Source organism: Mixophyes fleayi, chromosome 1, assembly GCF_038048845.1.
Source record: "Mixophyes fleayi isolate aMixFle1 chromosome 1, aMixFle1.hap1, whole genome shotgun sequence".
Lineage (NCBI taxonomy): Eukaryota > Metazoa > Chordata > Amphibia > Anura > Limnodynastidae > Mixophyes > Mixophyes fleayi.
This window is the reverse complement of record NC_134402.1, coordinates 444,396,924-444,469,012: the sequence shown is the minus strand read 5'-3', so window position 1 is coordinate 444,469,012 and position 72,089 is coordinate 444,396,924. Positions and strand designations below refer to the sequence as shown.

The window sequence follows — 72,089 nt, the reverse complement described above, 5'->3', positions numbered from 1 at the left end:
GGGGCTCCCTGTCTTAAACACCCCAGGCCCCCCAAGTGTTAATCCAGCTCTGGTTAGCAGGAGGGAGCGGATAGCTGCTCCAAGTCTCTGGATAGGACACAGCCTGCAGAGCAAGCCGAGGAGCTCTAGGTCTCACAAGATTTGGTAATCTTGTGAGACTAAGAGCTTCCCTGCTCACTCTACAGGAAGTTCCCACCCTGATGGATGTCAGCAGCACCAGAAGCATAGATAAGTACAGTGGGCTGGGGGTTGTCATAATGTGCCTTGGGGGTGGCGTGATAAATGTAATGTTTTATTTTAATGAATGTATCATTGCCCCATGTTGGCCACACCCACAACGCAATGTGGTCACGCCTTTTTTGGTGCCGCCGCGCAGGCCCACCTCGGTTTCTTTCCTGCTGGAACTAAGGTGGGCCTGTGGACTATAAATGCCAGGGCTGATTTTTAGTCCCAGTCCGGCCCTGCTCTCTCTCTCTCTCTCTCTCTCTCTATATATATATATAAAGTGTGGAACTCATTCCAGGTGTAGTAGCGGGGGCCGTGGAACACGGTAAGCGTGCGCTTTGCCAGCCCAGCTGTAGCAAAAAAAAAATGTTCATCCTGTCTGGGGGGCACTGCTACCATGGGATTGTATGAGGGTACTCAGAAGTTAACACTTAAATAGTCAATTAAACTGTTAAGGGGGGATTTCAATTAGCACATTTTTTCCAGCACCATAACATTGCGGATTTCTCCTCACTCCCCAATGGGTGGGGGTGGGCGAAGAGAGATCAGTGATTCTGTAACGCGAGTGCTTTTGCGACCATTCCAGAGTCATTCCGAGCATAATTGAATCCCCCTTAATGTAACTTGACAGAAGCTCCTCCCCTTTGCAACTCCTGTATCTCCTCAGTGTTCTTTAAGTGCCCATAGGATTTGGGCTTAATTGTAGCTGCTGTGCAACTATTTCTGTAGGGTTTAATTTAAATTCACGGTATTGAAAAACAGGGGTCGGGGCTTAATGGTGCAAATGCGTCATTAAGTCCCGCCTCCACGAGTGTCCAGGAGGTTGCCTACTCTTCCGGGAGGGATCCCCCGAAATTCGGGAGCCTCCCGGAACGTCCAGGAGAGTGAGCTAGTATGTTTTAGCTACACAGTGCTGACAGACATAGTCCGCTGAGGGAAACTAATCCCCACAGACAGGCTTAGTAGATGTACAGATGAGAGCCAGCGGCTCTCACAAAAAGTTTAATTTTGCTGTGCCCGTTTCCTATAGTTTCGGCGGCCATCACCGCTGTAAACTATTAATATTAAGCTGAGAAACTGGCGCTCCCATTGACGGCATAGACCGCCGTCATGTCAAGATGGAGCAGCCATCTCTGAGGTCATTCCAAGTCCCCCTCACAAAACAGGAAAGCGGGACAGGGAAAAATCAGGACCATGGCAGGATACAGCAGGGACTAAGTTGACAAGGAGGAGCCATGTCACAGGCTTACAACGAGTAAGCTGACGGCATGCCTGAAAGCCAGCAGAGGGGAGGACACCCCTACTCATCAGTGGACTTGGTACATTCCTAAAGCGGGAAAACAAGCTGCTGTGTGGGCAGCACAGTCCTGAGAGGATTACTGAGGAGAGAACTCTGATATTATCATGGCTGACAGGATTCTCTGCTCCTGACTGTACTTCAGCTATCTTGGAGGGATAAGTACATTGCTGAATCATTGTATGACTGTCTGCTGATGTAAACTGTATTTATGTCACTGTATATATTCATATCAGGGGCAAACGCAGGATTAGTAGAGGGGGAGGTTCCACACCACGCCGCCAGTGGGCGTGACCAGCATGCATGGGGGCGTGGCTATAATATTAGACAGTGCTTGGCTGCTCTCCAACTCTTCCTATCCCCATAATATACACGGGCAATGCTGCATGCACTACTGTATGGTGCACGCAGCTCTCCCTTTTCAAGCAGAGCCATGTGAAGCGGGGGCAGGGTCCAGACACCTCAATTATACAGTGCCCCAGGTTTGGAGGGGGGATTCCAGGCACTAGGAACCCCCTCCCCCCCCTCCATTTGCCTATGCATATATCAAACTATATTACTCATAGTTTTTATAACTCAACAGATTTAAGTACTATTAGACATAGTACTTCTGTTCCTTGCTGCCATTCTTCTCCACTGCTGATTTCTTCTTCATTCTGTGAAGAAAGATTTTCCCTACGCTCCCTAGACATCCTGATATATATTTATGCAGCTGAATATAAATATTCAATAACCTAAAGTCTAGCAGAATTAAACTATTCACTAACAAGTTGCCAAAACTGAACTCATAGTCTTTCCTCCCTCTCACACCTCGCCCCCTTCTGACCTCTCTATCACTGTCGACAACACCTCTATCTCCCCTGTCCCCCAACTTTGCTGCCTCGGTGTCATCCTCGACTCCTCTCTGTCCTTTGGCCCCCACATTCTCTCTCTTGCTAAATCCTGCCGCTTCCAGCTGCGGAAAATCGCTCGCATCCGGCCCTTCCTCTCCCAAGATGCCACCAAATGTCTCATCCACTCTCTGATCATCTCCCGCTTGGACTACTGCAACCTCCTCCTTACTGGCCTCCCCCACTCCCATCTCGCTCCCCTTCGATCTGTACTTAATGCAGCCGCTAGGCTCATCTTCCTTTCTCGCCGCTCCTCTTCTGTCTCCCCCCTCTACCAATCTCTTCACTGGCTCCCCTTCCCCTACAGAATCCTGTTCAAGCTCCTCACACTTACATACAAGGCCTTCGCCAACTCCACTGCACCCTACATCTCCACCCTCCTCTCTATTCATGCTCCATCCCACCCTCTCCGTTCTGCCAATGACCGTCGCCTCTCTTCCCCCCTGATCACCTCCTCCCATGCGCGTATCCAAGACTTTGCCCGCGCTGCCCCCCTCCACTGGAACAAGCTCCCTCCCTCCATCAGAACTTCCCCTAATCTGTCCAGTTTCAAACGGGCTTTAAAAACCCACCTTTTTCTTAAAGCCTTCCAGTCTCCCACTTAATTTCCTACCTTTTCTTCTGCCTCTTCCCCTCTTTCCCCTTCCCTTACCCTTATCCTCCTTTCCTCCATCTCCCCCCCGTGTCTCTCTGTCTGTCTACCCCACCCCTTAGATTGTACGTGTCACGGGCACTAGGAGTCTTTACCCAGGGATCACCAGGTGGTAGGCTTACCAGAGCAATGTAGATGGTAATAGGGTACTCTGGTAGCAGGGTGATCACGGAACAGGAATTGGTAGATGATGAGATGCTCAGGAAAGTCTATGACTAGCAGCACTGGTAATATGGAGGTAATAATACACGAGGAACTGTATGGACAAGGGCACGTGAAGGTAGTCAGTGGTCTGCGATAGCAAGTTGTACCACTGCTATAGTGAGGAGGAATGTCCAACAGAAACGAGGAGGTGATGGGAGTCAGCGGTCTGCGGATAGCAAGTGGTACCGCTGTCTGAGTGAAGGAATGGAATCCAAGTGGAGGTATCCGGGTAGTCAGTGGTCTGCGATAGCAAGTTGTACCACTGCTATGTGAGAGGATACTGGAACAGGTGATACAGGAAACAGGGATCAGTGGTCTGCCCTCAGCAAGTTGTACCACTGAATATATATGTGAGGAGGTGCACGGGGAGAGACTGCAACACAGGATGTACACGGGCACCTTAAACACGATCCACAGTAATATGCACAATATATATAAATGACTGAACAGGTCTGCAAATATAGAAAGTCTCTTGAAGTAATCCAGCACAAGATAACACAGTCAATGATGGCAATAGACTCAGCGGATAGCAGACTCCAGAGGAGAACCAACACAGTCCAGCAAGATATGCAATACACCAGCACAGTCAATGAGAAGTATGCATACCGTGGTTCAGAAGCAGGCAGTCAGATAGGAGTGCAGCGATACCTGAGCGGCAGGAGGCCGGCAGGATGAGAAGTCCCTGGATGGATGAGGCAGGGGTCTAGTAGGTGCAGCGCACAGGTAAGTAGACCAACAGGGACACGAATCCACAGGAATCAGTAGAACGTGGAACTGGACTCATGGAGGACCCAGGAGAATGGAGATGATCTAGCAGAGGAGTAGCTGATGAGATACGAATCCAATGCTGACAGGAGGGTAGAGACCAGCGGGACACAGGAAGGCGTGGAGAGCGGATCAGCAGATGAGACGATAGCGCTGACAGCAGCAGCAGGACTCTGCGGACACACGGAGGTAACCAGTAGCAACTAACAGGTGCCAATAGCGATGGAACACGGAAGAGCAGAGTAGACCAGGAACTGTTGATCACGGAGAGTAGCGGATGGCAATAATAGCAGCAGTCTCGAGGAAACACGGGAGAGATGAGAGGAGACTGCGGTGCACAGGGGCAGCGGATAGGAATCAGCTAACAGTCACGATGATGGAACACAGACGAGTTGTAAGCTGGAGACTGTAGTGCACGGAGGCAGCGGCTAGGAATCAGCTAACAGTCACGATGATGAACACAGGCGAGTTGCAAGCTGGAGACTGTAGTGCACGGAGGCAGCGGATAGGAATCAGCTCACAGACTTGATGATGAACAGGTGAGTGGATGTGGAGAGAAGGCTGTAGTGCACGGAGGCAGCGGATAGGAATCAGCAAACAGTCACAATGGAATATGATAGCGTTGAAGTGGTATAGAAGACTGTAGTGCACGGAGGCAGCGGATAGGGATCAGCTAACAGTCACGATGATACAGTTGATGGTAGAAGTGGTATGGGAACCACAGTAGTAGAAGTGGTTTGGAAACCACAGAGGTAGAAGTGGTTTGGAAACCACAGGAATCAGCAGCGCTGAATACACGAGGAAACACAGGAACACCTTCAGAGACTCATGGGGAATGAGACTCCAAGATCAGGCAACGTGGTGTTGACCACAGGTGCTTAATATAGGGAGTGTTGCCTGATCTGCCAATTGAGTTAAAGGGACATACACTGAAGTATAGGAAAGGGCTGCGCATGCGCAGACCCTCAGGATGGAGGACGGCCACGGTTCCTAAATGTCCGGGAAGAAGCACTCACAGTCCGGTGAGTGACAGTACGCTCCTTTAAGCAGGGTATTCTCTCCTCCTGGTTTCACCACTGTTAACTCTGCTCTCCAGCTACTTAGCCCTCCTCCTTGAGGACCCTCTTCCCCCCGTCCCCTCTCGCTCCCTACTCTCCCCTTGGGGGTCTCCCTGTCATCCGTGCCTTCCCTCTTGGACTCCGTCGGAGGCGGACCTTCCCCTCTCCCCTCCCCCGCCCTCTCTAGCTGTGCTTTGAGCTCACTGAGTTACTGTGCTTATTGTTTACTGTACTGTGCTGTCTCACCTCGTATTGTAATTTTGTTTGTCCCTGTACGGCGCTACGGACACCTAGTGGTGCCCTATAAATAAAAATTATTAATAATAATAATAATAATAATAATAATAACAACTGCTAAAATATCTTAAAATTGAATAGGTACTCTCCAATTTACACCATCTCTAGCTAATTGATCTGAAAACACTTTCTATATAAATCTATATAATTTATATAATTCTATTAAAAAAATATCTAAGGTTTGTACAAATCAATTTAGATCATACTTGCCAACTCTCCCGGAATGTCCTGGAGACTCCCGAAATTCGGGTAGGTCTCCCGGAGAGCAGGCAAATATTTTGCATAGGGTAACATGCTTCTCAAAATGACACGATTCGTGGTGAATCGCGTCATTTTGGCCCTTCCCCCCGCGAAAACCCCCCCGGATTTTTGTCGTGGGTGGCGGAGCCAAAATGACGCAAATTACCGCTTCCTGCCCTCCAACCACACCCCCCTGCCTGGGATCCCCCGGAATTAGCTTGCCAAAGGTTGGCAAGTATGATTTAGATTGTCGCTTTTAAAGCAGCAATGGGTGGACCGGACGCTAGAATACATTATAGAGGCATCGGGTCCACCCATTGCTGCCTTAAAAGCGGCAATCGCCCTGTGACCACTGTAAATGGTAAGCAGTTGCTGGATTTTCTCTATTCGCAATTTACCGGTGACGGGTATAACGTGCCGGAGGTACAGTACATCTTAATAATGGTATGTAGATATTTATTCACTGCCGCACTGATGGTCATCGTGATTGTTATGTCAGTGTCATTCTTGTTGTTATTACTATCACATCGCCAGTACGTTCCCCACCCGCTCTCCCACAACAGTGTACGTGTATTTGAAACCAAAAAGAGAAAGAAAGAGTTCTGATATTTGGAGGCACTCATTTATATACCAGTATGTAAACTCACATTTAACCTTGATTCCTTGGTATGAATGCGTTAAAACTTATACATTTTATTACAAATATTTAAAACTTGTTGTATATGGTAATATTTAATTGATGTTGTGAAATAAAGATTAAAATAAGTGAATAGATAAGAAACGTGCAATAGATTAAAATAATCTAATCTAATCACAGAGGGAAACAAGAATTGTTATCCCCTATTTAATCCTACGTGTTCTCTCTGCAGCAATGCCTTTTTCCCTAGTTTACATTCATTTTCTTATATTTACCTATTTATATGTTAATGTTACCTTGGATGATAATGTGTTCCTAATCCAGATATGGCTAATTTATAACTTTTGAGACATGAATTGCCCTAGTTAATAGATTGTTTGACCAGTGAGAGACAATAGTTCTTACTATATATATTATCATCATCATCATCAATTTATATAGCTCCACTAATTCCGCAGCGCTGTACAGAGAACTCACTCACATCAGTCCCTGCCTCATTGGGGCTTACAGTCTAAATTCCCTAACACACAGACAGACAGACTAGGGTCAATTTGTTAGCAGCCAATTAACCTACCAGTATGTTTTTGGAGTGTGGGAGGAAACCGGAGCACCAGGAAGATAAGATAAGGACATGGTCGGGAACTGAACTCATGACCCCAGTGCTGTAAGGCAGAAGTGCTAACCACTACGCCAGCAATTCATAGATATATATGGTTCATACTGTACGGCGCTGCGGACCCTTTGTGGCGCCTTATAAGTCAAAGATAATAATAATAATAATAATAATAATCACTGTTCTCTATTACCAATGGTATGCAGCATAACAAAAAACAGCTGCTCATTCTATAAGATTTCTGCCCTTAAAACTTATATAGTATTTAAACAGATATCTCTTATTCTATATCAGTATTGATTTGCAGCATTCCTCTAATGAATTGAACTGGAAAAAATATTGTTTGTTGATTTTCTCATATGTGTAGTGCCGCAATAAATATTATTTTCATGAATCACTGAAAAATGAAAGCTCTTGTAGCAGATGATCCCATCATGATCCCGAAATAAAACTTTGGGGATTTATTAATAACAGTATGAACAATTTTTGAGATGTTTTTCAAAAATTAAAAAAATATGACTTTTTGAGACAATCTAAATTTTGATTTTGAAAATTTTACAATTGTAATTTTAATTGAAACATATTGCTATGTTACATATGAAAGTCCATAAAAAGAGGTTTAAAACGAAACCTTGCCCAACTCTCTAGCTCATTTCGGTGAGCTACAAATGCAATTTCAAAAAATGTTAAAAGCGAGTTTTTGTTAAAAAATGACAGCTTTAAAGGCATATAACTTCAAAACCAGTGTACATATCAGTCTTAGATTTGGGGGTTTTCTTTACACCCATGGCAGCATTTATTATACTAAATTGAATTTCAATCTGAAACGGTCAGTTTGAAACCCTGTGTTGATTTGATGTGGAATGACCCTTCCTATAAACATTTTGGCACACAGGGACATGTGACTGGCACTACAGGGAACGCAGTCATTCCTTCAGGGTGCTCCAGTCGAACAACGTCAGGGCTGTGCATATATCAATCGACAAGGCGGCACCAGAAGTGCCAGAGCCGGATGAAGGAGACGTCCCGGATATTGTTCTGGACGGAAATGTATGTCCCGACAATTTCTGTGATATTTATCCCGGGTGTAGAAAATTGGGAGGCCAACTACCTAAGCAGACACACCATGTTGCCAGAGGATTGGTCTACAGCCGGAGGTGTTTCGATGGTTGATCCAGAAGTGGGGACTTCCGGATGAGGACTTCATGGCGCCTCGCCGCAAATGCCAGGTGCCCAGGTTCTGCACCAGGACCAGAGACCCATTGGCGTGCGTGATGGATGTCATGAACATGACATGACAGCAGACAAGGCGAAGATCCAGTGATCCTGACTTCGCATTGCAGTAGGTAAAGGGTGGTGGCTTCTACATCAAGAACATCTACTGCTTCAGGGGCCATTTCAGCACCATGACTCCCAGAATTGCTGATACCATGTTGAAGGCCAGGGAACCAGAATTATCATAGTGTGGCAGACCTACGTCAGTTGGTGCAAATGCAGCACTTGTCATACGGCGACCTTTCGACTCTCCAGGTCCTTAGCTTGTTTGGAGGTGGGCCTTCGCCTTAGTTCCCTGAAGGTGCAGGTTTCAGGCCTTTCAATTTATTTTGAGAAATGGCTAACAGGTATACCAGAAGTGCAGACTTTCCTCCAAGGGGTTGTACACACCCAGCCTCCTTATGTACCACCTAAGGCACCTTGGGACTTGAAGTTGGTGCTTAGGGCCCTTCAATCATCCCCTTTTGAGCTGTTAGAGTTGGCTGATCTCAAGTTCCTAACTTGGAAGGTGTTTTTTTCTCCTCACCATCGCTTCTGCGAGAAGAGTTTTGGAATTTGGGCCTCTCTCTTGTCGTTCACCTTATCTGGTATTCCATACTGACAGTGCTGTATTGCGCACGATACCTTCCTTCCTTCCTTCCTTACAAAAGTTGTCTGGTTTTCATTTTAATAAAGAGATTGTGGTCATAGTCTTTCAGGAGGCGGCTGCCTCTTCAGATCAGAGTTCTTAACTTCATTGGATGTGGTCCGTGCCCTAAGGATTTATGTGGACAGAGTCACGATCTGTCTGCTGCAGCTCCTGTCTGCTAGGTACTATGTTGGAATTTTGCCTTTGTGTGTATCCAGCCTGCAGTACCACTGTTCCACCAAAGAGGCCACTGTGGTACTTGGACTGCTCTCCTACCTGCCAGAGCTAAACTCATTAATCCGGGATGCTTAGCACCTGTCCCTGACCTATAAAGACTGCCTTTTCCCCAGCAATCCTTGTCAGTTCATCTATTGCCTTGACATCTGCTGGTTCTCCTGCGAGTTATCCTTGTTTGACTTCCTGGTTTTGACCTCTGCTTGTCCCTCCGTTTTGGCATCTCTTCCTGTGACCCCTGACTCGGCTTTGTTATGACAGCACCCACAATTTGCATCCTGTTTCCAGTATCTCCTGTGTATCGGTCGGCAGACTATTGCATCCTGTGTGTCATCTCCACTGTGTAGTGGTAACATCTCGCAGACCATCGCATCCTGTCTCCAGAATCTCTTGTGTATCGGTCTGCAGAATATTGCACCGTGTGTGTCATCTCCTTGCTATAACAGCCATACTGTGCTGACTTTTCATGCCTTACCAATTATTGCATCACTTACCCGTGTAACCCGTGTAAAAGCCACTTTGTTCCACTGCATTTTCTCAGTGGGTTATATATTTGGAATGCTGACAGAGGACTGGCTAGATACAAACCAAACTGCTGTTAGGTAGATAATGTTCACCATCAGGTAGGCTTACATTAGTTCTGATCGGCCTGTACCTCACCGTGTCGCCGCATATTCCACCTGTTTTGTGAGGGCCTCTTGGGCTGCGCGCAAGGAGGTATCTGGTTCTCAGTCCACACCTTTACCCAGTTTTACAGTTTTAAATTAATAGTTTAACTATTAAAGTGCCAACTCCTGAGTCCCCTCATACAGCCCCAAGGGAGAAGTGTCTCCGAGATGGCATCTGAGTCTACACTCTGAACAGAGCAGGGATTAGAACAGGCATGGGTTATGGGAGGTGGGATTCACTGCGCATGTGCAAACTGCAGCAGGGGACTCTGTAGATGCCATTGCCATTCCTTTGTAGTTGTATGTCAATGAGCACTAAGAATCTCCTAAGATCTGTGACTTCCCCGTACACACACCTGTTCTTTTCTTCGGGGCTGAAAAGATCTAGAAGAAACAAACCTGCTAAAATCAGGACAGTTGGGATGTATGGATTAGAACGGGTGTTCTCCTTGGCCTGTTTACATACCTCCCAACATTTAGGGGGAGATTCAATTGTTTGTGATGTGCTGTGCAGTTATCACCGCAATGTCCGGTTGCGCATATTGGCAGCCATTACGGTAGGAATATCCGCTCATTTTTCTGTGCACCTCTTTGGTGTGCACTGAAAACTGAGTGGAGATTGCTACCATAACATCAGTGCCATGTGTCTCTGTGGACGTTCTGGAGACACATCGTGCTGAATTGAATCTCCCCCCTTAGAATCGCGAACGCTGGCAAAATAAACCTTGCCCCTGTACTGTCAAAACTGTGCCCACAAATATGCATATTTAGGTAAAACCCCACCTACTTTTTATTAAGGTCCACTCTACTAAGGGAAAAGAATATAACTAGAAGTGTAAGTATACCAGGCAAGTAGGAAGAAGGGGTTCTATCAATGCTGCACTGCCACAGACTAAATAGCAGGTGATGTGTACTTCATATATGCTCTCAGTACAGTCGAGAATCAATTGCCCTACAAGAGACATTCTATTACTAGAATCTGAAGGCTAGAAAAACCGTACACCCTAGCACTATTACTAAAAAATTGGATAAAAAACTACAGGTTTTTCATCCAATTATCCTGCAGATCACACGATAAACGACCATTTGGTAAAATATCTCATTAGTGTGTACGCTCCCATGATCATGTTTAATAGTACCAAAGCACATCGTATTGTTTGATTTGATAAACTTCCTAAAAATCACGATCAACAATGGAACGATGTCGGGCAAATATGGAAGAGTGTACGCACTCACAACCAGCAGTGTTGGCAGATCTCGACTGTATACAGAGTCACCATCGTTTCAGCAGATGAGAGATGAAAAGTACAAATTTGAAGGTAAATTGTGTAGGCGCATATGCATGAATCTGTATGCTCATCGGGACTTCAGTCGTGGCTAAAATTGTAACAGAAATCGCATCTGCAGTAATTTTCTGTAGTGTGTACCCACTTTAACAGGAATTCTGCTACAATATTGCTCCTGTTATATCATCTTGACCCACTAGAGGGTCTCATAGCCCTAGAAATGAAACCAGAATTTGGTTTCTTACAAGTGAAGTGTAAAATACTGACGTGGGCACTTTAAACTTTAAAGCTTATTTGACTACACATCAGTGATATTTGAGATAAATCTGCGGAGAACAAGAATTAATTGAAAACAGCACCCGGAGACGTGGTCTGATTGCAATCGGACACAGACATGTCAGCGAAGAGCTCCTCCTACAACACAGCCCACATTTTGGGGATTCAGTCAGATAGATCATCTGGGGAACAGCACTATAAATCTCCCCTGACCCCCTGGGGCTTGGAGAATCCTTGAAGGACAGAATAGCACCTGCTCCACTAAGGTGTCGCACCTCCACACATTCCAGACATCAGCCCTGTGCAATGGAGAAGGAGCAAGAAAGCAATAAAAACAAGGGAAGTGTGTACTTAATAAAGACTTCCAAGTAGGCACAATACCTTAAGTCCAGTTTGAAATCTTTTTATTCTGCTGGTTTAAAGTAATCTGCAGTTGACTAAGTAGTCGTACGATGTCTTCCTGATCCCAAAACACTGACCCATTTTCAATCCTGGTCTGTAATTCAATTGGGACGGGACTTTCAGTTACAGACTATGGGCCTGATGCGGAGTTGGACTCAAGTTGAGCATAATTTATGCAGAATAAAGCCACCCGTAAAAAGTGTATTCTCGCCCATATGTCCAAGGCATCTCAATATGTGTCCAGCTGTGCCCTTGTACCATATGCGCCAAGTTTTCATCAAGCATACATTTACCAACATACTTGAAAAGGTCTACACGGAGTAGGTGAAACACGTTGTCTTTATGATTTCCAGCTAACAGTGGACCTAAGTGTATACCTTTTACAAGAGGAGCGGACCTCATTTACCTTTTGTTTCCACCTGGACTGCATTTGTGCTTGAATACAGGGAACAAGGTGACCACAGTGCAGAAAGGATACAGGATACAGAGCTGCAATGCTACAGGTACCGTAAGTGCCTGGCTATGTCTATTCAAAATCTACTTTAGGTTGTAGGACAGTTCTAAAGAGATAACCTACTAACTTGAAACTAACACTGAGAATATAAAAACATGCTTTGAATATACATATATTTTCAGCGTCTGACTGTCCAACATACTGACACCTGGGACCTGTTGTATAACTGCTCTCCTAAAATATTACAGAGTTCCTGATTGGATGTGCCTGCTGTTGAATCGTTTGCATAATGCTTTAGCTGTACCACTCTTTACTAATTGACTTCTGGGACTTGTGACTACAGCACCTTAGAAAATAACTTGTGCACTTTAAAAGTTCCTAATTGGAGACATTATTGATAATTGGTTATACGGGATTGCTCAAAAAAAGGTCCTTTATTACAAGTTCTGACTTATACAGGTGTTCTGCAGATACCAGATTATTTTACTTGTTCACTGTTTTCACCGTCTAATTTAATCATCTATTTATATAGCGCCACTAATTCCGCAGCACACTGTACAGAGATCTCACATCAGTCCCTGCCCAATGGAGCTTACAGTCTAAATCTCTAACATACACACACACACACACACACACACACACACACACACACACAGACAGAGACACACTAAGGTCAATTTAATAGCAGCCAATTAACCTACTAGTATATCTTTGGAGTGTGGGAGGAAACCCATGCAAACACGAGGACAACATACAAACTCCACACAGATAAAGCCGTGGTTGGGAGTCAAACTCATTACCCCAGGGCTGTGAGCCAGAAGTGCTAAAACCACTAAGCCAACCAATGCTTACAACCTCAGCCTTTGATATATTTTATTTTTGCAGGAAACACACATTACTCCTCCTCATTCTATGCTTCAAAAAAAATTAATTCTCTCAGACCTTCTTTCCTAAGCAAATGATAAACGTAATCGAATCGTCATTTTAAGTCAGAGCAAAGTCCCCTTCATGGTGTTCCACAAATACTCTGCCCCAGAGGAAAGATTCATTATTGTAGTAGACTTCCTAGTAACCCTAGAGTTATTCCTGATCTCATGTTATGCTCCAAATACAGGCCAGCTCTCATTCCTAAGGCCACTTGGTACTTGAAGGGGATTTCATTATGATTTAAAATCTTACTATAGACAAATCCCGACAAGCTGGTCCCACCAAAGGGCTTTCTTTCAGAGTTCTTCTAAACCTTTTGCCTCTATTCTTATAGAACATTCAGTGGCAGTTGGAATATTCGACTCCTGGCATTTAATTTTTTTTAAGAGGAACGTGGCCTCATTCAAAATCTGAAATATCAGATGTGGACAGTGCAGGCTCAACACAAACTACGGGGTAAATGTATCAAGCTGTGGGTTTCCGGTGGGTTTGAAAAGTAAAGATGTTGCCTTAGCAACCAATCAGATTCTTGTTCTCATTAATTTAGTGCATTCTACAAAATAATAGCTAGACTCTGATTGGTGCTAAAGGCAACATCTCCACTTTTCAAACCTGCCAGAAACTTGCAACTTGATACATGTATCCCTACATCTTCAGAAAAACTCTCACCCTCGCTGAGGGACCATATCAATGCGGTTATCTCCAAAAAAGAGACTAAGACACTTGAGGGGCTGAACTAAAATTTTTATGAAAAGAGGGATAAAGCAGATTCCCTATTAGTTGGTAGGGTTAAGCAATGGCAAACACAAAATACCATTGTATCGATTAAAAGTCCACGAGGCTAATCTATGACTACCCAAAAAATCACTGTAGAATTCTGTTCTTTCTCTAGCAAGCATATCAAAATCAATAGAGTCCCCCAAGATTTACAGAACAACATTGATGATTACCCTGTTAACTGTAATCTCACTAAATTGACTTTAATAGTCATTGAAGCCCTTAAAAATCCAATAAGAGAAGAGATAGATAACATGTCCATCAATGCTCAGAGCCTGCTGATGGCCCCTTAACCACAGCACAGGTTGTGATAAACATCAATTTCAATAACTTCAAATTTGAATATCTCCATTCTTTTATTTTCATATATAAATATTATTTTTCTCTAGACGTCCCTAAAGGTCCTTGTTGAAGGGAGCATAAGCCAGCTGTTAGTTGTTACTGCCCCGCTTCTAATTTCTCCTTGTCCCACCATGCCAACTTCATTCCCCTCTTGAGCTGAAGCAGGAACTTCCATTTTGGCTAATGCTGTAAGTTTCCTCGCCTGTGAAGAAAAGACGGCCAACAGCAAAATGCTAAGTACAATTCCATATTACCTAGTTCTCTTATTCTCTTGACACATACTACTATGTTGTCTTTTGTGAAGCCGATGTTAGCCTGTGGGCAACCAGGACCTTAGTGCCCTCAGGGCTTGATCTTGCCACTGGCCTGGCCATCCTTGCCTGGCAGCTTCTCAAACTGTCCTTGCACCCTAGACCAGTTGCCATAACCTGCTTTACCATCTTTCTTCCTCCTGACCTCTTATTAGGCAGAGATTGGCTCTGAGTCTTCTGCCCCTTTTCATTATCTGAGACCCCTGTAGCCTCACTTGATGCACGGCCTACTCCCTTGGGGAAATATCTCCCTATCCTCTAAGGGCTTCTTCCACTCTATCTAACAGCTGTTTGGTTCACTGTTCCTCTGTTTTTTTAAGTTTAATGTTTTAGCTATTTATTCTATAAGTCATATCAGGACTTGGATGATTCATATCTGTTGCTTTGCATCCCTGGTGTTACACTTGTCCTACATGTCAGATTTACAATGTTGGTAAGCCCTGACCCGAGGCCCATTTCTACATATACAAATTGCTTTCTTACAGATGGGAACCTTTTGTATTTATAATTTTTTGCATATATTCAGAATAGGTTGGGGCTGACCCATGTGCCACATACCAGACACTATTACACAAAGGTTGTATAATTAGGTTAATGCATAGAGGTGTATATACAGGCACTATGTCAAAAGACAAAATGGAAGGAAAAAAGCTGTCAATGTATCTGTAGAAATATAGTTAAGTGGTCTGATATATTATGCACTCATTAAAATGTGTCAAGTCTTCACTCACTGATCTGTGAGACTCAAGAAAGGAACCTAAACAACCATATTACTACATAGAACCTGGACCCAGGGCCTACATCCAAGTATATCAAAAGAAAGTCTTTTCTAGAGCTGAGATGGACTGGACCCTACAGAGTGCTCCTCACTATGCATGCAGTGAAGTTCCTAGGGGGTAGCACCCAGATCCACATATTATACGGAAAAGGTGTACAGTATTATTGCCCTAACCGCTGCCATTACTTGGCATTGGACCTCCGCTCAGGGATCTACCTACAGTGAACTGGTAAAGAGATGAAAAATGCATGGGGCAGTAGGCCACACTAGACACAGAAGGCCATAACTCCCCTTTTCTCATCTCCACCTAAGACCTAAGATGTCTTGATTTTAGGAATAAAGAAGCATGAAGAGGACTACCATGTATCTTGTTTATATATTACTATTATGATTATTCTTTATATGGTGCCACAAATGGTCTGCAGCGCCGTACTGAGGCCAAACAGCAAAACATTACATGGTATTACAGGACAATACAATAAACAAATAACAATACAAATTTCAACACTGCTAATAGCCTAAATTGGCAATGGGGTGCAAGGGGTATATTAAGCGCAAGATGAAACCTGTGCCCATGAGCAAGGGAGCAACTTATAGGTTCGGAGCTACTGATGTGGCATGGTGCGACGACAATGGAGGAGTGGAGTCAAAGACAGAGAGCCCAAGGAAGAGGTGCACAGTGTAGCGGGTGAGCAGAAGTCATAGGTAATTAAAAAGGGTGGAAGAGGGCACTGCTCACGAGAGCTCACAGTCTAAAGTGAAAGTACCCAGTTTTCATGTATTCATTTAAATACTAAATCTTAACAATGGAATTGTTGTTTCTTTGAACACTTTAGCTTTGGACATAATGCGGGGACTACAATCTCCTGAGTTATGTGAAACTGCAAGACTACCTTGGGCAAAGAGGAAGGATCAGTTCTTAGGACTACTTTAGTCTCAAATATATTAAGGAATGGCTCTTCTGCCCAGTGTTAGAAGCTCTGATACTCTCCTCATTGAAGTAATAGTAACCAAGATTACTTTCAGAGTAAGCGATCTCCTTTAAAGACCTAAAATATTAAGTGTATTGTGACATAATGGCCCACAATTACTTTCTCAAACTGCATACAGGCCTCAATCAATCAATTTCTTTGATATTTCAAGATAGAATAGGTGTCTTTTTCTGTCACTGACCTTGAATAAAAAGATGCCCATCCCTTTTTTATGGCATCTGTTGTAATAATAATCTGGTCGTGGTCTGTACAGGATCTGACCTTTTCCAGTAAGCTGTCTGTGAACCACCACTGAAGGTCCAGCATTACTTCTTTTGTTAAGAAGATCAACTGATCGTAATCTTCCACATCTCTATTCCAACTTGCCAGAAAATATGACTGAAGATATCTTACATATATGTCTGGTCCAAGGCATTATTTCTATGGTTGTCCCTATTAATCCCAATATTTTAAGGCACATCTCTGCTATAACCCACAGGTTCAGCCTCAGGTTCAAGACTTCTCGGCTTAACCTTTGTTTTTTTTCTGGTGTCAGTAATGCTTTTCTCTGTGCCATGTCCAGACATACTCCTAGAAACGTTTACCTTTGAGATGTACATAGATGGCTTTCTCTATAGCTGCTGATCCATCCACGTTCTTTTAAAATTTGCAAAACCTGAGCTGTGACCTGAACAGAACCCTCCTTTGATCTCTCTGTTATGAATACGATGTCCTGATAATTTGAGACCACGATTAAAACCGCTGCTATTGTCCTTGGGGAGGTTGATAGCCCAAAGGGGAGACACCAGAATTGAAAGTGATGATTGAAAATTGTGAACCTGAGGAATTTTTGATGCGACAGATTTTGTTGGAATGTGCAGATACAAGCCCTTCAAATCTACTGAGATTAAACACATTCAACTTCCATGAAATTTAGACCTTATGGGCGCCATCTTGAACTTTCTTGTATGAATGTACTTGTTGAGATCTAGAATGGTACAATAACCTTGACTGTCTTTTTCCGCAAAAAAGATCTTTGAATAGAATTCTGCTCCAATATTTTTGCTAATATAGGGTTGAATTTTTTTTAGCTTGGTGGATCTAGGCTTTGATGGAGCAGCTGTCATGATTGGGAAACACAAAGGAGTAACAAAACTTTTTATAGATGAGACAGGCGGACTCATGTTCAATTGTCATTGTGTAAATCACCGCCTGGCTCTTGTTAATGCCCAAGCAGCTGCTGAGGAGCCTTTTTGTTAAAATTTAACAATGTCTTAAGACAACTGTTCTTAAAATTCCCCAGTTATAATGGCTGGTTTAACTGAAATCCAAAATATACTGAACAGTCCTCAGATTAAACTTAAAATGGCTAGTGACACTAGGTGACTATTTGTTGACTTTGTAGTACAGTCTTTAAGAGAATTATTGGTGAGTATCATTGCTGCACTGGAAAGAGGGGCCACTGACTGAAAATGACACCACAGCTGAAGGTTTAAGCAAATATATGAGAACATACAGTGTCACAGCTTCACTTATGATGCTTTCAGATGTGTTGCCTCCTGTCTAAATTGTCTACAGTTTGCAAAGGCAAGATGTAAATTTAACAGAACTAGACCCCATCTAAGAATCTACAAAACTAGTTGTGAAATGAGAATACAAATAAGAATAAGATTCTGAAGATGATAGTAGTCCAGGGTATGGCATGGCAGTCTTTTTACGAGGTGTTTTATTGTTACGATAAATACAAATGTAGTATAGCATAACTCATGTATTGTGTTGTGGGAAGTAACAGATCTTCTTTTCATAATCCATAGCTGTATATTTTATCTGGCATTTTACAGTTTAACCACCTGGTCATGCACAGTCGTCCACGATGTGTTGCCTTATAACAGTTGGTCATTTATTTGCTACAAACGCTCATTGGTCTTTGATTTCTGCATTGTAGATAGAGATTTTAAACATTCTCCAGAATGATGGCGATACCTTGACCTCCACCAATGCAGGTAGATCCCACTGCGTATTTAGCACCACGACGCCTGGAGACAGAAAGTTTTATTTAAAAATATAAATGTAATTATTTTCCACATATACTACATAAAGGCTGCAAATAAACGTTACCATAATAAAATCATTAACCGCCACCTATACAAATGCATTTTGATATTTTGTGAATGGAATGGATAAGCCGACGAGACGCACCTCATTTCATGGGTGAGATGAGCAATGATTCTTGCCCCTGACGCAGACACGGGATGCCCCAGGGCAATACATCCTCCGTTGACATTTGTCTTCTCACGGTCCAGGTCCAAAACTTTCTCCACCGACAAGTACTGGACAGCAAATTCCTCATGCACCTATCAATGGAAATAATAAAACATGATTTAAAACTGTGGTATTGTTATATAATACCAATTACTTCTTTAATATTAATATTATTAAAGTGTAAGTATAGTCTTCACAAAGTCAGCATGCTTTTGTAGCCATGGGTATGCTGGCACTCATAGTTCTACAAGCGCCATCATACTTAAGCTGTTTAGGGGTGCCAGGACTTGTTAGGGGTTGGGTAAGGATTTTCGATGATGAAAATTCCGACCCTGAGGAGACCTACAACTACAAATTGATTTTAGTAAAAAAACGATTTCAATATAAATAAACTTACCTGAAAACCGGGACCCCGCAGGTTAAGTGTTTAAACACTTAACCCGACATTGGCGCTTAAAATTAACATTATTCCAAGTTGCGATGACGTCACAGTGTAGTGCTGGCTACCTCTTCGTTCGGAATCAGTTGCGGTCAGCATGCTGGGGCCATCGGAGATGGGCAGCGTCGGTTTTCAGGTAAGTCTTATTTATATTGAAATCGGTTTTTACTAAATTTGATTTTTATTTGTAGGTCTCCTCCCTGTCGGAATTGTGGTTTAACGATTAACGTTTTAACGATTACCACGCTTGTTGGGACCAGTAGTGCACCAGAAAAAATAAAATAGATTTGCTTCAATTAATTATTTATTACTCCACACCCACCACCCCAGACGTGTGGGAAGAGCTCTAGTGCTTTCAGCACTTGGCTGTTTTTCCTAAGAGAGGGGGGACATTTTTTTGCAGGCTCAATGTCCATATGGCCTAGGGCTGGTTGACATTTTGACAGGGGGATCCCAAACTGTGGGTTTCCCTTTTATACTGACGCCAGCCTGGCCTGTCATAGCCTACTGCTGGTAGAGCCTTTCTCGGTGGGACGCCCAGTGAGTTCATCTCCCCAGCATTGCCACTACCACCCTAGGCTATGATCACTATTGCTGGTCCCACTTTTAGGAGAGGTTCACGCTTTTTTTGTTTGTTTGTTTCTTAATTATTTCATTCTATTTATTAAAAAAACACTGGTAAGGTCCTTGCTGATAATCATCACCAGCAGCACCAGGGCTCGAGGACGCAACAGATATCCTTCTTGACAGGCGTCTCTGCGCATACATAGGTAAATGTCTACAACGTTACATTACCTCCACGAGATCCATGTCATTGAGTGTCAGTCCAGCTTTCTTAAGTGCTCCACTAATGGCGGGAACGGGACCTAGAAAATGAAGTCAAATGGCAAAGAAAATGTAATAGATCCATTAAATATTTCCCAGTCCCATATCTGCATCGGTAGCATATATGCCACGTTTATGCCAAATACACTTACACCCATTATCAACACATTTGCCTAGTGAATATTCTGTGACAGCACCACTAATACCTCACATTAATCACATGGATTCATAAGAATTCATTAAATTCATCTAAAGTATGTTCAAATAAAAATAAACAGATTGTGTATATTAGTATTCTATCATTACTGAAAAATATTGATATACATCATAATAGCAAGTTATGAGATAATACAAGCATGCACTGTTGGTTTAGGTGGCTGCTATCTAGTAGATACATGTGTGTAAGATATAGTAGGGAGGGTAGTTTTATTAGATACCTGTAAATAAACAGGCAGCGTAGGTGACTACTGACCACTTTTTAAGTTCATTACAAATTCATCCTTAGGTGCAGCCAGGCTTCCCAAACACGGATATTACACCAGTCAGACTCAACATTAAAACTACCTGTCTAATATTGTGTAGGCCACTCTCATGTTGTCAGAACAGCTCTGACCCATCAAGGCATGGACTCCACAAGACCTCTGAAGGTGTCCTGTGGTATATGGCACCATAACGTTAGCAGCAGAATATTTAAGTCCTGTAAGTTTTGTGATGTGGACTCCATGGCTTGGACTTGTGTTTTCACCACATCCCACAGATGCTTGATCGGGCTGAGATCTGGGGAATTTGGAGGCCAAGTCAACACCTTGAAATCTTTGTCATGTTCCTCCAATCATTCTTGAACAATATTTGCAGTGTGGCAGGGGGCATTATCCTGCTGAATGAGACCACTTTTTCAGCTGGACAATTTTATTAATTTTGTAGAGTGGTATCACTTTACAAGGTGTTCTATTTATTGGGTAAGATGGTCAATATTTAATTATTTATTTTATATTAATGTGGGTTTTATAATGTATGGCTTACTTTGTGCCTCATTTTTTTTTTTTATTCAACATTCATTATTACATTTATACATGTACTTTTCTAATGTTATTATCGTTGCAGCAAATATTTTTACTAAAAATCATTGACCCCTGGTGACAAACTGTAATATTTTCTCCATCCTACGCCAGATTTATACTAACATTAACTGTGCTCTAAAATGTCACAAAAAGGTCTCAAAAAACTGGAATTCCGGCATCCATCACCATCATCCACCACCACCAATTCCCATGTTTACGAAACTCGGCTCTACTTGGCTTTTTAAAAGGGTCACTACTATCTTTGTCGCTCATGTCTGTTTCATTAAAATCAGAATTGTAGAATGGAGGCATGAATGAGTACTACTGTGGGTGAAGATGTGAAGGGTGAGGGGTCTGTCACCTCTGCGTCTCACCGCCCTAGTTTCTCCTACTCGCTTATCCTCAAGCGCCCACACAAAAATGCAGGTTTATACCTCTCCCTATCATAATTTTGCAACCCCCCTCCCCCCCCAAAAAAAATAAGCCTTGCATTATAAGCTGCAACCTATTCAGCCAATTGAATAATAAGGCCCTAAGCCAACCCCAGAATTTATCCTTACCAATGCCCATGATCCTGGGATCGCATCCAGACACGTGATAGGCCACGATCCTAGCAAGCGGGGTGAGCTTGTGCTTTCTGGTGGCTTCTTCACTGGCTACAATAACTACGCCAGCTCCATCGGAGATCCCCTACAGCGCAGAATCTTTGTTACAGGATCCATGTACCAAAATACGACAGTAAGGGATCACCAAACAACGCAAACCTTACCTGTGGTTATAGGCTTATTTACCATTTTTGAGGTTTTGTAAATGTCATCACAAATCATAAATAAAGAATTTTGGGGAATATATTATCCGAGACAGTTTGTACTCTCTCCTCCTAAAGCCTCTCCAGGTAAGTGATCTAGATGATTTGTAGCGCCCTGCATTAATATGTATAAATATAATCTTTCACATGTGAGAAGGCAGGAACGCGGAGTGTAAATGTAAAAATACTGTACAAAATTACATTCTCACCTGTGACTGTAAATATAATTATATATATATATATATATATATATATATATATATATATGTCAAATTAAGTATTAATTTCATGTAAAACGGCCATTGGTGGCATAGGGGAGTTAACAAAACAAAATGCATAAAAGGGTAAGTAAGTGTAAAATTATTTGGAATATTGCAAACAAATTTAGCTATTGTTATTACAATGTGTGTTATTATTGCTCTAGGAGTTTAGAACTGTAATAAGATAGTTCTATCAAGTTACAAAGACATTTTAAATATAATTATGTCAGAATTGCATATGTTCCGTCCACCTAAACTATGATTAATCAATAAGTGCCTACTATGATACACAGCTGACTGAGGGTCCGAGGACAAAGAATAGTGATCACTGAGCTGTAGCACATAGGTACAGGCATCTTCCACAACAAACACCTGAGTAAATGAGGTATACAAAGTACCGTATTTCCCCATGTATAAGACGCACCTTTTTCTCCAAAATTTTGGGTCTAATAACTGGGTGCGTCTTATACAGGGGTAGTAACACTTACCCTGTCAGATGACTCCTCTGTCCGGTAAAGTCTTCTCTCTGTCTGATCCTGATGCTGGAAACCCGATTAAGGTCCTCTCTGCGATGTCTGGATGTCCTTTCAGGACCTTGACAAGGTCCTGAGAGGACATCCGGACATCGCAGAGAGGACCTTAATCGGATTTCCAACATCAGGATCTGACAGAGAGAAGACAGAAGACTTTACCAGACAGAGGAAGCATCTGACTAGGGTAAGTCAGAATTCACTATAGCGTTGTCTCTCCTCTGTATAAGCTGCACAAATACTCTGTGAAAAAATTGAGGATAATGTTTATCCTCAATTTTTTCACATGATTTATATAGGTGCGTCTTATACAGTGGAGCGTCCTATACATGGGGAAATACGGTATACTAAAAGAAGGCGATTCCCGAGAGGTGTTTCCTGAGTTAATTAAGAATTAAACATCCAATCATGCTATGACTCAAGCGCCCACACAAAAATGTAGGTTTATACCTCTATCATGATTTTGCAACCCCCCCCCCCAAAAAAAAAGCCTTGCATTATAGGCTGTAACCTAGTCAGCCAATTGGATAATTAGTTTTGTTCTAAACGTTTATCAAAGTATCAGTGGGAGCAGTAAGAGGGAGACAAATTTCGTTGAGTGTCTATATATATTTTGAGGGGAATAGGAAAGGAGGAAGACCCATGCGTATTTAGGAATCCAAAGTTTCATCATGGAATTGTGAATTCTGTGTGTTTTGTCCCATAATAATGATATCTTGGGGAAGGCCAACGAAATAGGTTTGAAAGTTTGTGGGAAACAATTCATTCCATTTATTTGGTGTATAGTGCCACCGGTAGCAGACTTTGTGAGTTGTTTCCATTTTGTTTAACAGATCAACAATCCCTATTCTTTCAGTGCTCAGCGTCAGACAACATAATGCAAGTAACATTCAGCCTTAAAAAGAGAAGAGATCACCCAGAAACTGGATCTCTGATGGAAATAATTTACTGATGCAAATACATTACGGTTTCTCTCTCACTGTTGAGTTTCCAGCGGTCACCACACCGTCCTTCTTGAACACAGAGGGGAGTTCTGCCAAACCCTCCAAGGTGGTCTGTGGTCTCGGGGGCTCATCCTTCTCCATTTTAACAGGCCCTTTCTCTGATTCTAATTCAATAGGGGCCATCTCAGCAGCAAAGTATCCGGCATCCTGAGCTGGAGACAGGAGGAGATACATCATGTATATTTTAACTTGTAAAAAAGTTACATTTTAATTATTTCAATTTGCAATGTGAACACATGTGGTATAGCTGTAGAACCCGGGGTAAAATAAAAATAATTGGCTTACACATAATACAAATTATTTCATAAACTAAAAAACAAAAAGGATATTTTTTTTTATAGCTTAGCATATTGAAAGGGTTGATGTCACATGAGCCAGTGTTTTAGATAGAGATGGGCGGGCTCAGTTTCCTTGAAACCGAACCCACCCGAACTTCGGGGTTCCGAGTACAGAGCTGAGCCGGCTCGGTACTCTCGCGCCTATTCGGTTTCCAAAACGAGACAAAATGTCATTGTGACATCGTCGGATCTCGCGAGTTTTAGAATGATTAAATACCCGCCTCCACGGCGATTTAGCTCCATTTGAGAGAGGGACAGAGAAGAGTTAGGTCACAGAATAGAGCAGTATAGAGCAGGAATTTTTCAGAATTTGCACTACAAAGTGTTTGGGGTGTCATATCCCCCCTTCTAAAAAAGCTGTATTTGCTGACTGCTGAAATTGTAATATAGCAGCACAGTATATTTCTGAATTTGCACTACAAAGTGTTTGGGGTGTCAAATCCCCCCTTCCAGTGATACACCAATTGAGGATGCCACTTTGGAATTGGAAGAGGGGGATATTTGTGTAGCCGACAAGGGCGCTAATGAGGATGTTGATGAGGATGAGGTTGTTTGTGTAAGTCCTGCACCAGTGGAAGCAGTTCTGTCACATGACAAGAAGAAGGCCATTGTCATGCCTGGACATAAGACCAAAAAAGCCACTTCTTATGTGTGGAATTATTTCTGCCTAAATCCTGACAACAGTTGTATAGCCATTTGTAGTGTATATAAAGCCACAGTCAGTCGAGGGAGGGACCTTAACTATCTTGGAACCTCATCCATGTTACGCCATGGCAAGGTGTTGGGAAAAGCTGAAAGTTATGGTAAACAAAATAACAACAAGCAGTCCAACATCAGCTAGGACCCTTCTCTCACCTACATGCCGGCACCTGCAATCTACACCCACAACACCGTCCTCATCAATATCCTCAGTAGCGATCGGAGTTAGCCCTGCATCCAACTTGGTAAGGCTCGATGACTCCTGCACTATAATTGATTCCTCTGAAGAATTCTTGAGCGTTAGTCCCACTGCTGCTGCTGTTTCTGTTGCTGGGGGTGAATCTTCCTTCTATAAGCAGCCCAAAAAGAAAAGCACTAGTACTTTACAACAATTAACTGTGAAACAATCTTTTGCTAGAGGAAGCAAGTATGACAGCAGTCACCCAGTCGCAAAGCGGATCATAGACGCCATGGCGACTATGCTAGTGTTAGATCTGCGTCCAATATTCACTATATATGCAGCAGGTTTTTCACAGTTAATTGATGTTTTGTGTCCCCGTTACAAAACTCCATTGCGACACCATTTTTCAAGAAAAGCTATTCCTCACCTGTACCAAGATGTTCGTAAAAATGTACTAATTGGGCTCAAAAATGTCATTCTACCCACTGTACACTTAACCACAGATGTGTGGACAAGTGGAAGTGGTCAAGCCAAAGATTATATGACTGTGACAGCCCACTGGGTTGGTCATTCGCCTTCACAAGCAGGAACAGCAGCAGCATGTACACTACTACGTAACATTTCTCACAGGCAGGCTACTCTTTGTATCACCGGCTTCACTAACAGGCATACAGCTGATAATTTGTTACGAAAACTAAGGGATGTCATTGATGCATGGCTTATACCACTTGGACTCTCCCCAGGATATGTTATTTCTGATAACGCCAACAATATTGTACGAGCATTACAGCTGGGTCAATTCCATCACATTCCCTGTTTTGCTCACACAATAAACTTGGTGGTGCAAAGCTTCTTGAAAAATAATGTGAGGTGCAGGAGATGCTTTCAGTGGCCCGTAAAATTTCGGGACATTTCCTTCATTCTGCCACATCACGTAGGAGATTGCAGCAGCTCCAAAAACAATTTAATTTGCCCTGCCACCAACTTAAACAAGAGGTGGTAACAAGGTATAATTCCACCCTGTACATGCTTCAGAGGATGGAAGAACAGCGCAAAGCCATACAAGCATATTGCACAAGCCATGACATTGGGAAAGGAGGGGGGATGTATTTCAGTCTTGCACAGTGGAGAATCCTTTCTGTGCTGTGCAAGGTGCTGAAACCATTTGAAGTTGTGACATGTGAAGTGAGTTCTAGCTTGAGCCAAGTCATTCCCTTAATTCGACTTTTGGAAAAGCAGCTTGACAAACCGAAGGAGGAGATGAAAGAAAGCAATTCCGCAAAGTATGTTGGCCTTGTAGATCAAGTACTTAATTCGCTTTGCAATGATCCAAGAGTTATTAAAATCTTGAAATCGTATCACAATGTTTTGGCAACTGTGCTTGATCCGAGGTTTAAGACCTACATCAATTCTATGCTTCCAAATGACCGAGATCTGAACAGTTGCAAGAGGCTCTTGGTCAGCAAGTTGACTGCTGAACTGGGCCTTGGCTTGACGATGTCTCCTCCTTCAGTTTGTCAGGCAGCTGCTGCTCGTAAGAAATTGCACTTTCCAAAGAGAAGCAGGGAAGACGCAGCTGGCAGACCACAACAGTTTGACAACTGGGCTGGTTTGAAAGATTTTACCAAAAAATGTCTGACTTCAGCCATAACTCCATCCAATCCTACTATTAACATGCAAAGGATGGTGGAGGATAATTTTCAACAGTTAATTGATATGGAAATGTCAGACAGTCCCTTTCCATACTGGGAGGAAAAACAAGCCATTTGGGAACCCATGTACAAACTTGCTTTGCAATACCTAAGCTGCCCACCCTCCAGTGTGTACTCAGAAAGAGTATTCAACACAGCCGGGAACCTTGTCAGTGATCAACGTAGGAGGTTACTTCCTAAAAATGTGGAAAAGATGAAGTTCATCAAAATGAACTACATCTTCCACGAGAAAGGCCTTTACCGGAAAATACATCCAAGTACTGACACTTCTCTAGTGGCGGATTTCAGCGGAGATAATTAATAGTCAGTGATGATGATGTACACACTGATGAGGGTGAGGATGATGCTGAAGATGATGACGACATCATCTTGACAGTATAGAATTCACTTCACAGCAATGTTGGTCTAACATGCCTTTAGGGCATTGATAGCTTGTTTAGGGAGGGCCTAGCAGGGATTAAACTGTATTTTTCTGAATTTGCACTAATAAGGGTAGGGTGGAATATACACCCAAAGAGAAAAGATGCTTTGGTCATTTGGATTAATCTACAAGTCTTTGCAGGCTTTTTTTCTTAATTTGCACTAATAATTGTAGGGGCTCATATACACCCAAAGAGAAAAGGTGCTTTGGTCATTTTTATTTATCTACAAGTCTTTGCAGGCTTTTTTTCTTAATTAATTTGCACTAATAAGTGTACGGTATAATATACACCCAAAGACGAGTGCTCCATTGCTAAGAGTCTAAAATGAAGAAGACAAGTAGGCTTGTCTGTAGAATTTGCAGGCAAATTCAACAGTGTTATATTGAATAAACAGACACATAGGGGGAGAAAGAGTAGAGGGAGACAGAAAATTAATCATCTTCGTCTTCCACAGGACTGTCAATGGTGTTATAATCTCTTAGTAGGCTGTGGATCAGCCTGTGACAGTCCTGGATGGTCATCTTCTCCCTTTTCAAGATGAGGCGATTCCTGGCAAACCAAATAGTGTCCTTAAAGCAGTTCATTGGGGCGATTTGAAGCTCACTGATGAACTGGCTTTTTACTGTGAATTTCAATAGCTCCTTTTAGTGCATTGTCTGGCACCCTGGATTGGTGTGTGTCTGATAAAAGCACGCATCCCTGGGGGGTTCAGCGTTTGTTGCCATATATTAGCTGTAGAATTACCTCACTTATCCAAGAAACAGGTGGAGCTCTAGTTGCAATATATTAGCTGTAGAATTACCTCACTTATCCAAGAAACAGGTGGAGCGCTCGTTGCAATGTTTCCTAGATGTGCTAGGACCTGCCGTGTGTTTGAGTCATTGCTCTGTCGCTTACCATCCAGCCAGATCGCTGCAGTATTTGGCTGAAAGTGTATGAAAAGCATATTGTGACCTGTGAGATGGTAAAAATAGAATGGAAATCACTGGAATTTAGTGTTAGTGAGGTTAATAATAATGTAGGTACACAATAATACCTAAATTATGTGATTTTAGCCCAAAAAATGGAATTTTGCAAAAAATGGCTTAACAAAACCAAAACACGCAAGGGTGATTTTGGCAAAACCAAAACCCGAAGGTAATCCAGATCCAAAACCAAAACACAGGGGTCAGTGAGTATCTCTAATTTTAAAACACCCCTGAGATAGCAGCTTAAAGCAGCAATCCCACATAGAAGCAGGGGCAGGCTGGGCTGGGGGGCTGGTCCCATAGTGGGCTAGCTTGGGCTGGGTCACTGGACCACCTGCATTTTTTTCCCATTTAAATAGGCTGCTGAGTCGGGTCATGCCCCTGGGCTAACATTTGCCAGCCCTCCCGTGCATAGAAGATTTATTTTTTTCTTTATTATTATTATTATTATTATTAATATTTATTTATAAGGCGCCACAAGGCATCCGCAGCGCCGTACAGAGACAAACAAAATTACAATACAGCACAGTACAGTAAACACAGCAACTCAGTAAGCTCAATGCACAGCTAGAGAGGGCGGGGAAGGGGGAGGGAGGATCCGCAAATGACGGGGCCCAAGAAGGAGGGCGCGGAAGACAGGGAGACCCCCAGGGGGGAGGAGGGAGCAAGAGTGGACGTGGGGTGGAGGACCCTCGAGGAGGAGGGCTAAGTAGCTGGAGAGCAGAGTTAGAAGTGGTGGAAACAGGAGGAGAGATGGCCCTGCTCAGAGGAGCGTACAATCTAAGGGGAGGGGTGGACAGACAGAGAGACGCAGGGGAGAGTAGGGGGACGGAGGCAGAAGATAAGGTAGGAAGTTAAGTGGGAGACAGAAAGGCTTTAAGAAAAAGGTGGGTTTTTAGGGCCCGTTTGAAACTGAACAGATTAGGGGAAGTTCTGATGGAGGGAGGGAGCTTGTTCCAGTGGAGGGGGGCAGCGCGGGCGAAGTCTTGGATACGCGCGTGGGAGGAGGTTATAAGGGGGGAAGAGAGGCGACGGTCAGAGGCAGAACGGAGAGGGCGGGATGGAGCATGAATAGAGAGGAGGGTGGAGATGTAGGGCGCAGTGGAGTTGGCGAGGGCCTTGTAGGTGAGTGTGAGGAGCTTAAAGAGGATTCTGAAGGGGAATGGGAGCCAGTGAAGGGCTAGGTAGAGGCAGGGAGACAAAAGAGGAGCGGCGAGAGAGGAAAATAAGCCTAGCTGCAGCGTTAAGGACGGAACAAAGGGGATCGAGATGAGAGTGGGGGAGGCCAGTGAGGAGGAGGTTGCAGTAGTCCAGGCGGGAGATGATCAGAGAGTGGATAAGGCATTTGGTGGCATCTTGGGAGAGGAAGGGCAATAACTAGTTACGTTTAACTTTAAATAACTAGTTACGTTTCTTTTAAGAATGCATATGTTAATGATTTGTTGGAGGACATTAAATAAAAATGACTATCTCCTTTTCAAAATCTCTCTGGAGGGCACAAAGTATGACAGCCAGACACAGGCTCACAGCTCTCAGCATTTCACTGAGATCAATATTTTTCTTAAAAAACACATCTCATGTTTTCATGTGATTGCTGCTTTACATGTAATCCTGCAGAAGTCTGGTTACAGCAGGTCCTAGAGTAGAGTTCAAACATACTTTTACCCAATATTTGGAAAATATTTTTTATTCTAAGACTATTGACTAGACTGAAATGCGGGGTTCTCTACGGCAGAGATACTGAAACTTGGATGATGGAGTCTTGTATTGGTACAAGGACAGGCTCCTGCCTTAAATGTATGTTGTTGTGAAGGGTGGGCATTTCAACCCATGCTTACACATTCCTCTGACTAGCCAAGAATGAGCTTCCTCTTACTAGGGGGCAGTAGAGTTTCCCCAGCATGGCTTCTCCCTGAGAGATTTTATGGCAGAGGGGTGGAATAAAACTTATATACTTTGGGTGCAGTGAGTCTTCAAAATCCACTAATTTTGTTTTTATTCTCCCAAAACAAGTAACTCACCAGCTTTACACCTCTGCTGAGTCTGCAAGGAATACTTGTCACAATCTTGTCTGGTGATGCCATATTTTTCGGCGAGATTCTCAGCTGTGATGGCCATGGGTGCATTAATGTGCGTGTCAATGAGACCAGACCGCAGAATGTCATCCATCTGGAGATTGAAACACTGAACGATATAGCTGAACTGGCAGAGTGTTCACACTGGGATGACTTTTACAGGAAATAAACACCAGAAAAAATCACTTTCACTGAAGTTTATAGATCATCATCAGTTATTTATATAGCGCCACTAATTCTGGAGCGCTGTACAGAGAACTTACATCAGTCCCTGCCCCCATTGGGGCTTACAGTCTAAATTCCCTAACATATACACACAGACAGGGAGCGAAAGAGACTAGGGACAATTCGATAGCAGCCAATTAACCTACTAGTATGTTTTTGGAGTGTGGGAGGAAACCAGAGCACCCGGAGGAAACCCACGCAAACAGTTGGAGAACATACAAACTCAAATGGAGATGCAGGTGGAGATTATGGATATGAAATATGAATCCATAATATCCACATCTTAATTTAAAAATATCAGCATGCCCAACCCACAGTATTAGTTTACCAGTAGGTAATCAGCAATTCACTCCCTCCTCCGGGTGCTCTGGTTTCCTCTCACACTCCAAAAACTTGCTAGTAGCTTAATTGGCTGCTATTAAATTGACCTTAGACTCTCTTGGTCTGTGTGTGTGTATGTTAGGGAATTTAGACGGGGCAGGGACTGATGTGTGAGTGAGTTCTCTGTACAGCGCTGTGGAATTAGTGGCGCTATATAAATAGCTGATGAGGATTTGTGTTGTAAATTCTGAAATCAAGATAAATAATTTCAGACCTTTTTCCACTTTTAATGTGACCATGCAACCAACAAAGTTCAAGTGGAAAACAAATAGACAACTTTTAGGAAAATAAAAAAAACCTATAATATCCTGGTAATATAAGTGTTCACAGCCCCCTACATAAATGCAATATAAAATTAATAACTGATCCTACTTCAAAGTTTCTTGAAATTTTGTTGCAAAAAGATAAAGAACTACATTTTCTGACCTCTAATATATATAAATATTTATATAATACTACATGTAGGATAGCAACATTCTATCACCTTTCAAAGATCCTTAAAGACCTAAATAATATCCTGGGACATCCTATAGTCCTTGGTCGTCTTTACCATCTAGGACCTCAGAGTATATATAATATGGGTCATTCCACATCAGATCATCCCAAAAAAATTAAATGTCCACCACCCATCTCAGATTTTTTCAATTTTTTTTTATTGAAGACAGGATGTCAAAACAACTATTTCTGCCAAATATCTTGACTGTTTGACAATTAGTTGATTAAATATTATTTTTTCAATTTATTAATTAATTTACTAATCGCGGCTTTATCCAGTTATTTGAAGTATCACGGGTGTTTATTAAGGAATCGCCACAAAATTTGGACCCCTAAGGTAACTCTTCCTCCCGAATCCAAAAATCCAAACCAAATTACTTTATCTGCCTCATGTTTTGCGTTACGGCAAAAACGCACATTTTTCGAATATAATTAAAAACGCTAGGTTCAATCAACATTAGGGATCTCATTTTTTGGGCGGTGCTTAAAAAAGGTATACCACAAAAAAATCAACAGGGTACTCTTTTTCATAGTGGAGAAAAAAAATAATGAAGTTGATGTTCGATTACTGTTGTACCGCATATATAATTTACACAAGAAACCATGAAATTTAAAACCTTTAACATAACTTAAGTCCTTAACTGAAGTTGAGTCAACAATCTAATTTTACCCCATGTTTGGAACTTGTTGTAACGGTCTGTACTTTTCCTTAAAGTGTAGGCAGAAAGTGTTTACTGCCTTTCAGTACTTCTTTGGATAGTAGGCACTTCCGTTACACAGAGGATGTGACTAAAAGGAACAAAACACTTATCTCTTGAAGGTCAGGACAGCTCATTTGATGATTGGTTTTGTTTCATGAAGTATACCAGAGCATCTTGTTCCTCCTCATTACATTGAATGATATACCCAATGTACCAGATGTACATTGCAACTCTATCTGCAACTCTATGGGACGGCCATGGGAACCATTTTCGCTCCTAGTTACGCAGGTTTAAAAGTGGGAGTTTGGGAATGTGAAAAAATCCTTAAAGAATATATATATAGAAATTTTTAAAAGGTTAATAGATGATATTTTTTCTGTATAGAAGAGCTAAAGAGGATTTGGAGTTATTTATGGAATATATTAATACAAATGAGTATTGTGAAGATATCGGGTTGATCTGGCCCAATGCTACCCACTGCATCCTGACTGGCCACCCACGGGTGCCTTACTATGCCAGGGAAGTCTACCCAGTACCTTCTAGGGTTCTCAGTCGCTCAGGCAAATGCAGTTGGAAAAGTACAACAGTACATTTATTGTAATAAAAACAATCACTAGATTATTATGTACACGCAGTAAATAAATGCCAGACAGGTTTACCACATCATCTGTCCCTTACTGCACTAGCTTAAGAAGTTACAGTCACCTGGCTGTCCAGACTTTACGACCCATGGATCTCTCTCTCTCTGCTGCACGGTGGCGTAGTGGTTAGCACTTCTGCCTTATAGCACTGGGGTTATGAGTTCAATTCCTGACCATAGCCTTATCTGTGAGGAGTTTGTATGTTCACCCCGTGTTTGCGTGGGTTTCCTCTGGGTGCTCCGGTTTCCTCCCACACTCAAAAACATACTGGTAGGTTAATTGGCTGCTAACAAATTGACCCTAGTCTGTCTGTCTGTCTGTCTTTGTCTGTGTTTGTGTTAGGGAATTTAGACTGTAAGCCCCAATTGGGCAGGGACTGATGTGAGTGAGTTCTCTGTACAGCGCTGCGAAATTAGTGGCGCTATATAAATGGTGATGATGATATGTAGACTCTGGTAGAGAACGACAACTCATAACCAGACCTTGCACCTTCCAGCAATCAAATCACAGAATGAGCACCCCCTGTGCCCCCTGGAGTGGCTCCTTATATCTACGGTCTAATTTATACAGAGCTTTCCCCTCTCTGGGCACACCCCTGGGCCTCTGCTTGTTAAACATTGGACAGTGCTGGACTAAGGGGGATTGGAGAGGGGAGTGAAGATGAGCTGTCCTTCCACAGAACCTCCCCCGCTAGATGGCCTGTCTGGACTAGTTTTGTGAGAACAATAAACACTAATTAGTTTTCCCCTCCAGTATCTTGCAACTTGATCCCTACCCATAACCCCCTGGTTTCACTTTAAGGACAATGAATAACAACCTCACTGCCACATCATTAATATACAATAAACAATATACATATTTACAATGAGCTACAACGTCCCCTTATCCACATGTAATTAGAGACTGCAATTCTAGTCTGTTGAGCTGGGTAACAAAAGCAAGGGCTATACAAAGTGCTTGCTATAATCCACATTATGTGAGAAACTAGGAACAGGATGGTTGCAGTGTTATCAGTGGCTCCCTTGCCCCAAGTAAACCTTTCTCCCACAAGTCCAAAGTCTCTGGCCTGCTGTGGTTTCACCTGGGCCTGACGGTAAGGTAGACAGCAGTACAGAGTTCCTCAAGCTCCCACCAGGGTCCCAAGGGTGCAGGCATATCATCCCACCCAGCTGGAGTGGGACTTTATGTTGCCTTGTGTCATTAGATGAGACATTATCAAAACTGGGCCACCCCTGTGCACACTTCCATGGTAGGAGAGTTGTAGTCCAACATCCCTTGAGTGCCTTGTCCACCCTTAAATGCCCAACTGCAAATAGTCCTTTGGCCTGTCCTCTGTTTCTGGAGACCATGCTCCCCTCCCCCACATATTCGAGTGAAAACTGCCAGGGGCCAGAAAACTTTGGGGCTCCTTGTCCGGTTGTTTCTGGCAAAGACCCTACCCCCCCCTCCCCCAAATACTCAAGGGACAAATGCCAAGTGGCAGGAAAACTTAGCATAATTTAAAATTCACCTCAAATTTTTGTGAGGATAATATTACATTTTTAGACCCTTTTTAAAATTCTCCCAGCTCACCAAACTTAGACGGAAAAAACTCCATGATAGATATGTTTTAAAAACAATCAGTAGTTTATAGGAATTATTTTATAGAACAAGGATACCCAGCACATATCATTGATACGGCAATGGAAAGAGCGAGATAGTTTAAAAGGAAAGATTTATTACAGTACACTAAGAAAAAAAACTTCAAGATAATTAAGAAAAAAATATTTTGTCCTTTCATTGCTCAGTAAAATGAAAAAGAAAATATTGAGTCATTAGTGGCATATTCTTTAAATGGACCCTGTCCTTTCCAAACATCTCCCTGAGAAGTTTAATATTAGATATAAAAAAGCCAAAATCCCCAAGCTACTTAGATATGGATAAATCATCCCTGAATGGCTCCAAAGGACATTTTCCTTGTAGCCCATGCAATATTTTTAAATTCGGCAAGAAATGGCCCACAATCTTTTTTTATATGGATAATTTAAAAGAAAAATAGAGTAGTTAAGAATTTTATTAACTGCAACACAATCTTTCTCATCTATATTGTGATAGCCCAATCTAAAAAAAAAAAAATGGATATAAATGTTTGATCCCTCCCCCTCCCCAACAATAAATTGGTTTCTAGCCTCTAAGCTCATTACAGCCAGGCCAGGGGTTAATCTGATTTAATTGACTGTGTCCTTTGTCCAACTGTTATAGCAGGCACAACTGTATCCTGTTGAAAATAAATATGTTTTATACCTAAAGCTTACCACAGGATCTTAAAAGGTAAACTTGTTATAACGTCTGCAGATTTACATTCTGCTAATTCAATTAGGATAGCTATATTCACTAAGGTTTTTGTAAAGGCAAGGAAAGAGTGGTATTTAAAGGTGTTAGTCTAGTTAATTAGCATGGTGGAGCGGGAAGTCAATGACATCACAAAAAGGGGAAGAGTGTCGACTTAAAAAAGCCTTGTATGTTATGAAAAATTGTCAGTATTGGGGAATCAATAAAATGTCAATTTAATTCTGTTATTCCCCAGGAATACAGACTATAAGATCGACGTAAGTGGTCTATTTTCTGTATTTTGCATCCCCTTTTTTCCTATTTTTGCATTTATTTTGTATGACAATTATTATATGTTTTTACTATATATCCAGTGCCCTGTACCCTTTTGTATTAAACCTAAAATGTAATAAGCTTGTCCTGGTGAATCTAACAAATCCATAAGCCTTTTAAGAAGAGTAGTATTGATTGGCTATGTTAACCCTTTGAATGCTAGGATATGTAGTGTTAACCTTTTGATTGCCTGACTTAACCCTTTGATTGTTTCACCACGTTAACTGTTTGAATGCTAGAGAATGAAATGTTAACCTCTTCCTCTAACAAATAGTATATTGTGCCAGTGTGCACTTTGTGTACCAGAGTTTTAGGGTCCTATTGCTATAATACAATAGGTGGTGGCAGTAAATAGGGGAGTATGTATGCGAGTTTTTATCTTTAGTAATTTTATATATTTTAGTTTAAATTATTGAACCATTATCTCAAACCTAGTTCCAATATGGCGGGATTGTTGTTGAATTGGCCTTAAAAATATTGTTTTTTTTAATTTTGATGTTAGTTAGTGTATGATAAAATGAAAAGAGAACAATACCAGTCATATTTATAATACATGTGGAACCATTATAGATTATCAGTAGATGTAGTCTTTAGAGAGATGAATAAATAATAGGTTATGACCCATGTGTGTATACTGTATGAGTCTAAGAAATACACTTTATTTAAAATCAACCTTATATGTTATAGCGGGTTTGTCATTTCTAGGTACCCTTTAAACACAGTGCTAATTATTAAGGGGTCAGCGCATTGAGCTTCATTATTCGAGCGCACTGATTGATTGGTTCAGTCACACAGTTCCATTTTGCTGTTTGGATAATCTAGTATTTTTTGGGGTAACTAGATGATAACACTAACTTATTGTTAGGAGGGGAGAGAAAGGTTTATATTTAGTATTAGATTGCACCTATGATCTAATAAATACCAATTTTGTAATATACTGTATATACTAATTGGTAGAGGTCCGTGCTTTATGTTCATCGTGACTTGGTCTCACCACCATTTTAACAATTTGGGTAGCTCAGTTTCAATGTAATCTGAGATTAAACAGATAGTTGTGAACATATTGTTAGGAGGAGAGAGAAAGGTTTATATTTACCATATACTTATACACATGCCAACTTTGAATTGAGTGTTGCATTTCGAAGTAAATCAAATGTATTTAGCTGGGGGAATCTAGTCTTGCATCATTTATCTATTATTTGGATGATGGGATTTTTATATTTACATTCTCCAGCTTGTAATTGTTTGGATTAATGTATATTATTGTGAGTTAAAACCTCTTGTCTGGAGATTTGTTTACAAATGGTAACAGATTGGTAATGGATTGGCTAAAGTGGCATTGAATTGACATGTCCCCTAGTACAGCTTGGCTAAGGAAAGAAATACATTTGTTTGGAGAGGGAGTTGAATAGCCCAGGACCTATTGGTTAACTGAACGTGCTAGGTGCCAGGACAGCCCTCTGACGAAGTCCCGATGGCGAAATGCGTAGAGAGATGGGCTGGCACATTTCCAGTTATGCAGTAAAGCTCTGTGCTATTGTATACTCTACTCTACTGTAATTTCAGCTTACAGCTTGTCCTGGTGTGTGCTTATATTACACTGGTCAATAATCAATTGTTTTTAATGCACTATGGAGCACTCACTTTCATTGTTTTTTCAGAATTTCTCTAGCCCGTGAGGTTTCTGGGTTTATTTAAAAGGGGAAGCAACAGACCTGTGAAATGTTTTGTTGCAAGAAAGCAATCTGGATTTACGTTTGCTGAGAAGATTATCACAGCTGCTTTATTTTGTCTCTGTTGTTGATATTTGATGCTATATTTGATTTTATATATATATATATATATATATATATATATATATATATATATATATATATTGTGGCAAAAGCCCACTACTGCAGAAGCACACGCGAACAACTTCTTCCTTTTTATGGTGCTTTATTGTCAGGATGGTAAATGTTTTGACACCGTATACTTGCACAGCAATCATGGAGACCCTAAACGCTAGCTATACATAGTCCAGCTCTCTCTCAGGACCAGCCAGCTCATCCAGCGTTGGTCTCCGTGCACAAATGATATAAACAAGCTTTTATACCTGATACTCCTCCCCCAGCCTTAGCTTGATGGACAGGTGACACACCCACCTTCTTTTTAAAAGGAAATGCCCATCACTGGCTTTCTTGTTCAAACAGACACACCCTGTCTGTTTGCTGAGAGGAAGGATTTCAAGTCATGTAAGTTAAACCAAATTTAAACTATTGCTTTTCATACATAGGTCTTTACATTCAATCTAGGTGCATTACTGCACAAATGTTTTACTCTACTTCCCTGCTTTCTCTGCATATTGCTAGCTAAATGCCTCCTTTTGTTACATATCCCTCCCCCTAGCGTCTCCAAGTAGGGGGACGCGGACTTCGCGAGGAACGCATATTTTCGTGACAACGCATCTGCATTTTTGTGTAGAATCCCGGGTCTATGTTCTACTGAGAACTTGAAAAAAGTGCTCAGTAGAACATAGACCCGGCTGTTGTTCAATCTTTCAAGCCTGGGGACAAGGTCCTAGTCCTGGTTCCCACAAAGGAAAGCAAACTTTTCGCCCATTGGCAGGGTCCATATGAAATTCTAGAGGCTGTCGGTCCTGTCAATTACAGAGTCCACCAGTTAGGTAGGAGAAGGGAGGAGCAAATATACCATGTTAACCTCCTTAAACCTTGGCATGATGAGGAAACCTCTCCTCAGGTAGTGAGTACTGCCATTGAAAAGTCTGAAGTGCCCATAGAGCTAGCCTTGTCCATTCAGCAGAGACAACAGACTGAATAAATGATTCGCCGGAACAGGGATGTCTTCTCTTCCATTCCTGGGTGCACTACCTTAATCGAACACGACATTATCACTGCGCCAGGAGTCATTGTCAAGCAGAAGCCATATCGTATTCCAGAAGCCAGACGGGTGGACGTGAGAAAGGAGGTCGAAAAGATGCTCCAGTTAGATGTGATTGAAGAGTCCACTAGTGAATGGAATAGTCCCATTGTGCTTGTCCTGAAACCCAATGGGACAATTAGGTTCTGCAATGACTTTAATCGCCTAAACAGTATGTCGCAGTTTGATGCCTATCCGATGCCACGTGTGGATGAACTAGTGGAAAATCTTGCTGGTAGCAATTATTTAACCACCCTTGATCTAACAAAGGGTTATTGGCAAGTTCCCCTGACTTCCACGGCCAAGCCAAAGACTGCATTTTCTACCCCTGATGGTCTCTATCAATATAAAGTCCTACCCTTTGGGTTGCATGGGGCACCTGCCACCTTCCAAAGGGCTATGAATAAATTGCTACGACCGCACAGAGCTTATGCAGCTGCTTACTTGAACGATATAGTGATTTTTACCCCAGACTGGGGATCACATTTAGCCAAAGTTGAGGCGGTCTTAGCTTCATTAAGGTCAGCAGGGTTAACAGCTAACCCAGAGAAATGTGCCATAGCCATGAGAGAAGCCAAATATTTGGGGTACATTGTTGGTCGAGGGCATGTAAAACCCCAGCTAGACAAAGTGGAGGCAGTCAAAGATTGGACAAGACCAGAGAAAAAGTCACAGTTAAAAACCTTTTTAGGCTTAGTAGGTTACTACAGGCGGTTTGTAAGCCACTTCGCCACTAGAGCTGCTCCACTTACGGACATGTTAAAAAAAAGTTGTCCAGATAGATTAACCTGGTCTGACTCTGCAGAAACCGCCTGGTCTGATCTTCGGTTAGCTCTTTGTTCCTCTCCAGTTCTACAAGCACCAGATTTTACCCGGAGGTTCTTCCTCCAGACTGATGCTTCTGGTGTTGGCTTAGGTGCAGTCTTGTCACAGGAGAAGAATGGAGTAGAAAATCCTGTCCTGTACCTAAGTCGTAAGTTGCTTCCAAGGGAACAAAAATATGCCACTGTGGAGAAAGAATGTCTCGCCATAAAATGGGTTACAGAAGCTCTGCGCTATTATCTCCTAGGCAGGGAGTTCACCCTAATAACATACCATGCACCATTAACATGGATGCAGAACAACCGGGAGGTAAATGCCAAGGTAACCCGCTGGTTCTTGGCACTACAACCTTTCAAGTTCTCAGTAGAACATAGGCCTGGGATTCTACACAAAAATGCAGATGCGTTGTCACGAAAATATGCGTTCCTCGCGAAGTCCGCGTCCCCCTACTTGGAGACGCTAGGGGGAGGGATATGTAACAAAAGGAGGCATTTAGCTGGCAATATGCAGAGAAAGCAGGGAAGTAGAGTAAAACATTGGCACAGTTATGTACCTAGGTGGAGATTAAACCAGGTATAAACATATGTGTAGTTTAAAATTGGTTTACTTACATGATTTAAAAGCTGCTTCCTCTCAGCAAACAGATAGGGTGGGTCTGATAGTCTAAACAGAGCCAGGGATGGGCGTTTCCTTTTAAAGAGAAGGTGGGTGTGCCACCTGTCCATCAAGCTAGGCCTGTGGGAGGAGTGTCGGGTATAAAACCCTGCTTGTTTCATTGTTCAGGGAGATCAACGCTGGGCTAGCTGGCTGATCTGGACAGAGAGCTGGACTATGTATAGTAAGCGTTGAGGGTCTCCATAATTGCTGTGCAAGTATACGGTGTCAAAACATTATTACCATCCTGACAATAAAGAACCATAAAAAGGAAGCAGTTGTACACGTGTGCTTCTGCAGTAGCGGGCTCTTGCCACAATATATATATAATTTCAGGGTGGAAAAGACATTATCACTGGCTGGAAAGACATGACATTTAAAAACCTTTCAGGTTTTGAAATAGAAATAGATTAACGCACCTTGATGTCTGATCCCATCTTGGTACCGAAGCGGATATTATAAACTGCATATGGAGTTTGACTCATGTTCTCAGTCCCTCCGCACAGAACAATCTCCGATTCTCTTAGGGCAATTTCCTGGGGTAAGAAAAGTGAAATCAATATTTATCTGCCTGAAATTAGAATAGTATTAGTTACACTGTATAAACAGCTGGGGTATTTTAATAGATCCATATAGTGCTATCAATATGATCGACTACCATCCTCTGAAAAGAAGAAAAATACATAAGTTCTGTACACAGAAAGATAATGAGCTCAACCTTATTCTTGTTTACAAGAGAATGTAAAGCCACTATTTGACATTAATATAGATATGGAAGGCTGTGCATTATTGAGTAATATACATGAACTACCAGGAGTGTATACAAGTTTAATGTGTTCTTTAACTCCTCTGCAGCAGGCTGCCAAATTAGGAGAAAGAAATTTCTTCAAAAGAGCAGACGTAGACTGACTGACAGCTTGGCTGAACTGCTTTTGGTAAAATGCATTGTGCTCATTGTTTGACTCTAACACAGATTAAGGGTCAGTGTCAGGGTTAGCTGCTTCTGTCCCTCCCTGATAAAATATCTTATCATATATTCAAACAGTCACACAATATATCAATGCTATTTCGCCAGGAAACCTCTCCTAACTACCTTTTTACCTGCACTCTGTGCTCTCGTGACTTGGAAGTGTTTACTGTAAGGGGGGACATAGGATTTCAGCCTAAGCCTTGCGCTTACTTATCCCTTAGGTTGCAGATTTAACTGGTCCCTTCCAAAACACAGACTCCTCATTTCTTGCACACTTAGGTTCTGCCACAATCTACTTATAACGCCCATAGAATGCCTATGACCTAATTACTCAATTGCGCACAATCTGTGCTCCCATAGTGAAAATAGTTAACACTTCCCACACTGGTATTTAATGTGTTAACACAGCCAAGCAATCCACCTCTAAACAGGCAGTGAATTTGTTTAAAACAATAGGGACAGCACTTAATAAATTTTATATGTAATATACAAAAAGTAATATGCTTACAAAAACAATTAATAAAAGGCAGCATAACACACACAGCAAAACAGATTTAAAAATAAAAAGGACAAAGTTTCAGAATATTAACTTACATACTGTCAGAATCACTCGGTGGAATTGATGATACCTGTCAGCAGTTGGCGCTACTGAGTACTGAGGCGCGGAGTCTAACATGCCCCTGGTTTTCACCAGGAACCCCCACAAGGAGGTATGGACTTGGGTGCAAGGGACGCGCAGGTCGCGGCCCTCAGTATCAGTCAGCTGGCGAGGTAACAATTGAGGCAGCGGTGACAGCCCACCAGGTTGCAGGATGGAAGAGTAGTCAACAAGCCGGGTCACAACCAGAGGAACGGATATAGCCAAATCAGAAGCAGGAGAATGGTCAGGAAGCCGGGTCAATACCAAATATCAGTCTAAGCCAGAATCAGGAAGCAAAGGAGAAGTCCGGAACAAGCCGGGGTCAGAATCCAAATAACAGCAACACAGGCACAAACGCTGGAGCAAGGCTGAAGACCAAATACTCTGGCACTAGACATGTGTCAAATGCTTCTTTATATACCCTAAGGTGCCTCCTGATATGGTTAGGGAGATTTTGGCGGTAACACATGCTGGCTGCAGACAGGTGAGCAGAGATAGCGTCCCGCTGCTAGGCAACAGGACGTGGTTGCTGAGAAGATGGAGGCGTCCGTCTCCTGCACCAAGTGTCAGTGCGGAGACGGCGCCTGACAGTACTCTCCCCTTTCTTCTTTTTCAGGGCTTGCAAGGTCACCTCTCTCTCACTCCTTCTTGAATTTGGCCAATAAGCGAGGGGCATGTATCTCTTGTACATCGATCCAAGATCTCTCCTCGGGGCCATAACCCTTCCAGTCAACAAGATATTGGTGGCGACCCCTGGAGATCCGGAAATCCAGAATCTGATTGATCTCATATTCATCCCCATGATCAGTCTTTACTGGGACCGGGGGTGGGGTTCTTTTGACAAATCTGTTGAGAACGAGGGGTTTAAGTAGAGCAATATGAAACTCATTGTGAATCTTGAGTGATGGAGGAACAAGGAGTTTGAATGTTACAGGATTTATAACTTGAGTGGTTTGAAAAGGTCTGATGTAACAGGGTGTGAGCTTCATGGTGGGAACTCGCAGTCTTAAATTCCTTGTGGATAACCACACTTTGTCCCCAACTCGAAGTCTGGGGACTGGTCTACGGTGACGATCGGCGCTAGCTTTGTAGCGTTGGGAGGATTCCAATAATTTGGACATCGCCTGAGACCATATTTCAGAAAAGTCCTGAATGAGATTCTGCATGGCCGGAAGCGCTGAACCAGGTTGGGAAAGTTCAGGAAGGAGAGGGTGAAACCCATAGGTAAGAAAAAAGCGGAGACGAACCAGTAGATACATGCACCTGGTTATTATGAGCAAATTCTGCCCAACACAAGAAACGACTCCATTCAGCCTAATTACCCGAAGAGTAGGTCCTGAGAAATTGTTCCAAGTCTTGGTTGACCCCTCTCCGTTTGGCCTTTGGTTTGATGGTGGTACCCTGAGGAAAACTTTAGATTGACCCCCAACTCTTTGCAGAATGATCTCCAGAACTTGGACACGAACTTTACTCCTCTATCCGAGATAAAATCCTGGGGACAGCCGTGAAGACGGAAAATCTCCTTGATGAAGAGGTTAGCAAGGATAGAAGCCGAAGGAAGTCCCTTGAGAGGTATGAAATGTGCCAACTTGGAAAATCTATCCACTACCACCCAGATAGTATTGAATCCATGGCTAGCTGGTAAATCGGTGACGAAATCCATAGAAATACTAGTCCATGGTCTCTCTGGAATAGGAAGTGGTACCAAGGTTCCTGCAGGAGACTGCCTAGGTGTCTTGTGTCTGGCACAGATTCCACAAGCGGCAACATAGGCCTTAACGTACGCCCGGATAGAGGGCCACCAATAATGCCTAGAAATCAACGAGAAGGTCTTCTTGACACCCGCATGCCCGGCAAACAGAGACTCATGGACCCACTAGAAAGCCTTAGGCCGAAGCCTGGAAGTGAGAAAGGAGCGACCAGGAGGAGGAACCTTGGTTGAGGTTCTAGTGAGGGCCACAATGGTAGTAGGGTCCAAGATGGTTCTGGGGGCAGGTTGAAGATCTCTATCATCAAATGACCGGGAGAGAGCATCCGCCCTGATATTCTTAACCCCAGGTCGAAAGGTCAAAATGAGATTAAAACGGGCAAAAAACAAGGACCAGCGGGCCTGACATGAGTTTAGACACTGAGCTGTTAGCAAGTACGTTAAGTTCTTGTGGTCCGTGTAGACAGTAACAGGATGCTCAGCCCCCTCAAGCAAATGTCTCCACTCCTCTAGGGCTGTTTTGATGGCCAATAATTCTTTATCCCCAATACCGTAGTTTAATTCACTGGGGGAAAATCTTCTGGAGCAGAAACCACAGGGATGAAACTTTCCATCAGAATCTCTCTGTGAAAGAATGACTCCTATGCCAATGGAGGATGCATCAACTTCAACAACTCCCCCGTTGCCCTCTCCTATGGTGGCCTCTCCTTCACCCACTCCACCAGACCTGGTGCCCGCCCAGGTGGGGGAGTGGGCCTCCTCCTATCCTCCTCCTGTACTTTTTGTGTCATTCCCCCTGAACCCTCCCTCTCCTTCTCCTCCTTCGAAGACCGTTCCATCCGCCTCTTCTTCCCCATCAATCTCCGTGTTACTGTCGTCTACCACCCCCCTGGCCCCACCTCCCTCTTCCTTGATAACTTCACTGCTTGGCTCCCTCACTACCTCTCCTCCGACCTCCCCTCCATCATCCTCGGTGACTTTAACTTTTCTCTGGACAATCCCTCTGACCCTGCTTCCTGCAAACTGCTCACCCTTTCTTCCTCCCTTGGTCTTACCCAATGGACCTCCTCCTCTACCCACTGCCTTGGCCACTCCCTTGATCTTGTCTTCTCCTACCTATGTAATCTCTCTGACTTCTCCATCTCTCCCTTTCCTCTATCCGATCACCATCTCCTCTCCTTCTCTCTCTCCTCCTCTCCTGCTCCCCTCCCCCTGCCCAAACCTACTATATCCATACGCAATATCGACGCCCTCGACCCAGCCTCTCTGTCCTCCTCTCTTGATACTCTCCTTTCCCCCCTTTCCTCCCTGTCCTGCCCCAACCAGTCGGTCTCCCTCTACAATCTCACCCTCACCTCTGCTCTGGATGCGGTCGCCCCTGCCCACTCCGTCCACCCTCGCTGCTCCAAACCCCAACCCTGGCACACCAAACTTACCCGCCTAATGCAAAAATGCTCCTGTACCGCTGAATGCCACTGGAGAAAATCCCGCTCCCTGGCTGACTTCCTCCACTTCAAATTCATCCTCTCATCCTACAGCTCTGCCCTCTCACTCGCTAAACAATCTTTCTTTAAATCCCTCATCTCTTCCCAATCCTCTAACCCCCGCCGCCTTTTCGCCACCTTTAGCACTCTCCTGTTTCCTCAAACTTAACCTCGCCAAAACTGAACTTATAGTCTTTCCTCCCCCTCGCACCTCGCCCCCCCTCTGACATTTTTATCACCGTCGACAACACCTCTATCTCCCCTGTCCCCCAACTTCGCTGCCTCGGGGTCATCCTCGACTCCTCTCTCTCCTTTGGCCCCCACATTCTCTCTCTTGCTAAATCCTGCCGATTCCAGCTGCGTAACATCACTTGCATCCGGCCCTTCCTTACCCAAGATGCCACTAAATGTCTTATTCACTCTCTGATCATCTCCCGCTTGGATTACTGCAACCTCCTCCTTACTGGCCTCCCCCACTCTCACCTCGCTCCCCTTCGATCTGTACTTAACGCAGCCGCTAGGCTCATCTTCCTTTCTCGCCGCTCCTCTTCTGTCTCCCCCCTCTACCAATCCCTTCACTGGCTCCCCTTTCCCTTCAGAATCCTGTTCAAGCTCCTCACTCTTACATATAAGGCCCTCGCCAACTCCACTGCACCCTACATCTCCTCCCTCCTCTCAACTCATGCTCCATCCCGCCCTCTCTGATCGGCCAATGACCATCGCCTCTCTTCCCCCCTGATCACCTCCTCCCACGCGCGTATCCAAGACTTCGCCCGCGCTGCCCCCCTCCACTGGAACAAGCTCCCTCCATCAGAACTTCCCTTAATCTGTCCAGTTTCATACGGGCTTTAAAAACCCACCTTTTTCTTAAAGCTTTCCAGTCTCCCACTTAACTTCCTACCTTTTCTCCCGACTCTTCCACTTCATTCCCCTTCCCTTATCCTTATCCTCCGTTCCTCCTTCTCTCCCCTGTGTCTCTCTGTCAGTCTACCCCATCCCTTAGATTGTACGCTCCTTTGAGCAGGGTCTTCTCTCCTCCTGTCTCCACCACTTTTACTCTGCTCACCAGCTACCTAGCCTTCCTCCTTGATGACCCCCTTCCCCCGTCCCCTCTCGCTCCCTCCTCTTCCCCCTGGGGGTCTCCCTCTTTTCCAGAAGTCTTGGATAAAGTGCTGATAATAATTGGCGAAGCCAATAAAACATTGGATAGCCTTGAGACCCAATGGTTGTGCAAATTGAGAATGGCAGCCACTTTCCAAGGATCCATGGAAAGACCAGCACCGGACACAACATATCCCAGGAAGTGGACCTGAGATGCTTCAAAGACACACTTCTCCAGCTTGCAGTAAAGGTGGTTGTAACGTAGTCGAGAGAAAACCTCCTTGACGTGACCTTGTGTCACTCACCGGATGCTCGCCAACAGCTGTTACTTCAATGTTACCAATCGTTAACCTCCCAAGGAACATCTGGACAGACTGTTACAGCTAATATTGAAGCTCCTGTGCTTTCCTCCATTTCCCCAGTGCCATCCCAGGTGTCTACAGCTCCTACGCTTCACCTGCCTACTCCGTCAAAATATGACGGGGACCCCAAAACTTGTAGAGGTTTCCTTAACCAATGTTCAGTCCATTTTGAACTCCAACCTCAAAATTTTTCTACCCATCGTTCCAGAGTGGCCTATCTTATCTTATTGTTTTCTGGACAAGCCCTGGCTTGGGCCTCCCCTCTGTGGGAGAGAAACGATCCAATTCTACAAGATAGTGCCAAATTCATTTCCACGTTCCGAAGTGTGTTCGATGAACCAGGTCGTGTGACCTCCGCTGCTTCCAGCATTCTTCGTTTGCGACAAGGCTCCCATACAGTAGGACAGTATGTCATTCAATTTAGGATCTTAGCCTCTGAACTTCAGTGGAACACTGAAGCATTAGTTGCCGCCTTCTGGCAGGGGCTCTCCGATAAAATTAAAGATGCACTGACTACCCAAGAGCTTCCTTCGTCACTAGAAGATTTGATCTCTCTTTGCCATCGTGTAGATATGAGATTTCGTGAAAGAGAGTCTGAGAAAACAACGGCTGTCAAAGCACCTCTTCGTTTAAACCCTCAATTTCGTCCAGCTCCATCCTCTGTGATTCCCATGGAGATAGGACGTTCCAAATTATCTTCAGAGGAGAGGAAACGAAGAGTAAAGAATAGACTCTGTATCTATTGTGCTGATTCCACGCATATGCTCAGCTCTTGCCCTAAGAAATCGGGAAATGCCAGGCCCTAACTAGTTCTGGAGAGGTGAAGTTAGGGTCCCTGGAGTCCTCTCCATTGTCTATGAAATCTAAAGTCTGCGCTTTTGATGTTACGATTTCCTTTGCTACCAAATCCTTTGAGTCACAGGCATTGATTGATTCCGGAGCAGCAGGAAATTTCATTTCTAAATCACTAGTGAATCAATGGTCCCTACCAGTGATCACTTTAAAAACACCCATTACTGTGACGGCTATAGATGGATCACGTCTCATCAATGGTCTCATCACCCAGAGTACGTCTCCAGTAACCCTTCAGATTGGTGTACTACACCATGAAGAAATTTCGTTTTTAATTCTTCCAGTTACGACAAGTCCGATTGTCTTAGGCCTTCCATGGCTTCAGTGTCACTCTCCCCAGATTGACTGGCACACCCCTCAAGTTACGTCTTGGGGGTCTGAATGTCACCATCGTTGTCTTTCTCAAGTTATTCCTCTTAAAGTACAGCAATCTTCCATCTCATCTTCCTCCCCGGGACTCCCTCCTCAGTATGCTTCATTTGCCGATGTGTTTGATAAAGCTCAGTCTGAACGTCTTCCTCCTCATCGTTCTTGGGATTGTCCGATCGACCTTCTACCTGGCAAGACTCCTCCCAGGGGTCGGGTTTATCCTCTCTCGTTACCTGAGACTCAAGCCACATCTGAGTACATACAGGAGAATCTCCAGCGTGGGTTCATTCGACCTTCCACCTCTCCCGCTGGAGCTGGGTTCTTCTTCGTCAAAAAGAAGGATGGATCATTACGCCCTTGTATAGATTTTCGTGGACTCAACGCCATTACTATCAAAAATCGGTATCCCATTCCGCTGATCACTGAGCTATTCGATCGCATCAAGGGAGCTCGGATATTTACTAAGTTGGATCTTCGTGGTGCCTACAATTTAATTAGAATCCGTTCCGGTGACGAATGGAAGACCGCGTTCAACACCAGAGATGGGCATTACGAATATTTAGTAATGCCCTTCGGGCTGTGTAATGCCCCCGCTGTTTTCCAGGGTTTCATCAATGAGATCTTTCGGGACTTATTATATGTATGTGTCGTTGTCTACCTGGACGACATATTGATCTTCTCACAGGACCTGCCTTCTCATCACCAACAGGTGGCAGAGGTCCTCTCCAGACTACGGAAAAACTCATTGTTCTGTAAATTGGAAAAATGTTCATTCGAGTTACCCCAGATTCCATTCTTGGGGTATATAGTTTCCGGAGTTGGCCTGAAGATGGATCCAGACAAAGTAAATGCTGTACTACATTGGCCTCAGCCAACTACTCTTCGTGCCATCCAGCGTTTTTTAGGTTTTGCCAATTACTATAGACGCTTCATTCAAGACTTTTCATCCATTGCATCTCCTATTGTGGCCCTAACTCGGAAAGGGGCTAATACTAAGCAATGGTCATCGGAGGCTCTCCAAGCCTTTCAAATTCTCAAAGAGTCCTTCTCGTCTGCTCCCATTCTTCGACAGCCTGATGTGACACTCCCCTTCTTCCTAGAAGTAGATGCCTCCAATGTGGGCTTAGGAGCCATTCTCTCCCAACGCTCGGAGCAACAAAAATTACATCCTTGTGCCTTCTACTCTCGGGGTCTTCTGCCCGCAGAGAAAAATTATACTATCGGGGACAAGGAGTTGCTGGCCATCAAAGCTGCATTGGAGGAATGGAGATACTTGTTGGAAGGAGCTCGCCATCCGGTGACGATCTTCACGGATCATAAGAACTTGTCATATTTGCAATCTGCCCAATGCTTGAACCCTCGTCAAGCAAGATGGTCTCTTTTCTTTTCCCGTTTTGAATTAATTATAACCTTCAAACCAGCCGCTAAGAACAAGAAAGCTGACGCTCTATCTCGAGCTTTTGTGACGTCCTCTGATGTAGAAGAGGTTCCCAACCATACTATTCTAGACCCCAAATGTATTTCTCTGGCTGCTTCATCCACCAAAATGCTACCATTTGGGAAGACCCTCGTGCCTCCTACTCTGAGGAGGAAAATCCTTTCGTGGTTCCATGCCTCTCGTTTTTCTGGACACGCCGGTGAACACAAGACCTTTGAGATTCTCTCTCGAAGTTACTGGTGGCCTTCTATGAGGAGAGACGTCAAAGAGTTTATTGCTTCCTGTGATTTATGTTCTCAGTTCAAATCCTCCCGCAGAACTCCAGCAGGGTTGCTGCGACCACTACCCATTCCGTCCAAGCCTTGGACCCATATTAGTATGGATTTCGTTACTGATTTGCCACCAAGTAAGAATCACAATACTATTTGGGTAGTGGTAGACAGATTTTCGAAGATGGCCCATTTCGTCCCTCTGTCCGGTTTACCTTCCTCGTCTACTCTGGCTGAACATTTCATTAAAGAAATCTTTCGCATCCATGGATGTCCATCCAAAACTCCGTTCTTTGTGGTCTACGGTCACCATCCGTCTTTTCCGGAATTTCCTGCCCTCCCGCCCACCCAAGTTCCTGCTGTGGAGACTGCTTGTCAGACCTTCAAAAATATCTGGTCTCAGGTCAAAACCTGTTTAAAGAAGACATCTAACAAATATAAGTCTTTCGCAGATAAGAAGAGGCGGGCTATTCCACCACTAAAAATTGGAGATCGTGTCTGGTTATCTACCAAAAATATTCGTTTGAAGGTTCCATCTATGAAATTCGCCCCTCGTTTTATTGGTCCATATAGGATCATTCAAGTTATCAATCCAGTATGTGTTAAACTTCTTCTTCCTAAGAATCTTCGGATTTCCAATGCCTTCCATGTGTCCTTGCTCAAACCTCTCATCATCAACCGTTTCTCGGCTCCTCCCTCAGCACCGCAGCCAGTTCAAGTTCATCAGGAGGAGGATTTCGAGATTACTGAGGTATTGGATGCAAAAATTTCGCGAGGAGTCCTCCGTTTCCTCGTTCATTGGAAGGGCTTTGGTCCTGAAGAGCGTTCATGGATCAAAGCTGAAGATCTTAATGCTCCTGCCCTTCTGAAGAAGTTTTATTCCAAAAATCCGGACAAGCCCGGTTCCAGGCGTTCTGTGCCCACCTTTAAAAGGGGGGGTACTGTCACTCACCGGACTGTGAGTGCTTCTTCCCGGACATTTAGGAACCGTGGTCGTCCTCCATCCTGAGGGACTGCGCATGCGCAGCCCTTTCTAAACCTTCAGTGTATGTTCCTTTAACTTAATTGGCAGATCAGGCAACCTCCCTATATTAAGCACCTGTGGTCAACACCACGTTGCCTGATCTTGGAGTCTCATTCTCCATGAGTCTCTGAAGGTGTTCCTGTGTTTCCTCGTTTATTCAGCCCAGCTGATTCCTGTGGTTTCCAAACCACTTCTACCTCTGTGGTTTCCAAACCACTTCTACTACTGTGGTTCCCATACCACTTCTACCATCTACTGTATCATCGTGACTGTAAGCTGATTCCTATCCGCTGCCTCCGTGCACTACAGTCTTCTAACCACTTCAACTCTACCATGTATTATTGGGACTGTTAGCTGATGCCTATCCGCTGCCTCCGTGCACTACAGTCTTCAACCTGCAACTCGTCTGTGTTTAATCATCGTGACTGTTAGCTGATTCCTATCCGCTGCCTCCGTGCACTACAGTCTTCAACCTGCAACCCGTCTGTGTTTCATCGTGACTGTTTGGCTGATTCCTATCCGCTGCCTCTGTGCGCTTCAGTCTTCAGTCCTTGTCAACTCTCCCGTGTTTCCTTGAGTTTGCTGCCGCTATTGCTACCCGCTACTCTCCGTGATCAACAGTTCCAGTTCAACTCTGCTCTCCCGTGTCCCATCGTTACTGCACCTGCTGGTTGCTATTGGCTACCTCCGTGTTCCCGCAGAGACCCGCTGCTGCTACTCCTCAGCGCTACTCATCCATCTACTGCTGATCCGCTCTCCACGCTTTCCTGTGTTCCCTGCTGGTCTACCTACCTGTGCGCTGCACCTACTAGACCACCGCTTCACCCATCCAGGGACTTTGCATCCTGCCGGCCTCCTGCCGTTCAGGTATCTCTGCACTCCTGTCTGACTGCCTTCTCCTGAACCACGGTATGCATACTTCTCATTGACTGTGCTGTGTATTGCATACCTTGCTGGACTGTGTTGGTTCTCCTCTGGAGTTTGCTATCCGCTGAGTCTATTGCCATCATTGACTGTGTTATCTCGTGCTGGATTACTTCAAGAGACTTTCTATATTGGCAGTGTTGTTCAGTCATATATACATTTATATTGTGCATATTACTGTGGATCAAAGTCAAGGTGCCCGTGTATATCTTGTGTTGCAGTCTCTCCCCGTGCACCTCCTCACATATATATTCAGTGATACAACTTGCTAGTGGCAGACCACTGACCCCTGTTTCCAGTTTCACCTGTTCCAGTATCCTCTCACATAGCAGTGGTACAACTTGCTAACGCAGACCACTGACTCCCCGGATACCTCCACTTGGATTCCATTCCTTCACTCAGACAGCGGTACAACTTGCTATCCGCAGACCGCTGACTCTCATCACCTCCTCGTTTCTGTTGGACATTCCTCCTCACTATAGCAGTGGTACAACTTGCTACCGCAGACCACTGACTACCTTCACGTGTCCTTTGTCCATACAGTTCCTCGTGTATTACTACCTCCATATTGCCAGTGCTGCTAGTCATAGACTTTCCTGAGCATCTCATCATCTGCTATTTCCTGTTCCGTGATCACCCTGCTACCAGAGTATCATATTACCACCTATACTGCTCTGGTAAGCCTATCACCTGGTGATCTCTGGGTAAAGACTCCTAGTGCCCGTGACACCTTGATGGGATTCTAAGTCCCTGGAGAATATAAGTATGTCATCCAGATAGACAACAACTGAGAGATAGAGTAGGTCTCGGAAGATGTCGTTAATGAACTCCTTGAAGACCGCTGGGGCATTGTAAAGGCCAAAAGGCATCACCAGGTATTCATAGTGGCCATCCCGAGTGTTAAAAGCGGTCTTCCATTCATCGCCCTCACGAATCCTAATCAAATTATAGGCGCCCCTGAGGTCTAGTTTGGTGAAAATCGTGGCACCTTTGATCCGATCGAATAACTCGGAAACCAGGGGTATGGGGTACCTGTTCTTCACTGTAATGGCATTGAGCAGTCTGCAGTCGATGCATGGTCTTAGAGAACCATCCTTCTTCTTTACAAAAAAAAAAATCCTGCTGTCACAAACTCACTTGCTTTCTGCTGATGATTTCCTGTCTCTGTGTACAGCAGCACTTCCTGGTTTGGGTGGTCACACGATCGGGGCTGGGAGGCGGCTTTTACTATCCACAGACTATATTAAGCTCACCTGGACATTGCAGCCTTGTCAGAGCAAAAAGTTCACTTCCTGTTCCTGGCTCCTGTGCTTGGTGGATTGCTGTGTCTTCCAGTCTCCTGTGTCTTCCTGTGTGCTGATCTCTGCCTGTTAGACTATCCTGGCTCTCCAACCCCTGTGTACCAACCCGGCTTGCTGACCATCCCTCTGTTCTTGTGACCCGTGTACCAACCCCGGCTTGTTTGACTCCGAGTTGCCTCCTGATTCTGCCTGACTCCATTCCTGTGCACCAAACCGGCTTGTCTGACGCCGCATCTTCCGCTCCACTCCGCTGCACTACATCTTGGGGCGAACCCGAGGACCGCGACCTGAGACTCCTGGCAGCGAAGCCCACCCCGCCTTGCGGCGGTTCTTGGTGAACACCTGGGAGATTGTTAGACTCCGCGCCTCAGGTAAGCCAGCGCTAATCAAGATTAGTAGTAGTAGAATCCAGTATCCGTTACACCTGCATCGGCAGGTGAGGAAGATTTTCTAATAAATCCTCGAGGTTTTCAGATACATACTCGGTCATGGCTCGAGTCTCAGGAAGGGAAAGAGAGTACGTTCTACCATGAGGAATCTTCTCTCCAGGAATAAGTTCAATGGAACAATCACAAGGACTGTGGGGTGGAAGCATCTCAGCGGCAGTTTTACTGAAGATATCCACGAAGGCAGCATATTCAGATGGCAACCCAAGACTGGGTTTGAGAGCGTGACACCTAATAGGCAGTGTCTTGAGGCATCGATCAGCGCAGAGCGGACCCCAGGAAGTAACTTGAGCATGTTGCCAATCAAATTGGGGTGAATGGTCCCTTAACCAGAGTAGTCCTAATATTACTGGATTAACAGTTTGTGGAAGGACTAGAAATGAGATCCATTCAAAATGGAGGAGACCAATTTGCAGTCGGATTGGCCGGGTGGCCTGAGAGATAGATCCATTGGCCACTCTGTTACCATCCACCGCTGTCAGAACCAAGGGTTGCAATAATGATTCCAGGGGTAGATGAAGGTTAGCTGCTAAGGATACAGAAATAAAGTTTCCAGCTGCCCCCGAATCCACGAAGGCCTGAAGGGAGACCAGACCCTGGGAAGCATGGATGATGATGGGCATCAAAAAGTCAGTTTTGTCTGGAGAATAGGGGGAAGATGTACTCAGCCCTAGACCGGCCTTCCTGGCACCGACTACGATCTGGTGTTTCCCGGTCTCTTGGGACACTGTGATAGAATTTGAGATGGGTCAGTGCAGTAGAGGCATAGATGGTTTTTAAACCTTCATTCCCGTTCTTCCACAGTTAGGCAAGAACGCCCGATCTGCATAGGCTCCTCAGGCAGAATTGGTGGGTTCTGAAAAGTGGGAGCCAAGCGTGGACTAGCCCGGCGAGTCTGTTCACGTTCCTGATTATGCTCCAGAAACCGGATATCGACCTTGATGCATAAGGAGATCAGATCTAGGGTAGCTGGTAAATCCCTGGAGACAAACTCATCCTTGATCCGATCTGTCAGCCCCTGCCAGAAGGTAGCTACAAGGGCCTCATTATTCCAGTTTAGTACTGAGGCGAGAGTCCTGAACTGAACGGTGTATTGACCCACGGGAAGGCTTCCCTGATGTAGCTTTAGAATGCTGGAGGCTGCAGAAGCAACTCGACCAGGCTCATCTAATACTTTTCTGAAGGTTTGTATGAAGGAAGACGAATTTTGTGACAGGGGGTCATCATGCTCCCAGAGAGGAGAGGCCCAGACAAGCGCTTGATCCATGAGTAGCGAAATAATATATGCCACCTTGGCTCGTTCTGAAGAAAAATTTCCTGGTGATAGTTCGAACTGGATAGCACATTGGTTGAGAAACCCTCTGCACTTTCACGGATCACCACCGAATTTGTCGGGAGGTGGGATGCGAATCCCTCCAGTAGGATTAGGTGCAGCTGAAGCAGGAGAGCCGACAGCAGGGGGTACGGGAGCAACAGATACTCCGGGCGGAGTCAGGGTTCTCTGGAGGGTATCCATGTGTGTAGCCCATCCCTGAAGGCACTGCAGGAGCTGAGTCTGGTTAACCTCTTGTTGATCAACTTGGCGAGTCAGGTGCTGCAGGAGGTCAATAGCAGAGAGGTCACCAGGGCTCTTCAGAATTTGACATGGCCAGAGCATACTGTCAGAATCACTCTGTGGAATTGATGATACCTGCCAGCAGTTGGCGCTACTGAGTACTGAGGCGCGGAGTCTAACACGCCCCTGGTTTTCACCTAGAACCCCCGCAAGGAGGTATGGACTTTACTACAAGGGACGCGCAATTCACGGCCCTCAGTTCAGTATCAGTCAGCTGGCGAGGTAAAAATTGAGGCAGCGGTGACAGCCCACCAGGATGCAGGATGGAAGAGTAGTCAACAAGCCGGGTCACAACCAGAGGAACGGATATAGCCAAATCAGAAGCAGGAGAATGGTCAGGAAGCCGGGTCAATACCAAATATCAGTCTAAGCCAGAATCAGGAACCAAAAGAGAAGTCAGGAACAAGCCGGGGTCAGAATCCAAATAACAGTAACACAGGAACAAACGCTGGAGCAAGGCTGAAGACCAAATACTCTGGCACTAGACATGTGTCAGAGGCTGCTTTATATACCCTAAGGTGCCTCCTGATAGGGTTAGGGAGATTTCGGCGGTAACACATGCTGGCTGCAGACAGGTGAGCAGAGATAGCATCCTGCTGCTAGGCAACAGGACGTGGTTGCTGAGAAGATGGAGGCGTCCGTCTCCTGCACCAAGTGTCAGTGCGGAGACGGCGCCTGACACATACGAGTTGTATAATCTGCGCCAAGGGAAATTGGCTTGGAAGATGGACAGCTTATCAATGTTGATTGATTTATCTAAAGACTGACAATTTCTTGTAAGTGATATGATCTTTTTAAAGATACTTTTTCACTTCCCCCTTCTGAGAGGGGTTGGTCTCCCGGTGAGGCCTGTGACACCTTTTACAACTACAATTACATCTTGCCTGATTTTATTCCCAATGCTAAAATGTAACATAACTTTCCAGCGGAGTGTCACACAAACCCAATTATATCATTAATAAATCCAATACAAATTTGTGAATCTCCAGATACCAAACACAGATATGTCACATGTATTAGTTGAGCTAATGCCCATTTTTCCTAAACTTCTCTGTGTGACAGAATGCTTTATTCGACGTATAGGTTGCCCTTCATCATGCTATTTATGAATATGTGTTTGATCACTAATTATATTGATTGTAAGGAGTATTATGGAAATGGAATTATATTTGTCTATATAAAATATAGCAAGCCATCATGTGGCCTCCTTGTGTAAGAGCTACAGCTAGGAGTGACTCCCTAGTGTCTCTCTAAAAACTCTCCTATGCCAGGATGTATCTTACACAGGGGGCTTTTGCAGCTGCTCAGTTTCCTAAAAGGTGGCAATGCTATCTGGTAATTCTGGGATCTGCAGAGCCATCGAATGAACAAAGGCCATTTGACAGCAGGGTTCTGCTTTGAAGGCATTAGCATTTAACTTACAGGAAAACACAAATTATAAATGGATTTATTTGATATACCATATTTACAAATCAATTATGATTATGCTTTATTTCCCACAATGATGTTATTTGTTAATCCTTATAACTGTAATTAATTCCTCCCTGTTCAGTACAGTCAGTTTGTCAGGTTAACACTGGACAATGTAATTTACCTCCATGTTTTATGTCTGAAGATTTACTATTTGGGGCATAATGATAAAGTCATACGCAAAAGGGTTACACAGTGTTTATTTTGTAGGGGTGGTTCCCAAAAGTGGTCACTTATGAATCTTCTAGGCGGATAAATAGATTATGGGACACATTTTTTCCTGTTTATAAATGACTACCAGAATAGACGAAGTGGGGACAATTGTTGCCAAACCTGCTCACAGTCTGTATACACAGACATAGCATAAAAATATGTCTAACACGGATCTTTCCATGTGCCAAGTTCAATTCAGTAATGACAATGTTTGGAGGTAAGGACGCAATAGCTAAAATGAAATACAAGCAGCATGTTAATAGTGATGGTTTTACTTAAACCCATTTGTTTTCCTGTACCTGACACCCATTGACAATGGACTGAAAACCGGAGCCGCAGAGTCTGTTGACAACTAGAGCTGGAACAGGTACAGGTATTCCTGCACGGAGACCGACATGTCTGGCCAGGAAGATCGCATCGGGGGCACTCTGCAACATCAAACATATTATTCATATTACAACCAAAAGCACGGAGATACTCTCACGACACTCCTAAAATGATTAAAATAAAGTAAAAAAATATTTATTGAGGCAACAACAACAAAGATAAATTGACACCATATAACTTATATTAAAAAGAATAAGGCTTGCCAATTAATTTTTCTTTTGCTCAAATACAAACATGGTGCAAGAAGGATAAGATGAGTGCACGGGCAGTAGATAATGGCACCTCCTTCGTCTAACATTTCTATCCCCAATTGGCTTGCATTGGTACAGGTACCTGATGGAAAGTATCAAAAAATAAAAGTAATATGAAAAAATATTGTTATAAAACATATGGAATAATAAAGACTGAGGGGTCTATTAAGCAAGACCCCTGCATTAGGAAGATTTTCACATGCTACCAGCTCATGCATGTGCATTGCAGCTGGAAGCCCAGACGTTAAGCAAATAAGATGTAGAAAAACCCCACAACTTATTTTAAAAAAGAAAAAATGCTTTATTTTAATAGGGGGTCTAGCCATTGAGTGTTATGTTCCTGGTTGAGTATCACCAGGATAAAAATTATACTGAAAATAAAAATGCATTTCCAAGGGGAGATGTACAAAGAGGAAACATGAGAGAAGTCTACTCTGATCCCTTATGCACCGCAACTAATGGAGGAAGAGAAGAAAGAAGGTAGAACTCTACAGGAATGATTGGAGAGGCTGAATGACAAGCAGAATATGGAAAGGTCTTTGAAGCCAAAGAGCGTTAGCAAATCCATGCATAAGGAGGAAATGTTTCACAGCTGACAAATGTCCAGTGTTAGGAATCAGCCTATCATACCTGGGCAACGTTGGCAAACACCACACTGTCCACGAGATCCGGAGCCACGTTTCCAGAGGCCAGAGCGGCTTTTGCTGCGATCTCACCCAGGTCTGTTGCAGTGTGATCTTTCAGCACACCACCAAAGTTGCCAAATGGGGTCCTTTTGGCAGCAACAACAAAAATACCTATAAAAGTTAAACTTTACATGAGAGAACATACATTGCAGCTGCACAACCACAGAAGTATTCAACTTTACACAACTCCTGGGCCATAGACGAAGGTCAGGGCACTTTTTCAATATCCGTTTTCATCTTCTGTTTATCGTTAGTCATGTGTCCTAATTATTAATGGATGAATGCGTTTCTAGCTCGCTGATATCACTTCTAATATATTATAGTACCAACATCTTACCATAACAAGGGGGATGTGGTGTTACTTCAGTATATACAGTGAGGATATACAATGTGGAAACAACTTTCACTGAAATATAGAAGAGTGGTGTAATTAATTTCCAACACAATGATTAACTTCTAGGGGAAGTAAACTAGTGAGTCCCATTAATAAAGATGCACACTTACATATCAGTTATTGAGAGGCAAGTGGTGACGTGTACCGGATTTCTTTGCAGATCACAATAGCAAAATGAGGGTATGTGATGTGTTGCCTGGGCTAGGGTACATTATTCCGACCCAGTAAATGTTGGCACTTAACCTGTTGACATGAAAATGTCAGCAGGCTAAATGTCCACACGATATTCACAATGTCGCAAACAGGGCCGGATTAAGGGAATGGAGGCCCCTGGGCTAAGGGGGCCTCCATTCCCCCATGAGAGCCCCCCCCCCAGTGATCCGAGAAGCCCCCCCCCCGGTGAACTGAGCCGCCCCCAAGGCACTTACTTCCTTCTCCTGGCATTGCAGTCCTTCCCCGATGCACTTTACTGAGGAGATCTCCTGAGAGTGAGACTCACGAGATCTCTTCAGTAAGGAGACTACAGCGCGTCAGGGAAGGACTGCAGTAAAAGTGCTCAGCAGCATTGATCGTGCCGGGGGCGCCCCCGCCCCCGACCGATCAATACTGCTGCTGAGCACTTTAAAGGGCCCCCTGGATGCCCGAGGCCCCTGGGCTGTAGCCCAGTTAGCCCTAGGGTTAATCCGGCCCTGGTCGCCAATCATAATGCCGACATTAATAGAACAATGCCGCCGTGTCCGGTATTTATGAGGCCCCTGGAATTGGAACATTAGAATAGGATTTAATCCCTTTAGATTGTAAGATCTAGTGAGCAGGACCCTCTTCCTTCCTGTTCTAATTACCTATAACTCTTGCTCACCAGCTACACAGTGCACTTCCTCCTTAGGCTCTCTGCCCATTGTTTCCACTCAATTGTCTTCGCACCTCTTTCAATGGCTCTAAACCTGGTAGTTGCAACCACGCTAATGGGCACAGGTTTCGGCCTGTGCTTATTATACCCCTTGCAGCCCGGTAGCTGTGTTGAGAGTTATAATGTTATTTGTTTACTGTATTATACTATGTACTGTATTCTTGTTTACCCTCCACACGGCGCTGCGGACCTCATGTGTTAACAACCTGTTTTCCTCAAAAAGGGAGAGACTCCACGCCGAGTTTTGCCAATTTATATATGGGGGAATTCGAAGAACGGTATACTTGGAATGGACCCTATGGTGCAGCCTAGTCCTCTTTGGACGCTTTATCGATGATCTATATATTATTTGGAATGGGGGAAACTATTTGGCACACCAATGTGTTTCTTTTTTGAATGAGAATACTTTTAATCTTAAATTCACTTGTAATTTTGATCATTATAGGGTTAACTTACTGTAGTTTCACTCTCTCTGTGAATAAAGGTAAAATCAGTACCGCCAACTATAACAAACCGGCAGATGGATGTAATTTTTTCATTTCAATAGTGGACATTATGGTCCATGGATAAAGAATATTCCTAAAAGCCAAGTGGGTAGGTTGAATTTTTGAAACAAATAAAGGAGATGTTAGATAAGTTTAAGGACAGGGGTTATCCCATACTTGCCAACTCTCCCGGAATGTCCGGGAGACTCCCGCATTTTGCGAGAGTCTCCCGGACTCCCGGGCGAGTGTGGCAATCTCCCGAATTCTGCCCACTTCACTAGGAAGTGCCCCACTTCCTAGTGAAGTGGGCAGAATTAGATTCCAAACGCAGCGATTCCCGGTGAATCGCGGCATTTAGCCCCGCCCCCGCTGTCAAATGACGCGATTTGCGTCATTATGTCGCGGGGGCGGGGCCAAAATGACGCGATTTCGGCGCCCCGCCCCCCGCACGCCCACCTGCTACGGAGAGTCTCCCGGACACCAACTTAAAAAAGTTGGTAAGTATGGGTTATCCTGAGAAGTTAATTCAAGAAGCTGAAAATTATGCTTTAAATTTAGACAGAAGTGTTCTTTTAAATTTGGATAAAGGGAAACCGAAAAAACGCAACCTGGAAAACGCTCCTGTTTTTGTGTAGAAATATAATACGAAATCTAGACAGATTAGAAATATAATTAATTCTAATTTCGGAATACTGAAACAATATATTGTACACTTGTCTGGAAGATAAAGCAATTGTAGTTTTCAAGAAGAATCTTGATTTAAAAAGAATATTAGCCCCTAGTGCAGGGGTTGGATATCCGCGGCACGCGTGCCAGACGTTGCACGCGGAGCCGTTTTCACTGACACTCCGACCCCCAGGTCACAACTAGACATCATATGGGGAACGCTGTTTTTGTGAGCTCTGAGTTACCGCTGCCGGTCTCTCTGGGGAACAGGTACTTTCTGTTGGACTGTAGAGCGTGTGCGGTAATTTATACAGGTATCGCAGCACAACATCTATCGTCCGGCTGTGTCCCTGCTTCTACATCTTTTTCCCCTCTACACCTCCCTTCATACTCACTATTGGTGAGTGCCTCTCTCGCACTGTAAAAGAGGCGCCTGATCCAAGTAAGTTAGATTTCCCATCTGCATTGCAACCCTGCCTTTTCCTGTCTCCATTTATCCCTCCAATGTGTGCCTTTGTCTCCCCTGTTCCATGTGTGTCTCTGCCCCCCTCCTCATGTGTGCCTCTGTCCCCTTTATCCATGTGTGCCTCTGCCACCCACCTCATGTGTGCCTCTGTCCCCTTTATCCATGTGTGCCTCTGCCACCCACCTCATGTGTGCCTCTGTCCCCTTTATCCATGTGTGCCTCTGCCACCCACCTCATGTGTGCCTCTGTCCCCTTTATCCATGTGTGCCTCTGCCACCCACCTCATGTGTGCCTCTGTCCCCTTTATCCATGTGTGCCTCTGCCACCCACCTCATGTGTGCCTCTGTCCCCTTTATCCATGTGTGCCTTTGCCCCCCCTTTATGTGTGACTCTGTCTCCCCTGCTCCATGTGTGACTCTCTCCCCCCTGTCCCATGTGTGCCTTTGCCCCCTTCATGTGTGACTCTGTCTCCCCTGCCCTATGTGTGCCTCTGTCTCCCCTGCCCCATGTGTGACTCTGCCCCCCCCTCATGTACGACTCTGCCCCCCCATGTGTGACTCTGTCCTCCCCTGCCCCATGTGTGACTCTGCCCCCTGTCTCCTTTGCCCATGTGTGCCTCTGTCCTCTTTAGCCATGTGTGTCTTTCTCCCCCCTGCCGCATGTGCCTCTGCCCATGTGCCTTTCTCCCCCCAGACCATGTGTGCCCAAACTGTTTGTGTGTAAATGTCTTACATTATGGCTGCCTGTCCCTTTCTCTCTTCCTCTTTGTGTGCATGTCTCCTTTGTTCTCCCATTCCATTTGTTTCCCCTTTTTTCCTATGTGCCCTCACAACCCACAGTCCTATTGCACCTCACCTTCTACCCCCTTGTCTTCCACTTCACACCTTTTCTTCTCCTCTCCTGAATGCAGTAGGCAGCGTTGTGAGATCAGAAGCGACGTCAACGAACAAAGGCAAAACCGCATCCAGCGCCACATAACTGAACCTGAGAATTGGAACCTGAGGCTGGCGGATAAGCCCAATTTTCCTTTAATAAATCTTATGGGCTTTATCATCAGAGCGGTGCCTCTGGGTATAATACTGCAATCGGTGGAGGTAATCACTACAGGAGGTAAGAATGCTTTTGCATAGGAGAGCCTATTTAACACAAAATACCTGCTCTTTTTTTTGCCATCTCTGAATGGCGATAAAATACTTTTCTTTTTTTTATTAAATGCCCTATCCTTTAAATAATCTAAAAAATAAATAAATGTGTGTGTATGTATATATACATATATATATATATATATATATATATATATAAACACAAATAGAGATATAACTGGCGCTGATCACCACAGCGTAACCACTTCAAATAAATGAGGTGGAAAGATTATATATATAAAAGATATACATATAATATATATGAAAATTCAGTCCCAAATCCACAATGCATAAAAAACACTTGACTCTTGTAAGAGTGGCAGCCTCGATAGCCTGAAACCAGATGGTTAATCCGGACGGGATGGATTGCTGTAACAGAAGAACAAGCAGGGCGCCTCTGAGTGTATTATCAATTGTATAGTGTGGAATAAAGCAGTAACTTGCGTACCATGAAGTTGTAGATGATAAACTTTACAGAAGATAATGGAGTAATCTGTGCTTTGCCTTTAGTCCTCCAGATCTCCACCGATCCATACAAAATACAGGAAAACAGCAAACATAGTGTAATACTGCAAAAATCACAGCAATATCACCAGGTTCCCCACAACACTATGGGGTATATGGGATAACTATCCCAAAATAGCAATAGGACACGACCACGAGTGCACAAAATAAATATTAAAATCTGCGTACCAGATATAGTGATATATTCCACTTCTGAAGGGTATTAGAACATGTGAAACACCAATGTCTTCACGATCACAACCTCATCCATATGGCGAAAATGCATAAGATTGAAAAAAGGAAGGATATTTTTGTATGCATAAAAAATGTTTAATAAAATGTAATAAAAGCACTCACATGAGGTATTGGGTAATACACTGGATACAGCTCAACGCGTTTCGTCTTGTAACAATCAAGACTTCATCAGGAGCATAACATGTACCTCAGCTCAGAAGGTCAGTAATTTTCCCCAATATATATATATATTATATATAATATATAATATATATAGCACACCTGGGCTTGATAAGGTTTTAGCCGGCACATTGACAGCAAAAGGTTGCCGACATCTGCCCTAGTGTATTGAAATCTAGAAAAATGACCCAAGGTGGGAGCTGGATGCCTATGAAATCAGTAGGTAGTTTCAGATGTGATAAATCGGTTTGCCTTACTTGTTAACATCTTGTTAATAAGTCTAAGAGTATTAAATCTAACCACTTAGGGATATAATTTCCTATATAGGGCTTTATAAATTGCGATACAACCTATGTGGTCTATGTTTTAGAGTGTGATTGTAAACTACAATATGTCCATTGGACCACTAGACCATTTAAAGCCTGTGTAAGGGAACATAGAAGGAATATAATAAATAAACTTCAGGTACATAGTGTCTCTCGACACTTTGCTAATGTCCATGGTGGTGATCCTAGCAGCTTGAAACTAGTGGGAGCTGAGTTTGTAAGAAGGGGGTAATAGATTCACCACATTATGTTTATGTGAGTCAGCCTGGATATTAAAATTGGCTACTTTACATCCTAAGGGTTTAAACGAAGCTTTAGACCATAATTGTCTAAATTTAAATTAATGGGTCTGATTGTTGGCAAATATCATCTATTAATAATATTATTATTACTATGTTAGGTGATATAAGTTTATCGTTTTTGTTTTTATTATATATTTTTTTTATCATTTTTTAAGATCTTACCATGTGTGGTCTTTTGTTAATTATATATTTTGTTTTGATGTTTTTATTTAATACATGTATTCACTGAGATTTATTGCCAGTAAGAATTTCTCCTTCCATTTAGTGGAGTCTGATTATTATTATTAATATTATTATTATGGGATACTGTGAATTTTTCAGGTATATGGTTTATATGTTTTTTTTAGGTGATTTTATTTCAATTTTATTTTTATTTTGTTTAATATATCTATTGGGTATTGTTTTTATATGTATTTACCTTTAAGGTGGCTATTTATAAGGTTGTTGACATCAGGTTGTCTCATTTGCTATTTATGGATATATATATATTTATTTATTTTTTTGATTCCTCTCCTATATAGGGAGATATTGAACGATATGAGGTTTCATCTAAATGTGTTATGAGTTATAATCTGTGAATAATGAATAATATTGAAAGGATTGGTCTGTATATTGTGAATTATAGTAATTTATTTTCCATTTTTTATTTTATTGGTTCCAAAGATGTTATATATTTTATATACTTATTATTAAAATTTGTGGGCTAAGCAAGGCAGTGATGAGTTACTATTAATAGTATTCAGATGTGCTTTAATTCAGAAGTTGAATTAACCAATGAGAACTGTGAGTCCTATGTATATAATGATGATAAAACAAGGCTTTGGAAGTAGCTTTGAAAAAGTCCTGGGGACACAGGACGAAACACGTCAGTAATTGATTTTAGTAGTGGATGCAAGCTCCATTACATTGTCAGCTGCAGAGAAGATTTTGATGTGGAACCAAAATTCTGTGTGTTTGTTTCCGGATGAATGATAATCGGGGATGTACAGCGTTACTCACAGAGTTGCTGTTTGAATTATTCTATAGTGGGTAAACAAATAAACGTTATTAGTACTACTAATAGGAGTACCATGGATCCCAGATGTTGTAGAAGTTGTTAAATTTGTCATTTTGGAGGCTAGTTATCAATCCCATTTTAGAAACGAGCCATATGTGGTTTATAACATTTTGCATCGAGCGAGGACTAAATTGTCTCCATACGTGGGCAATTTCGCCACGCACAACATATGCAATCTGAGTTTGTCCAACAATTTGTCTATGTGAGGTATGGGGGCACAAAGAAGCATATTTGTTATTGTCAAATGAGTAGAGACCCAGTGACCTTCTCAATTAAGGTTTTTATTTTGTTCCAAAAGAGAGTGATCCTAAGACAAGTCCACCAGATGTGTACAAAGTTGCCTATCTGACCCACTCTCTCCAACACAGGGTAGAGTAAGCTGGTTACATTTTATGAAGGTGTTCAGGAACTAAGTACCACCTGGTAAGTAAGATTTAAGAATTTTCTTTTTATGGCAACGCTAATCGAACACTTAGATGCTCTCGTACGAATCTGGTCCCAGGTTTCCCTCTGTAGGGCCCAGCTTATATCTGCTTCCTAAGCCAGTTCATAGGTGTCAGGTTCTTACTTTTTTTTTTTAAACTCTTTATTTGTTACAAGAGGAAACAGCATAGAAAAGAGCAAACAACAAGTAAAAATCAACTGTTTTAAGACAACAAGATGTCTCCTCTTATTTTAAATTTTTATAGTAGAAGGAAGGGGTAGGAAAGAGACAGGAAACAAAACGGGTTAAGGAGGGGAAACGGGGGGGAGGGTTGGGAATGACAGGCACCTATATCACCATATCTATTACAAAGGAGGTTGTAAGCAACATATTTACAGAATAACGACCTATAAAATAAATAAGAAAATAAAAAGTAGACGGCAAGATATATGGATCTCTTACCCATGGCGCACGACGACCAACCTGGAGGATCCGGAGATGGCCCAGAGTTTATGTACCATTAGAGGACGAGCGAGCCAAAGGGGGTAAACAGCTACGGCTTTGCTGGAGATACCACTGGGCCCAAACGTGGTCAAAGTTGTAAGATTTATTGTGAAGGTAGCATGTAATACTCTCCATGCTTGCAATATGCCAGATGTAGTTCCGTAAGGACTGCATAGAGGGAGGGTTGGGATCTTTCCAGTGTTTAGCTATTAGGGATTTGGCAGCAGCTAGTATGTGGGATATCAGCTTGTTGGAAGGGGCGGTCTCATCAGGGATAGGGCGAGAGAGAATGAATGACCAGGGATCCTTAGTGATCTGTTGTTCAGATACGGAATTAATAAGTGCAAGGACCATGTTCCAATAAGGGATTATACGGGGACAGGTCCACCATATATGAAGCATCGTGCCTCTCTGGCCACATTCCCACCAACAGCTCGGAGTAGCAGTGGGAATCATTCTAGACAACCTATCTGGGGTATAGTACCACCTATAGTACAGCTTGTATGCAGTTTCTTTAATAAGTGTGGATATTGAGCTCTTGGCAATCCCCTCTCTGACCTCCTCCCAACAAGACTCATCTGGAGGAGGTCCCAGATCCCTCTCCCATTCACGTTCATGGCATCCTGGAGTGTGAAAGGATATATCTATTAGCCAGTTATAAATCCTCAACACCATCCCTTTGGTGAATGGGGAATGCAAACACATGTACTCAAAGGGAGTGAGGGGCCTAAGAGTGTCAGAGGCGGGCAAGGACATAGCGAAGTGTCGGACCTGGAAGTACTCAAAGAAAAGCGGGCGAAAAGATTTAAACTTATGCTGAAGATCTGAGATAGAGGCTCAAGTTCCGTTAACCACCAGGTCCGAGACCACACGTATCTCTGCACGTTTCCAGAGTTTAAATTGCTGTGACTGGCCACCTGGGGGGAAATGCGGGTTGCTCCAGAGGGGAGTTAGAGGTAAAATAAGGGAGGATAGTCTGTGCTTGAGCCGGGACGAGTCCCATAGGGACAAACAAAATTTGAGCGATTGGAGTAAGGAGGCCCCCTGTGGCCTGTCCAGTCTGGAGAGGCCCCATAGGGATGACAAGGAAGGGACTCCCACAAAGTGGGTTTCCAAGTCCATCCATGCTACAGTCCGGTAAGGGACATAAATAACTGCAACCTGGGGTCAGATGTGCCGCCAAGTAATAGTGTTTAACATCTGGAAAGCCTCTACCTCCCCGGGCCCTGGGCTGTTTAAGTACTGCTACTGAGACTCTTGGGGGCTTGCCAAGCCAGACAAATTTGAGGAAAGAAGAATGTAAGTCCCGAAACACAGGGTCCGGCACCTTCACCGGTAGAGTCTGGAAGAGGTAAAGAAGTTTGGGGATCAGATTCATCTTAACAGCAATGATCCTCCCCAGCCACGATATAATATAGCTCCTCCATACTTCTAGGTCTTTTTTAATTTTAATGAGAAGGGGAGGAAAATTCTCTCTATATAATCGGTCATAGGAAGAGGTGATATAGACCCCAAGATACTTGATCTTGTTCGCCTGCCAGCGCAAAGCAAAATTAGCCTGTAGGGTGGCACGGAGGGGAGGGGGAGCGTGCAGGAGCATGGCCTCTGATTTAGTAAAATTAATTTTATAGCCTGAGAGAAGACCATATTCATCGATGAGCCTGTATAGGGCGGGTAAAGAGTCTTGGGGGTTCGTGAGAGAGAGCAGTATATCATCCGCAAAAAGAGAGACCTTGAATTCCCGGGGTTCCACCTCCACACCCGTTATCAAAGCCGACTGCCTAATCATTGCTGCCAAGGGCTCTATAACCAATGCAAAAATTAAAGGAGATAGGGGGCATCCTTGTATCTGGAAAGGGAGAGAGGATCAGAAAGCGAGCCATTAACCAATACCCTAGCGGTGGGAGAATTGTAAAGAGCATGTCACTCACCGGACTGTGAGTGCTTCTTCCCGGACTATTAGGAACCGTGGACGTCCTCTATCCTGAGGGACTGCGCATGCGCAGCCCTTTCCAAACCTTCAGTGTATGTTCCTTTAACTTAATTGGCAGATCAGGCAACCTCCCTATATTAAGCACCTGTGGTCAACACCACGTTGCCTGATCTTGGAGTCTCATTCCTCATGAGTCTCTGAAGGTGTTCCTGTATTACTTGTGTATTCAGTGCTGCTGATTCCTGTGGTTTCCAAACCACTTCTACTTCTGTGGTTTCCATACCACTTCAACCATCAACTGTATCATCAGGACTGTTTGCTGATTCTTATCCGCTGCCTCCGTGCACTACAGTCTTCTAAACCACTTCAACGTATTTTATATCATCATGACTATTTGCTGATTCCTATCCGCTGCCTCCGTGCACTACAGTCTTCTACACCACTTCAACGTTATGTTATATCTATGTGACTGTTTACTCATTGCTATCCGCTGCCTCCGTGCACTCCAGCTTTTACCTCACTCACCTGCTTCTCATCAAGTCTGTTTGCTGATTGCTATCCGCTGCCTCCGTGCACTACAGTCTCCTGCTTGCAACTCGCCTGTGTTTAACATCGTGACTGCCAGCTGACTACTATCCGCTGCCTCTGTGCACTACAGTCTTCTGCTTGCAACTCGCCTGTGTTCAACATCGTGACTGCCAGCTGATTACTATCCGCTGCCTCCGTGCACTACACTCTCATCTCATCTTTGCTGTGCCTTCCTCGAGACTGCCGCTTTTCATTACCATCTGCTTCACTTCGTGATCTACAGCTCCTGCCCTGCGCTGCACTCCTGTTTCCCATCGCTGTTGGTTCCTGTGGTTGCTACTGGTTACCTCCGTGTGCCGCTGAGTCCTGCCGCTGTGGTCAGCGCTATCGTCCATCTCCTGCTGATCCACTCTCCACGCCTTCACGTGTTCCACTGGCCTCTACCCTCCTGTCAGCATTGGATTTGTATCTCTTCTACTACCCTCTGCTGGATCATCTCCATTCTCCTGGGTTTCCTATGAGTCCAGTTCCACGTGTTGCTGACTCCTGTGGATTCGTGTCCCTGTCGGTCTACTCACCTGTGCGCTGCACCTGCTAGACCGCTGCTTCTCCTATCCAGGGACTTCCTATCCAGTCGGTCTCCAGCCGCTCAGGTACCGCTGCAATTCCATCTGACTGCTACTGCTGAACCACGGTATGCATACTTCTCATTGACTGTGCTGTGTATTGCATATCTTGCTGGACTGTGTTTGGTTCTCTCTGGAGTCTGCTATCCGCTGAGTCTATTGCCATCATTGACTGTGTTATCATTGTGCTGGACTACTTCAAGAGACTTTCTAGATTGCAGACCTGATCAGTCATTTACATATATATATACCTATATTGTGCATATTACTGTGGATCGTGTATAAGGTGCCTGTGTATATCCTGTGTTGCAGTCTTCCCCCGTGCACCTCCTCACATATATATGCAGTGGTACAACTTGCTGATGTCAGACCACTGATCCCTGTTTCCGGTATTACCTGTTCCATTATTCTCTCACATAGCAGTGGTACAACTTGCTACCGCAGACCACTGTACCTCCACTTGGATTCCATTCCTTCACTCAGACAGCGGTACAACTTGCTACCCGCAGACCGCTGACTCTCATCACCTCCTTGTTTCTGTTGGACATTCCTCCTCACTATAGCAGTGGTACAACTTGCTATCGCAGACCACTGACTACCTTCACGTGTCCTTGTCCATACAGTTCCTTGTGAATCATTACCTCAGTATTACCAGTGTTGCTAGTCATAGACTTTCCTGAGCATCTCATCGGTCATCATTTCATGTTCCGTGATCACCCAGCTACCAGAGTACCCTATTACCATCTACATTGCTCTGGTAAGCCTACCATCTGGTGATCCCTGGGTAAAGACTCCTAGTGCCCGTGACAGTAAGATCAGGCCATGACAGACCCAGATGTGGAACCTACCGCCAAAGAGATGCTGCAACATCTGGTTAGCCGTGTGGAGCAACAGGATGCCCGCCAACAGCTGTTACTTCAGTGTTATCAGTCATTAACCTCCCAAGGAACATCTGGACAGACTGTGACAGCTACTACTGAAGCTCCTGTGCTTTCCTCCGTTTCCCCTTTGCCATCCCAGGTGTCTATAGCTTCCACGCTTCACCTGCCTACTCCGTCAAAGTACGATGGAGACCCCAAAACTTGTAGGGGTTTCCTTAACCAATGTTCAGTCCATTTTGAGCTCCAACCTCAAAATTTTTCTACCCATCGTTCCAGAGTGGCCTATCTTATCTCTTTGTTTTCAGGACAAGCCCTGGCTTGGGCCTCCCCTCTGTGGGAGAGGAACGATCCAATATTACAAGATAGTGCCAAATTCATTTCTACATTCCGAAGTGTGTTCGATGAACCAGGTCGTGTGACCTCCGCTGCTTCCAGCATCCTCCGTCTGCGACAAGGATCTCATACTGTAGGCCAGTACGTCATTCAATTTAGGATCTTAGCCTCTGAACTTCAGTGGAACACTGAAGCCCTAGTTGCCGCCTTCTGGCAGGGGCTTTCCGATAAAATTAAAGATGCACTGACTACCCAAGAGCTTCCTTCGTCACTTGAAGATTTGATCTCTCTATGCCATCGTGTTGATATGAGATTTCGTGAAAGAGAGGCTGAGAAAACGACTTCTGCTAAAGCACCTATTCGCTCTAACCCTCAATTTCGTCCAGTGTCACCCGCTGTGATTCCCATGGAGATTGGACGTTCCAAGTTATCTTCTGAGGAGAGGAAACGAAGAGTCAAGAATAGACTCTGTATCTATTGTGCTGATTCCACTCATGTCCTCAGCTCCTGCCCTAAGAGATCGGGAAATGCCAGGCCCTAACTAGTTCTGGAGAGGTGAAGTTAGGGTCCCTGGAGTCCTCTCCATCGTCTATGAAATCTAAAGTCTGCGCTTTTGATGTGACTATTTCCTTTGCTACCAAGACCTTTGAGTCACAGGCATTGATTGATTCCGGAGCAGCAGGAAATTTTATTTCCAAATCGTTAGTTAATCAATGGTCTCTACCAATGATTACCTTAAAAACTCCCATTACTGTGACGGCTATCGATGGATCACGTCTCATCAACGGTCTCATCACCCAGAGTACGTCTCCAGTAACCCTTCAGATTGGTGCTCTGCATCATGAAGAGATATCGTTTTTAATTCTTCCTGTTACGACAAGTCCGATTGTCCTAGGCCTTCCATGGCTTCAGTGTCACTCTCCCCAGATTGACTGGCGCACCCCTCAAGTCACGTCTTGGGGGCCTGAATGTCACCATCATTGCCTTTCCCAAGTCATTCCTCTCAAGGTACAGCAAGCTTCCATTTCAGCTATTTCACCGGGACTCCCTCCTCAATATGCTTCATTTACCGATGTTTTTGATAAAGCTCAGTCTGAACGTCTTCCTCCTCATCGTTCTTGGGATTGTCCGATTGATCTTCTTCCTGGCAAGACTCCTCCCAGAGGCCGGGTCTATCCACTCTCGTTACCCGAAACTCAAGCTACATCTGAATATATACGGGAGAACCTCCAGCGTGGGTTCATTCGACCTTCCACCTCGCCCGCTGGAGCTGGGTTCTTCTTTGTCAAAAAGAAGGATGGATCATTACGCCCTTGTATAGATTTTCGTGGACTCAATGCCATTACTATCAAGAACCGGTATCCCATTCCGTTGATCACTGAGCTATTTGACCGCATCAAGGGAGCCCGTATTTTTACTAAGTTGGATCTTCGTGGTGCTTACAATTTAATCAGAATCCGTTCCGGTGACGAATGGAAGACGGCGTTTAACACCAGAGACGGGCATTACGAATATCTGGTAATGCCTTTCGGGCTATGTAATGCCCCCGCTGTTTTTCAGGGCTTCATTAATGAGATTTTTCGGGACTTATTATATGTATGTGTCGTCGTCTACCTGGACGACATATTGATTTTTTCACAGGACCTGCCTTCTCACCACCAACATGTGGCAGAAGTCCTCTCCAGGCTACGGAAAAATTCATTGTTCTGTAAATTAGAAAAATGTTCATTCGAATTACCCCAGATTCCATTCTTGGGGTATATTGTTTCCGGAGTTGGTCTGAAGATGGATCCTGACAAAGTAAATGCTGTACTACATTGGCCCCAGCCAACTACTCTTCGTGCCATCCAGCGTTTTTTAGGTTTTGCCAATTACTATAGACGCTTCATTCAAGATTTTTCTTCCATTGCATCTCCTATTGTGGCCCTGACTCGTAAAGGGGCTAATCCTAAGCAATGGTCTACTGAGGCTATTCAAGCCTTTCAAACATTAAAAGAGTCCTTCTCTTCGGCTCCAATCCTTCGTCAGCCTGATGTGACACTCCCTTTTTTCCTAGAAGTAGATGCCTCTAATGTGGGCTTAGGAGCTATTCTCTCCCAACGCTCGGAACAGCAAAAATTCCACCCTTGTGCCTTCTATTCTCGGGGTCTCCTACCCGCAGAGAAGAATTATACCATCGGAGACAAGGAATTACTGGCTATCAAAGCCGCATTAGAGGAATGGAGATACTTGTTGGAAGGAGCTCGCCATCCGGTGACGATCTTCACGGATCATAAGAACTTGTCATATTTGCAATCTGCTCAATGCTTGAACCCTCGTCAAGCAAGATTGTCTCTTTTCTTTTCCCGTTTTGAATTAATTATAACCTTCAAACCAGCCGCTAAGAACAAGAAAGCTGACGCTCTATCTCGAGCTTTGGTGACGTCCTCCTATGTAGAAGAGGTTCCCAACCATGCTATTCTAGACCCCAAATGTATTTCTCTGGTTGCTTCATCCACCAAAATGCTACCATTTGGGAAGACCCTCGTGCCTCCTACTCTGAGGAGGAAAATCCTTTCGTGGTTCCATGCCTCTCGTTTTTCCGGACACGCCGGTGAACACAAGACCTTTGAGATTCTCTCTCGAAGTTACTGGTGGCCTTCAATGAGGAGAGACGTCAAAGAGTTTATTGCTTCCTGTGATTTATGTTCTCAGTTCAAATCCTCCCGCAGAACTCCAGCAGGGTTGCTGCGACCACTACCCATTCCGTCCAAACCTTGGACCCATATTAGTATGGATTTCGTTACTGATTTGCCACCAAGTAAGAATCACAATACTATTTGGGTAGTGGTAGACAGATTTTCGAAGATGGCTCATTTCGTCCCTCAGTCCGGTTTACCTTCCTCGTCTACTCTGGCTGAACATTTCATTAAAGAAATCTTCCGCATCCATGGATGTCCGTCTGAGATTGTGTCAGATAGAGGAGTACAATTCGTTTCCAGATTCTGGCGGGCCCTTTGTAAAACCTTGGGCATACGATTAGCACTCTCATCATCGTACCATCCGCAATCTAACGGACAAACGGAACGAGTCAATCAAGATCTTGAGACTTTTATTAGGATGTTCTCTTCAGCCAACCAAGACAACTGGGTAGAATTGCTCCCTTGGGCTGAATTCGCCCATAACAACATGTACCATGAGTCATCATCCAAAACTCCATTCTTTGTGGTTTACGGTCACCATCCGTCTTTTCCGGAATTTCCTGCCCTCCCACCCACCCAAGTTCCTGCTGTGGAGACTGCTTGTCAGACCTTCAAAAATATCTGGTCTCAGGTCAAAACCTGTTTAAAGAAGACATCTAACAAATATAAGTCTTTCGCAGATAAGAAGAGGCGGGCTATTCCACCACTAAAAATTGGAGATCGGGTTTGGT

General features: G+C 43.9%; 1 pseudogene; it reads right to left on the bottom strand.

Annotated features, from left to right (window-relative positions):
• Positions 1-17,916: 17,916 nt before the first annotated feature.
• On the bottom strand, positions 17,917-56,915 carry LOC142101336 (3-ketoacyl-CoA thiolase, mitochondrial-like; annotated as a pseudogene).
• Between the last annotated feature and the right edge of the window lie 15,174 nt (positions 56,916-72,089).